Genomic DNA, 65,097 nt, shown 5'->3' on the forward strand with positions numbered 1-65,097 from the left:
TCAAAAGTATTAACCTATTATTGAGGAGCTCCTGCACCTAAATATAAATGGTCCCGGCAGCTATTTGGGTCCAAGTCAAGCACTGGCCTAAACATGCATATGTAACAGTTTTGCTTCCGTCCCTCTCCTTACCCTACCTGGGTTCGGACCAGGGACCCACTGCACACATCAACAACTGACACCCTCGAAGCATCGTTACCTATCACTCCACAAAAGCCACGGGAAACAACTACTTCAAGGTCTCAGAGCAAGTGACATCACCAATTGAAACGCTATTAGCACGCACCTCGCTAACTATTTCACACCTGTCACGCTCACCCCCCCTTTGACCTCCTCCTTTTCCGCAGCATCAATGAAACAGTGTTGCTTCCGTCCCTCTCCTCGACCCAACCTGGGCTCGAACCAGGGACCCTCTGCACACATTAACAACTGCCTCCCACAAAGCATCGTTACCTATCGCTCCACAAAAACCATGGCCCTTGCAGAGCATGGGAAACAACTACTTCAAGATCTCAGAGCGAGTGACGTCACCAATTGACACGCTATTAGCGCGCACCCCGCTAACTAGCTAGCCATTTTACACCAGTTACACATACACCATCAGATATAATTCATAGCAAGCGGTAGGGAGGGGGTGTGAAAAATATGGGGAGTTCGAAGGACCAATAAAAAGGGATAAAAATCTTATGTCCTGGATTTTAGGTTGGTAGCAACCACCACAGGGTGTCTGTTCAGAAAACGAGGAAGCAGTAGTTCCAGCTCAAGGGTTTAATGAAGATCCACACACACACATACAACACCACTCTCTCTGATAGTAATTGTGGTTCTGTAAAGAAAAGAGGAGAACTTAGGCTATAGCACAGTATGGGAAAAATATGCGTATTTGCATGTCAACTACTAAATAGGCTATGTGGACCCAAACACGTTAGTTGAACAAAGAACAATAGTGCAATGTAGAAATATCTACACATTATAAAACAAAATAAACATGAGCAATCTAAAATTGAAAATGGCCTAGCACCACAGACAAATGCTAATCGCTAATAAGCATGCTAAATAGTAATACATTCTGGATGACAATGCTAATGCTAACGCTACAAGGAGTATGCACGGTAGCAAGTTTAACACAAATGGTACATATTTACAACAGGCACTATTTAGCTCCAAACAACAAGACACCAGGATATTGGCACTTACATTTAGCTGCACACACAATAAACATTAGAAAGAAAAGCAATTTCTCCTAAGGGGGTAGAATAAGCAGGAGAGAAAACAGGTTGGTCATCAGAATGGAAACTACAGACTGTCTGAAGCCCTACCTGGTCTGGTATTATGTTAAGTCATGGGGGGAAAGGCTGCTAATTGGCTAATAATATTATGATAATTGGCGTGACCATATTCCAATAGGAAACCCAAAGGAAAGTTGGGGTCTTGGAAAGAAGACGAGGGGTGTATTTACAGCCGCCCCCAAATGTGTTGTACATATTTGATTAAACTGACAAGCCAGCTAAGGGTCAGTAGCTTCTTGAGGAAGGGCATGCAGCTTAATGAGTCGAGCAACAGGCCTGACGTAGGTTCTGTCCTTGACTTGGATCTCTGCTGTCCTCATTTTCCCGTCTGCTCCAGGGATAACTGAGTTTACAGTTCCAACTTGCCAGAGTGCCCTAGGACACTGATCATCACAACGGTCCCAACTACAAGGTCTTCCTTATCCTTGTGCCAATTATGGCAGCCTTGAAGGGCAGGTAAGTAGTTCCGTATGAAGCAGTGCCAGAAATGGTCGGTTAGAACTTGGCTGTGTCTCCATCTTTTGCGACTGAGCAGTTCAGACTCTGGGTAGACCACCTGTGCTAGTGACAAGTCTGGCTGCCCCATGAGAAGAGAGTTAGGAGTGATTGGATCCGAATCTGTGATGTCCGAAGACACATATCCCAAGGGCTTGGAATTCAACATCCCTTCTTTTTGATTAGGACAGTCCTCGGCACCTCTTTGGAGATGGTCTGCGCACCAAGGGTTGTTTGCAGGGCAGTCTTGATGGATCTGATCTCCCTCTCCCAGCATCCTCCAAAGTGTGGTGCATTTGGTGGGTTGAAGGTGAATCGAATCTTCTGACTGGCTAACTGTTACTGGAGCTGTTGGTGGAGAGTCATGAAGGCCTTGTGTAGTTCTTGCTCCCCTCCCTTGAAATTTGTTCCTCGATCGGACACCCTCTCTGGGCCCGGGTGCCTCAGCTGCTCATCATATTTCTTGATCAACAACCTGGTGAGTGGATGACCTGGGTCCAAAACCACTGGGTGAAGAACGTCAGGGTCCAACAGGTCACACCTCTGAAGACGACCTCAAACACGAATCAGTCCGGTGTCGTTGTCACGCTCCGGGGTCAGCGTCACCAGACAGCTGCTCAGAGGGATTGGCTTGCCTGCTTCTAGTAGGGAGAAGTCTTCTGCGAAGATCTCAGACTGAGCATGTCTGAGTACTTCGAATTGCTGCTTGCTTGAAATTGTTGGCTGAAGGGCTGTCGGCACTACTGGCCGCTCCGTGTAGCAACTGCACGCTGGCTTCCACCAGCTCATGGAAAGTGTTGAACTGGGCAACATCAGGAAGAGACGACTTGGTGTCCGTGGACAGGAGCCCACAGAAGGTAGGCTCCTCTGCTTCATCAGGGGGTACTTGGTCTGGTCTTCTCGGCCAGGATGACTGGGCCTGCCACAGGAATGGAGGACCTTGACTCCAAAGGTTGTGTTCTGAAAGCTGAGACAGCGTCTTGCCGCGTGTGATATTGTCAGCCGGATTTCTCTCCGTGTCCATGTAACGCCTGGCCTGGGGTCCGTGAGCTCCTGTATTTCTGTGACTCTTGTGCCTTCAAATACTTTGTACCTACAGGAGTCTGACTGGAGCCAGGTTAAGACTGTTGTAGTATCCGACCAGTACATGACCTCATGGATTTCCAAGGTGAGTTATTTTCTGATGACCACGGCCAGCTGGGCACTGGTGAGTGCAGCACAGAGCTCGAGTCTTGGCATGGACTGTTCTCCGTTTTGGGGCCACTCTTGATCTTGCTGCAAGGAATGCCACTTGGAGCCGTCCATTGGTGTCTTCAGTACGGAGGTACGCGACGGCACCGTACGCATGTTCTGAGGCATCACTGAAAACGTGAATACTTGACGTAACACCTTAGCAGTGTGACCTGAGACATCTGTGGAAGTTTGAAGACCCTTTGAAGGCCCTCGAAGGGGTGGCAGGTAGCCTAGTGGTTAGAGCGTTGGGCCAGTAACTGGGAGGTTGCTGGATCGAATCCCTGGGCTGACAAGGTAAAAATCTGTTGTTCTGCTCCTGAACAAGGCAGTTAACCAACCCACTGTTCCCCGGTAGGCTGTCATTGTAAATAAGAATTTGTTGTTAACTGATTTGTGTTGTGAAATAAAGGGTCCATCTGAGCTGAATCTTGATGGTGGCAGCTTTGCCAGGGTGACTCAAATGCACTGGTTCTGTTGGGGTGATTAGATGGGGATAGTCTGATCTGATGTGCATTAACAGCTGCACCTGATCCAGCAGTTGAAGGGGTAGGCCTTTGATGTGCCAATATCTTTTCTGAAGGGCTTTGTCCAGTAGGTATGCGGTGCAACGCCCAGCTGTGAAGGCTCTGTGGATGTCAAAGGACCTGTTTGGTTGACTAACAGGGGGCACTCACACAGAAGCTCCATGGACGTCTAGGATATCTTGACGCACCATACAAAGTGTCAAGTCCTCAGGATTGCCTAGGAGGCCTACCTGCTCTGCTGCTTCGTGTAGAAGTATAGTGCGCTCTGACTTGTCGTTCAACAGGGTGTACGTGTCAAGTGACTTGTTGCCGCTCCGCAAGATGACTCGACTCATTTTCAGCAGCACCTTGCTGCTGCTGGAAGGTCGATCATTGCAGAGGGTCTCTGCAGTGTAGCTCACTCTGAGTGCACCATCAGAGCGAATCTTTGGAATGCCTTGGTTTCACCACTCTTGATGTTGGGGCCATCCATTGACCCTGTGATGCATTGGAGGGAAAGCTGGTGGTGCTGGCCATACAGTTCTGTGAGGGAATCCATGGTGTCGGTAGACGCACTCCCGGCTGGGTGGAGAAGGTGTGCGGTAGCGGACAGGTGAGTGCCGACAACGATCAGGTGAGTAGGCCGGGCGGCGACGGTCAGGCGAGTAGTTGCAGTGGCAATGGTCAGGTGAGGGGTGATGACAATGGTCAAGTCAGTAGTCGCGGTGGCGACGGTCAGGTGAGTAGTTGCGGGGGTGACAGTCAGACGTGGGCTGACAATGGCAATCAGTTGAGGATTTACAACGACAGTCAGGCGTAGGCTGACCATAGCAGTCAGGTAAGTAGTCGCAGCGGCGTCGGTCAGGTGAGTAGTCACGGCGGTGACAGTCAGGTGTTGGCTGACGACGGCAATCAGGTGTAGGCTGACCGTAACGGTCAGGTGAGTAGTCGCGACGGCGACAATCAGGTGTGGGCTGACGACTGCGATCAGGTGTAGGCTGACCGCAACGGTTAGGTTAGGGCTGACGTTGGCGATCCTGTGAAGTCAGCCCTCTGGGTGGCGCTTTAGTGCTCCGAGTTCTGAAATGAGAAGTCGACCGGTTTCGCTGGTGCGATGACTCATGATGTCGAGGGGTTGACTGAGTAGATGATGATGATAAGGATGACTGGTCTGAGGAGGAGAGCCCTCTGATCCTAAGGTTTTCAATTAGGTGCTCTATCTTATCACACTGCCTTTGTAACTGCAGTTTATCATCTCTGGTTGTCACCAGCTGTGCCCACTCAGGCTGACTAGTCGAGGTGCGCCTGCTATGGGGGGCCGGTGAGTTGGCCATTATTAATGAAGGTGAGGCTCTATCCTTATTGTTGCGAGTCAGCCTGGGTAGTTAGTGGCTTGAACTGTTTGGGACCAATTGAGGCGGATTAATTTAGCTCTTCCGATAGCTCCAGTATCTCCCGTGTCAACTTCTCAGTTTCCTCTCCTATCAGCTTCAGGAACATTACGACTGTTCTGGAAGAAGAACGGGTTTCTCTCTCATCTTGTACAGGAGGGTAGCTGCTGCTGGTCTTGCTGTGAGAGTAATTAATTCCACTCACAGCGTCGTCTGCTCGTGGTCCCTCATTGGAGTGGTGTTTTGTCGTGTGTGGTGTTTGCCTTGAGACTTCTTGGATGGGCACTCCTAATGTAACTCTATGGCAGCACCCAATGGGCTTGAATTTTCAAGAAAGCAAAAACCATGTTTGTATGTGGCTTTATTAACTCAATGTTTTTTTTATTTTCTTTTACATTGTTTGCAAACTGATATGTGACACCTATTAATGCCAAAATAACACGCAAAACAGGCAACTCCACCTGCGCTGAATGACGGGTCGCCACTACACCAACTGTACAAAACATTAAGAACACCTTCCGCACCTCTCTGATTCGACACATTTTGGTTGAATGCATTCAGTTGTGCAACTGACTAGGTATCCCCTTTCCCTAATATTGAGTTAAACAGCTTCAGAACAGCCTCAATTCATTGGGGCATGGACTCTACAATGTGTCGAAAGCATTCCACAGGGATGCTGGCCATGTTGACACCAATGCTTCTCACAGTTTTGTCAAGTTGGCTGGATGTCTTTTGGGTGGTGAACCATTCTTGATACACGGGAAACTGTTGAGCATGAAAAACCCAACAGCGGTGCAGTTCTTGACACAAACCGGTGCACCTGGCAACTACTAACATACTCCATTCAAAGGCACTTAAGTATTTTGTCTTGCCCATTTATTTCCAGTCAATGTAATGAGCCTATCATTTTTAGTAATTTTTGGGGAAATCGAACTTTGCCCACTATAACTTTTCTCCGCCCATGCATTGAATTGATATCACACAATACATTGTAGGTGCACTTCATCTCCCGCGCCCTGCAGAGAATTGCACTTGGCTTGCATTTTGACTTATAAAGTTCCTCATAAAGGAATTGTGTTTTGGACAAATTAATACAAAATGAAAAGCTTAAATGTCTTGAGTCAATAAGTATTCAGTTCCTTTGTTATGGTGAGCCTAAATAAGTTCAGGAGTAAACATTTGCTTAACAAGTCATATAATAAGTTGCATGGACTCACTCTGTGTGCAATAATATTGATAAACATGCTTTTTGAATGACTACCTCATCTCTGTACCCCACAAATAAAATTATCTGTAAGGTCCCTCAGTCGAGCAGTGAATTTCAAACACAGATTCAACCAAAAAGACCATGGAGGTATTCCAATGGTTTGCAAAAAAGGGCACCAATTGGTAGATGGGTCAAATAAAAAAAAGGAGACATTGAATATCCCTTTGAGCATGTTGAAGTTATTCATTACACTTTGGATGGTGTATCAATACACCCAGTCACTACAAAGATACAGGCATCCTTAACTCACTTGCCAGAGAGGAAGGAAACCGCTCAGGGATTTCACAATGAGGCCAATGGGGACTTTAAAACAGTAACAGAGTTTAATGGCTGTGATAGGAGAAATCTGACGATGGATCAACAAAATCGTAGTTACTCCACAATACTAACCTCATTGACAGAGTGAAAAGAAGGAAGCCTGTACAGAATACAAATATTCCAGAACATGCTTCCTGTTTGCAATAAGGCAAATAATGTGGCAAAGAAATGAATTTTATGTCCTGAATACAAAGCGTTCTGTTTGGGGCAAATCCAACACAACACATCACTGAGCACATCTCTATATATTTCCAAGAATGGTGGTGGGTGGCAGCTGGCAGGTGGCAGCTGGGTGACAGCTGTGAGTCTTTCTGGGTAAGTCTAAGGGCTTTGCACAACTCGATTGTACAATATTTGCACATTATTCTTTTAAAAATGATTCAAGCTCTGTAAAGTTGGTTGTTGATCATTGCTACACAGCCATTTTCAAGTCAATTTAAGCCATTTTCAAGTCAATTTAGCTGCAAGTACACACAACATTGTTCTGTGTAATTGCGGGCTATTCTTTGGGTGCTGAAAACAGTAGTTGTTGATAAAAACTAAATTTTATGTTACGTTGGAGCTTCAGTCCGCCCACACAGTCACTGCTCAACTCCATCGTGAATCATGGAGTGGAGTTTAGTTGGCTAGTTATTGCTTAACCAAGTCAAGATGTGTTTGCCTTACAGAAACGAGGATGAAACCAACATGATTAGCACCGATGGCCTCTCTAAATGCGAGGTGACCTGGCGCGAGCCTGGGAAAAGGCCACAGGCGGAGATGTTGCACCTTCTGTCTGCTGTCATTGTCTGGCTTGTGACGGGGACAACCATCTCCAGTCTTAACAAATGGATTTTTGCAGTGTACAACTTCAGGTACCCGTTACTGCTGTCGGCCCTGCACATGTTGACAGCGATAGTGGTGGACTATGGGCTTATTAAACTGCGAATGCTCCAGCAAAACGGTGGGGTTGACAACCAGAAGGACCTTACCACCAGCGCCAAATGCAAGGTGTTTCTATTGAGCTTGACATTTTGTGCCAGCATCGCATTTGGCAACGTGGGTCTAAACTATGTCCAGCTGTCATTTGCCCAAATGATCTACACCACCACGCCAATCTTCACCCTGGCCATCTCCACTCTGATCCTGGGCAAGCAACACCACATCCTCAAATACACAGCCATGATGCCCATCTGTCTGGGAGCCTCGTTCAGCATCATGGGCGAGGTCCAGTATGACCAGACAGGCTGCTTCTTCGTATTCGCTGCGACAATGTTGAGAGGTGTCAAAACCATCCAGCAAGGTTAGTCACAGCTGCTACCTTCAAATTGTCTTTATGATAGTTGTTATGTTGCATCTCTGATGGTGGTTGACATATTTGTCATCACTTTATAAATGTTGAACTGTATAATAAACTTCTGTTGTAGCCCTAGGGGTCGTTCCTATGGATTTCAATCACTTTCTGACTTTTGATTTGAACATAACCTTTCTTACATGTTTGCCGATGGTGGAAGTGGTCAGAAAGTTACATTTTTGGCCTGAATGCCCAAACATTTAGGAGGTGGAGGTGTTCAAAGATTACCCATTTTGCATACCCTACCATAAGACATCCATGTCTTTATCCCTGAAAAAGATTCAGTTTGATATAATTTGAAAGTTTACAAACAGGGTTGTCAAACTATTTTATGATTTCTAGAAATATAAAAAATATATAATTTGAAAGTTTTAACGTCAATTATCTAAAAACGTGTAAACTCAGATGTTTCTCATTTTCAAATGTTGTAGCTTAGAACCTATTTTTCATCATCTGAAGTATTTGTGTTGTGCCCATCATCGATTGAGAGACAGCATACTCGAGTATAATTTCAATCATAGAAATATAATTCATAGAATGGACCTATCCCTTCAGACCCCTGCAATCAGAAGACACGAAGAGAAAGGTTTTACTCCACCCAAAATCTGTCCAAGAAAATAAATAACATTTTTGTATGGAGGTCAGTGAAAGAGTGAATTTGGTCAAAGGAAAATGTAATTGCTAATTTGCTATGTGAGGCTTATTTGAGCAAATATACGTTTTGTAATGGTTTGGTTGTTAGTTACGAATGCACTGATATAGGTGGACGCATGTGGCATTTTGAAAGAAACATTATATTGGAGTTGTGCCTGTTGTCATAGAGAGAGATAGAGGACTCATCATGGATATAATCTGTTTTAGCATGGACATTGCTGTTGAGGACTTCCCCCAGTTTAAAGTAGTCCACTGGGTGGGGATTCCTATGAGTTGGGAGCAATCAGCAAATGGAGAAGAAAATGTACTTCTTTAAAATGGAGATAGCTAGCCTCAATGGCACTGCCCATGCTATAATGGTACACATAGAAAGATGAGTAATCTCTTTGGCCTGGTATTCACACACATCTGCCCTCACATTGGCTAGAATGGTCCCACATGATCTCGCCTGCTTTCTGTTTGAGGACATGTATTTCCATTGCTAGAGCGGTCACTCGAATATCTTGTTAATACTGTATAATAGACAATCTTTGCTACAATTTAGCTGCTACACAATTGACATTTAAATTGAATTGAAACTTCTAATTACTACCAGTAAGATGGCTGATGGTCCACCCACTGTCAAATGTCTATCCTATTATCTATATATCTAGGATTTCAATAGGTTTCCAATGAAAGATTGATAGTTTAATTTATAACAATGGATATTCTCACTCAAGGCAACATTCTTTTATGTGTAGACCTCCTACCATCTTTGTGGTACCATTTGAAATTTCAATTATGTTCTAGTCAGTCTTTTAATTTTAGGCCTATGGTTTATTATGTGTAGGTCGACGTGAGTCGCATGGTAAATAAGAGTCATGGATTTACGTAGTCCTACAATAGTATTTGGACTATGTTTGATGGTGTTGTGTGCTGTACGTTTCAGTAGGGTAGGCTATGCTTTTATTTAACCAGGTAGGCTAGTTGAGAACAAGTTCTCGTTTGCAAATGCGACCTGGCCAAGATAAAGCATAGCAATTCAACAGAAACAGAGTTACACATGGAATAAACAAAACATAGTCAATAATACAGTAGAACAAAATAAAACAAAAAGTCTATATACAGTGAGTGCAAATGAGGTAAGTTAAGGCAATAAATAGGCCATGGTGGCGAAGTAATTACAATATAGCAATTAAACACTGGAATGGTAGATGTGCAGAAGATGAATGTGCAAGTAGAGATACTGGGGTGCAAAGGAGCAAGATAAATAAATACAGTATGGGGATGAGGTAGATAGATGGGCTGTTTACAGATGGGCTATGTACAGGTGCAGTGATCTGTGAGCTGCTCTGACAGCTGGTGCTTAAAGCTAGTGAGGGAGATGAGTCTCCAGCTTCAGAGATTTTTGCAGTTCGTTCCAGTCATTGGCAGCAGAGAACTGGAAGGAAAGACAAAGGAGGAATTGGCTTTGGGGGTGACCAGTGAGATATACCTGCTGGAGCGCGTGCTACAAATGGGTGCTGCTATGGTGACCATTGAGCTGAGATAAGGCGGGGCTTTACCTAGCAGAGACTTTACCTTTACGTCATTTAGCAGACGCTCTTATCCAGAGCGACTTGTATATAACCTGTAGCCAGTGGGTTTGGCGACGAGAGCGTACAGGTCACAATGGTGGGTAGTGTATGGGGCTTTGGTGACAAAACGGATGGCACTGTGATAGACTGCATCCAGTTTGTTGAGTAGAGTGTTGGAGGCCATTTTATAGATGACATCACCGAAGTCAAGGATCGGTAGGATGGTCAGTTTTACGAGGGTATGTTTGGCAGCATGAGTGAAGGATGCTTTGTTGCGATATAGGAAGCCGATTCTAGATTTAATTTTGGATCAGAGATGCTTAATGTGAGTCTGGAAGGAGAGTTTACAGTCTAACCAGACACCCAGGTATTTGTAGTTGTCCACGTATTCTAAGTCAGAGCCGTCCAGAGTAGTGATGCTGGATGGGCGAGCAGGTGCGGGCAGTGATCAATTGAAGAGCATGCATTTAGTTTTACTTGCATTTAAGAGCAGTTGGAGGCCACGGAAGGAGAGTTGTATGGCATTGAAGCACGTCTGGAGGTTAGTTAAGTGTCCAAAGAGGGGCCAGAAGTATACAGAATGGTGTCGTCTGCATAGAGGTGGATCAGAGAATCACCAGCAGCAAGAGCAACATCATTGATGTATACAGAGAAGAGTCAGCCCAAGAATTGAACCCTGTGGCACCCCGATAGAGACTGCCAGAGGTACGGACAACAGGCCCTCCGATTTGACACACTGAACTCTAGAGAAGTAGTTGGTAAACCAGGCAAGGCAATCACTTGAGAAACCAAGGCTGTCGAGTCCGCCAATAAGAATGTGGTGATTGACAGAGTCGAAAGCCTTGGCCAGGTTGATGAATACGGCTGCACAGTAATGTCTCTTATCGATGGCGGTTACAATATCGTTTAGGACCTTGAGCGTGGCTGAGGTGCACCCATGACCAGCTCTGAAACCAGATTGCATAGCGGAGAAGGTACGGTGGGATTCAAAATGGTCGGTAAGCCGTTTGTTAACTTGGCTTTTGAAAGGCAGGGTAGGATAGGTCTGTAGCAGTTTGGGTCTAGAGTGTCACCCCCTTTGAAGAGGGGGGGGATGACCGCGGCAGCTTTCCAATCTTTGGGAATCTCAGACGATACAAAAGAGGTTGAACAGGCTAGTAATAGGGGTTGCAACAATTCAGCAGATAACGTTTGAAAGAGGGTCCAGATTGTCTGAGGCGGGAGCATTATTTTATAATTTAATGATGGTTGTAGACCTCCAACCATCTTTGTAGTACTATACCATTTGAAAGTTTACTTCAACTTTTTCACATTATCAGCCAAAACATGACACTCACCCTGTATTCAAGAGTATGCTGTGTCTCAACTGATGGCAGGCACAACAAACACCTCAGATGATGTAATATATGGTCTAAGCTAAAACGTATAAAGACAAAAATCTGAGTTTACGCATTTAGATAATTGACATTAAAGCTTAAAACATTTGACAACCCTGTTTGTAAATTCTCAAATGATATTAAACTCAACCATTCATTACATTTTTTCAGTGATGAAGACATGTCTCATGCTAGGGTGGGGTATTGTCACGGTTGTTTGAAGGAGCAGACCAAAATGCAGCGTGTTCGTAGTTCCACATATTTATTAAAAGTGAAACTGAAAGCAATACTGAAATACAAAACAAACCGTGACGCAGAGAGGACAACACTACTCAAGACAATAACCCACAAACCACAATGAGAAAAACCCCTACTTAAATATGATCTCTAATCAGAGGCAAATGAGGATCAGCTGCCTCCAATTAGAGATCAACCACAAACAATGCAACATAGAAATAGAAAACTAGAATTTAAACATAGATCAGCCCAAAAACACCCCCTGCCCTACACTACTATGGAAAATGACATCTTACTAGGGTCAGGACGTGACAGTACACCCCCCCCCAAAGGTGCAGACTCAATGCAAACAAAAACCCAAAAAAGCAACCACAAAAAACAAAGGGAGGGTAGGGTGGGTGACTAATGTCTCTGGTTCCGGGCGTAGTACCCCCACCGCCCGCTGATCCCCCCGCATCTGTATGTCCGGAGGAACCAGACCATGGATCATCGCCGGGGGCGTCGGACCGCCAACCGCTGCTGAAGACACTGGGCTGCGGAGCGTCGCTGGAGGCTCCGGGCTGCGGAGCGTCGCTGGAGGCTCCGGGCTGCGGAGGCGCACTGGAGGGAGAGCGCGAGGAGCAGGAATCGGTCTCACCGGACTGGGGAGACGCACTAAGGGCCGAGTGATCACAGCAGGCACTGGCTGTACCGGGTTATGGATGCACACTGGAGGAATAGTGCGAGGAGCAGGAACAGGACACCCCGGACTGGGCAGGTGCACTGGAGGCCTGATGCGTGGGGCTGGCATAGGAGGCACCAGACTAGTAACACGCACCTCAGGGCGAGTGCGGGGAGCAGGAACAGGATGTACTGGGCTCTGGTGACGCACTGGAGTTCTGCTACGTGGGACTGGCATAGGAGGCGCCAGGCTATTACCACACACCTTCAGGCTAGTGCGGGCAGCAGGAACAGGATGTGCTGGGCTATGGTGGCGCACTGGAGGTAGAGTACGCGGAGCAGGCACAGGGTACACTGGGTCTTGGAGACACACTGGAGGTTTGGAGCGCACGGCCTGCACAACCCGTCCTGGCTGGCTGGTCACTGTAGCCTGGCACGGGCAGAGCGCTGGCACAGGGCAAACTGGGCTGTGCTGGGGAATGAGGGCTGCCGTGTGTAGAGCAGGTGCAGGATAAACTGGGTGCACTGGTGGCCAGACGTGGACGCACTGGTGGCCAGACGTGCTGAGCAGGCACTCCTTCCTGGCTGAATGCCAATCTTAGCCCAACAACGATGAGGAGCTTGCGCCAAGCGCACCGGGCTTTGAATGCGTATGGGCAATACAGTGCGCATTTCCACATACACGGTAAGCACGGGGAGTTGGCTCAGGTCTCCCCCCCCCCTTTGGGCTGCCTCTCGCACTTACTTCGTTGCCTTGCCTGTTGATCTCGTCGCTGCACTTCCCTCGCTGCTTCCACCTGTTCCCATGGGAGGCGATCCATACCGGCTTGGATTTCTTCCCATGTCCAGGATCCCTTGCCTTCCAATATCTGCTCCCATGTCCATTCCTCTTGCTCCTTGGTCCTTTTATGGTGGGTTATTCTGTCACGGCTGTTCGAAGGAGCGGAACAAAATGCAGCGTGTTCGTAGTTCCACATATTTATTAAAAGTTAAACTGAACGCAATACACTGAAATACTTGAAAATACAAAAACATGACAGAGATGACAACACACTACTCAAAAGACAATAACCCACAAACCACAATGAGAAAAACCCCTACTTAAATATGATCTCTAATCAGAGGCAAATGAGGATCAGCTGCCTCCAATTAGAAATCAACCCCCAAACAATCCAACATAGAAATATAAAAATAGAATTTAAACATAGGACTAGAAAACATAGATCAGCCCAAAAACACCCCCTGTCACGCCTTGCCCTACACTACTATAGAAAATGACATCTTACTAAGGTCAGGATGTGACAGGTATGCAAAATGGGTCAACTTTAAGCACCTCTATCTCTTGAATTAGTCACTTTCTGACTACTTCTACCATGGGCAAACATGTATGGAAGGTTTCGTTCAAATCAAACGGGGTGCAGTCAGAAGTGATGGGAATTATATGGAATGACCCCTAAGCAATATCAACATATGGGTGCTATCAGATTTTGGAGGACAAATCAGAAATGTCCCTGTGTACTTAAATACTTTCCTTTCAAGAGATTGGAAAACATGTCCACTAACTGAAATTCTCTGACATCAGTCAGAGTGTATATTTGGTGATCTCTCCAATCCCATGGTCATATTAAACTTCCCACACTGCAGTCAGTGCTGGACATTTTTACTGGTGCTCTGAGTCACCAAGTAACACACCCAGTCTAGCTAGAGGTGTTGTGTTGCCTGTTGCTAAGGACACTTTCAAAACTACTGACAGGGCTGACCCAATAAAAACTTCTCAAAAAGGACTAATTCCTGCCAGGTAAACCAGGCAGAGAGCTCATTCTAGTTCTGTGGCAGAGTTCCATCCTGTTTACCAGGAATTAGTCCTATCATTTTATTACTGTCATACTTTCAAATCAAATCAAATATTATGTCACATACTTTGTAAACGATAGCTGTAGACTAAGAGTGATATGCTTACTTAAGGGCCCTTCCCAACTATGATGAGAGAAAGAAAATAGAGAAATAATAGAAGACTAAAAGACATAATAATAAAAGTAATAATAAATACATAATGAATAACGATAACTTGTAACCAGTACCGAGTCGATGTGCAGGGGTACGAGGTAATTGAGGTAGATATGTAAATATAACTACAAATAAAGTTACAGATAATAAACAGTAGCAGCAGCATGTACGTGATGGGTCAAAAAAGTTAGTGCAAAAAGGGTCAATGCAGATAGTCTTGGTAACTATTTAACTAACTATGTCGCAGTCTTATGGCTTGGGGGTAGAAGCAGCTCAGATTCCTGTTGGTTCCAGACTTGGTGCATCAGTACCGCTTGCCGTGCAGTAGCTGAGAGAACAGTCTATGACTTGGGTGGCTGGAGTCTTTGACAATTTTTAGGGCCTTCCTCTGACACTGACTGGTATAGTGGTCCTGGATGGCAGGGAGCTCAGCCCCAGAAATTAGGTAAAATGGATTTCAGTTTTCCTGCATTAATATCACTGGCCACTAGGAGCACCGCATTTGGATGAGCATTTTCTCATTTGTTTACGTCTTAGTTCCAGCATCGCTTTGTGGTGGCAAATAGTCCTGTGTGGCTCAGTTGGTAGAGCATGGTGTTTGCAACGCCAGGGTTGTGTGTTCGATTCCCACGGGGGACCAGGACAGAGGAAAAAAAAATGTATGAAATGTATGCATTCACTATTGTAAGTCGCTCTGGATAAGAGTGTTGGCTAAATGACAAATGTAATGTAAAAATAGACAGCTATGTAAAATATAGATTAAAACTCTTGAGTCTTCCTTAATTTCTTTCCTGTATTTGAACAGCATGATTTTGTTCATGTATTTTCTCTACTTGTTTTGTTAGTGTACTGTATAGTGCTGTACTGATAATGAACCTGCTAGTCTCATGATGTGAAATCCATTCTAAGTAAACAAACCTATGACATTTCCATGTTCTGAACATGGCAGATTTGACATTATGTTAAAATAATGACTCATGGTCTGGATTTTATACTCACTCAGAACCACCACCCTGAAATACCAATGCAGTTGGATGGTGTCGTGTCGTGTTTCAGCTGCTATTTTCAAACTACCCTCGTAAAGGTCTCACTTGTTTACTTTATATGACACATATCAGTGGTGCACGTGTCTTGTTATTTTGCTACAGGCGGCTCACTCCCTTGGTATCCATGCAATTAGCTGACGTGTTGTTTCACAAATATAACACATCTCAATGATATGAATGTGGAACTACAGTGGTGTTTTGTATGATTTAGGTTTTATTTCTCTCTATCCTCTCTTATCTTTGTATTTAATCGCGCCACCCAAAACCAAATCTTGTGTTTGCGCTATAATGTTTAGTCTGTCATGAGACTACTTTGTATTTAAGCCTACTTGTGTGTGTATTCTGCTTCTCTCTTATATTTAAATGCTTTTCTTTGTGTGTGTCTCTCAGGTATCTTGCTCCAGGAGGAGAAGATCAACTCTGTGTTCCTGTTGTACCTGATGTCTATCCCCAGTTTCTGCATCCTGGCCGTAGCTGCTCTGGCCCTGGAGAACTGGGCCGTGCTGGAGTCTCCAATGCACTATGACCACAAGCTGTGGCTCTTCATTCTGCTCAGCTGCCTGGGCTCTGTCGTGTACAACCTGGCCAGCTGCTGCGTCATCACCCTCACCTCCGCCGTCACCCTGCACATCTTGGGCAACCTGAGCGTGGTGGGCAACCTGCTGCTCTCCCAGCTGCTGTTCGGCAACGAGATGTCAGCGCTCAGCTGTGCCGGGGTGGCTCTTACTCTCTCTGGCATGCTCATCTACCAGAACTCTGAGTTCATCTCCAACTACCTGGATGCACGCCGAGCTAAAGCCAGGGAGCTCAGCCGAGTGAGGGAGGAGGATATTGCTGGCCCATTCCAACCGCCCCCCCAAGACCAGCAGGAGAGGGTAGATGCTGGCGGCAAGCGAGAGGACAAGATGGACTGAGAGAGAGCGAGAGAGAGAGAGAGAGAGAGAATAGGCTTTCCTGTCCTTAGGGTTAGTTAAGTCAGGTGGTTCTGTGGAGAGGTTCAGGAAATGGGCTGTGACCTCATGATGTCATAGTTGATGATGACGACATGAGTGACAGAACTTGTTTGGTTGGGTTGTTTTTACCTCTTCACTGTGCCAATGTATTTATTTCAGCCATGGTCTCATAGAACAGAAGTCAGTCTAGGCCAGCTGACTAAACAAAACAGATGCCTTTAGGAAAGTGACAGTTGAGTTTGTACTGTTCAAATACCCATACATGCACACATACTGGTATGCATGCATGAGCACACAAACTATGTGATACATCTCATGAGATATCATGCACTGTTACTCACACTACTCCACTGTGAAAATGTTCTCTCTGAGTGAGTGCTCAGTGGGATGGTTGGGTGGGAAGGACTAGGAACACTCCTCATATGGATGGGCACAAAAAAATTGTTTTAAAAACATATGGTACTGTTACCTAACCTTCCCCTGGTCTCGTATCAGTGGGAAAGAGGTTTTCTGGCAGCTTTTTATTTGGGGATCTTAAAATAGGGGTTCTGCATTTGTTATAGTGCTATAGCTTTTGTCTAGATGAAGTTTACAATGGCGGAAACATTCAAGCTAACAGGTTCAGCATATCATTTCTCCTGGCTGTTTGTAGGCATGGCAGCCAGTAAACCACAATGTTAATCTACTGCATAGTGAGGCATAGATCTGAGGGGAGCCACCTTGTCCCACTCAACGACTCCTTATTGTATTTCCCTTCATTTCCTCTTAATAAAAGGAACCTATTATAATCAGTTTAATAACCTCCTACCTTTACAGCAGTTCTCACTGCAGCAAATGTCTATTATAAGGTCTATCCACTCTCTAAGGAGTCTCACTCATCTTTAGCACACTCCATAAAAAGTATTTCATCATCCTCTCCTTACCGCCACTCGAACAGAAATGTCTTCTCCACTCAGAGGGTGCCACTGTTTTTAACCTTTACATTTAGTCTTTATAACTGGCCTCTGCTGGACAGTGTTATTGTAACTCCATTTGAATTTTTGAATATTTATGATGCAAAGGTTTTTTTTTTTTTTTCTTCTGTAAGCAACACTATTCTTTGTCCTGTTTATGATTCTTACACAGGACAAAGAGGAAGTTGTTATTGGATTTCTGTTTTGCCACCTACTAAATTGAATACAAAAGCTGTAGTATGTCTCTTACCAGAATTGACTTTGATCAGAAACTAAAACTACTTAATTGAAGTTGGAAAGCTCTTACATGATGTGTCCAGAACACTGACATATGTCAGAAGTCACTCAGTAACTGGAGATGTAGTCAACTGGTCTGTCACTTGGCCAACTAACGTACACTACTGTTCAAAAGTTTGGGATCACTTAGAAATGTCCTTGTTTTTGAAAGAAAAACTTTAACTTCTTTAGATTAGTTGAGTATCTGGAGCATCAGCATTTGTGGGTTCGATTACAGGCTCAAAATGGCCAGAAACAAAGACTTTCTTCTAAAACTCGTCAGTCTATTCTTGTTCTGAGAAATGAAGGCTATTCCATGCGAGAAATTGCAAAGAAACTGAAGATCTCGTACAACGCTGTGTGCTACTCCCATCACAGAACAGCACAAACTGGCTCTAACCATAATAGAAAGAGGAGTGGGAGGCCCTGGTGCACAACCGAGCAAGAGGACAAGTACATTAGAGTGTCTAGTTTGAGAAACAGACGCCTCACAAGTCCTCTACTGGCAGCTTCATTAAAAATAGTACCCGCAAAACACTAGTCTCAACGTCAACAGTGGAGAGGCGACTCCGGGATGCTGGCCTTCTAGGCAGAGTTCCTCTGTCCAGTGTCTGTGTTCTTTTGTCCATCTTCATCTTTAATTTTATTGGCCAGTCTGAGATATGGCTTTTTCTTTGCAACTCTGCCTAGAAGGCCAGCATCCCGGAGTCGCCTCTCCACTGTTGACGTTGAGACTGGTGTTTTGCGGGTACTATTTAATGAAGCTGCCAGTTGAGGACTTGTGAGACGTCTGTTTTTCAAACTAGACACTCTAATGTACTTGTCCACTTGCTCAGTTGTGCACCGGGGCCTCCCACTCGTCTTTCTATTCTGGTTAGAGCCAGTTTGTGCTGCTCTGTGAAGGGAGTAGTACCCAGCGTTGTACCAGATCTTCAGTTTCTTGGTAATTTCTCGCATGGAATAGCCTTCATTTCTTAGAACAAGAATAGACTGACAAGTTTCAGAAGAAAGTAATTAAAGTATTTCTGGCCATTTTGAGCCTGTAATCAAACCCACAAATGCTAATGCTCCAGATACTCAACTAGTCTAAAGAAGACCAGTTTTATTGCTTATTTAATCAGTACCACAGTTTTCAGCTGCACTAACATATTTTAAAAAGGGTTTTCTAATGATCAATTAGCCTTTTAAAATGATAAACTTGGATTAGCTAACACAACGTGCCATTGGAACACAGGAGTGATGGTTGCTGATAATGGGCCTCTGTATACCTATGTAGATATTCCATTAAAAAATCTGCCGTTTCCAGCTACAATAGTTATTTACAACATTAACAATGTCAACTCTGTATTTCTGATCAATTTGATGTTATTTTAATGGACAAAGAATGTGTTTTTCTTTCAAAAACAAGGACATTTCTAAGTGACCCCAAACTTTTGAACGGTAATGTATGTTCTGTGACTGCAGTTCTAGCGTAACTCCCAGACTCAGCCGTGAGATTGCATTCCAACAAGTTACTGTAGATCTTTGGCTGTTGGAACCGAATCTGATGTATTTACACCAGAGGAGAACGAGGGCCCCCTTTCATTGAAGCCACAAAGTTCAAGGCTGACCACGGTACTGCAGGCATTGTTTGCCGAAAACAGGATCCTCTATTACAGTGAATGGGAAAATGACAATCTTCGTGATTAATCTTTGTCTAAATAAACATGGTAACAATAATTGCTTATATTATTATTGTATGTTCTTGAATTTATTATTTTAAAATCACACACAGAAGAAGTTATCCGGACAATTTAGTTGCTGATGGCAGCCTGCAGTACCCCCGTCGGCCTTCAAAGTTACTCAATGAGAGGGAGCAGCACTGAGCTAGCCTGCAACGTCACTTCCTGGAGTAGCTCAAACTGCGCATGATATGTTTCCATGAGACGCCATCTTAACCGACTTAATTTAAAAAAATGTTTTTTTTACCCCTTTTTCGTGGTATCCAATTGGTAGTTACAGTCTTGTCTCATCGCTGCAACTCCCGTACGGACTTGGGAGAGGTGAAGGTCGAGAGCCGTGCGTCCTCCGAAACACAACCCAACCAAGCCGCACTGCTTCTTGACACAATGCCCACTTAACCCAGAAGCCAGCCGTACCAGTGTGTCAGAGGAAACCCTGTACACCTGGCAACCGTTTCAGCGTGCACTGCACCCAGCCCGCCACAGGAGTCGCTAGTGCGCGATGGGACAAGGACATCCCTGCCTGCCAAACGCTCCCCTAACCTGGACAACGCTGGGCCAATTGTGTGCCACCCCATGGGTCTCCCGATTGCGGCCGGCTGCAACAGAGTCTGGACTCGAACCCAGAATTTCTAGTGGCACAGCTAGCACTGCGATGCTGTGCCTTAGACAACTGCGCCACTCGGGAGGCCCTTTAACCGACTTAATTTCGCTTCAAATGCGAAATGAAGTCTTCACATAGGAATGAATAGTGTCACGTGATCAATGGCTTTGTCCATTCATATACAGTCATTCAATTACACCCATCTTAAGGCCAGTGCTACTGAAAGGACCTTATGAAGATGTTGAATGAAGTTGTTTCTAATCTTCCTTCCCCAGTCAAAGAACCTTCAGGTGTGAGACTTAGCCCCTCAGTTCAGCCTTTGATAGACTATTTGAAAATGGTTATATATTTTTTGTTATACCCGCCTGATGTTTTCCCCCCAATATGTTGTCATATGCACAGCAGTAGACACAGAATTATTTGTTTCCAGCCTCAACCTGATAAATTAGTCATTTGAATGAAGATAAGATGAATGCCATTCCCCAAAAAATGTAACACAGAGTTCTATTGAGAGGATCATGTTATTGATGGTAGTTAAATACCTCAGTCTTCAACATAGTTTGTTGTAGACCATTTGTTTAATGACTTAAGTAAGTTGGCAGTTGAAGCGAGATCAAATAGCTGAAAGCATGTCTGCCCACAACAACGGTTTGTCTACTGCTCAACTGTTATAATCTGTTTGTTAAATAGCCTACTGATCGAAAGGCCAATTTTGTTTAGCAACTTTGAATTTATGATAAGGTACTTTTTAATCACACAGCCCTTAGAATACCTATTTAAACTGTACCAGCGTCACAGATCTGGGTTTGATTTGTCAGACTGAGTCAGTTTGACATCTCTGGGTTTGACTAGTCAGGCTGCTTGTTCACACAGAGGTTGTCTTTGACTGGCTATAAGGGCAGAGCAACGCACATATTGCACTGACGAGTTATGGAGATGCTGCCTTTACAGTGTATGACTCTTATGTATATACTGTTAATGTTGTCTGAAAACGTTACATGTAAATAATAATTTTATTGTATTGATTTTACAATCATGGAAGGCTGGCTCAAATATACTGGTTCAAAAACATATGTGTCTCCTGTCGTATTTTAGTTTAGCAAAATGGACAATGGCATGTCTAGACACACTATGCAAACACACAAAGTACAGTTGAACAAACAGCCCAAACACACTGTAGTAAAATAAATAGCCAGACTACCTGTATACAATACTGTATGAATTTTATTCAGTTTACCACATACATGGTGGAGCCATTTCCCTGGTTACTGATATGTTTGACCTCAAAATCCCCCAGTCAACCTAGTCGTATGAAAATAACATAATGAGAGTAGATCATTTTTTCTATCTAAATTCTCGGCCAAATATGTGTGTGTTCTTTCTTCCCATACAGGGATGTCTTGGCTCTCTGTAAACAGAGTGATGTCGCTGAACAACTCCTTGGCTTTTTTGCCTGAATAAGGTAGTGTTGTTGCTCCCCCTTCTGCTCAGCATTTCACCCTTTCCCTTACTCTCAAATCATTTGTATATAGGGCTCTCTAAACAACATTTCACTCACTGATAAACAGCTTTGTGTCAAAATGGTGTCATTACAAAGACCTGGTAATGTATCTAGTTAAGCCTCCTAAAGTTTTACATGACATAAAGGTCAATTGAGGAGAAGAGTTTTGAAGGAAGTAGTAAGGGAAGGGAGGACAGACAGTCCCACGATTCAGTCTGTTCTCCCTCCTCCTTCCCCTGAGTAGTTATTTTCACTAGTACCCCTCTCCCCCCCAAAACATCCATTCTGACCCAATGCTGAGGCAGGGGGTGTGGTGTTAGGGCTCAGCCCTCCCTTGTGCAAGTCTGAGGAAGAGGAGAGAGTGGGACAGGGGTACTGAACATCGAGGGAAAACGCAAGTCTTCATCACCTGCCGCAAACAGCTGCTGCGTTGTCCCCTAAGACGCACCGACAGAACCCAGTGAACAGGTAGGTCTGTGACACTTTCACTCTAACTCCCTTGCTGTCTCGTCTAGTCTCAATTCCTATAACAGCCTTCCCACTGGGCACAAACTGGTTGAATCAACAGTTTCCATGTAATTTGTCAACGTATTGTGAAAAATATATGGATTTTAAAAATTCATCAACGGTTGTTTTGAGGGTGAAATTTCAAACACAGGATTATGTCACGGTAACCAAATGTCAACATAGAAAAACCTTGTAATCAAATCAAATGTATTTGTCACACACATGTTTAGCAGCTGTTATTGCGGGTGTAGCGAAATGCTTGTGTTTCTAGCTCCAACAGTGCAGTCATATCTAACAATTCACAACAATACACACAACCTAAAAGTAAAAGAATGGAATGAAAGAATATATAAATATTAGGATGAGCAATGTCAGAGTGGCATAGACAGTATATGAAAATATTTAAACATTATTAAAGTGACTAGTGTTCCATTATTAAAGTGGCCAGTGATTTCAAGTCTATGTATATGGGGTAGCAGCCTCTAAGGCGCAGGGTTACGTAACCCGGGTGGAAGCCACCTAGTGATGGCTGCTTAACAGTCTGATGGCCTTGAGATGGAAGCTGTTCTTTAGTCTCTCGGTCCCAGCTTTGATGCACCTTTACTGGTGAACAGGCAGTGGCTCGGGTGGTTGTTGTCATTGATGATCTTTTTGGCCTTCCTGTGACATCGGGTGCTGTAGGTGTCCTGGAGGACAGGTGGTTTGCCCCCGGTGATGCATTGGGCAGACTGCACCACCCTCTGGAGAGCCCTGCGGTTGCGGGTGGTTACTTTTTGCATAAAATATGTTGAATTTGTACCTTTACATCAATGTCAGATCTTCAACGTTACATCCACTATCATAAAAAAAACTACAGGCTGAGAAGCACCTACTGGAGAATGTTTATATCTACAGCTATAGTACCATTTAGTCTCCCATCCAGGGTTTTAACCAAGCTCAGCCCTGCTTAGCCATGATGTTTAACACTGATTATTGCCAATGTTCTATGATGAGAATGATTGTTGGGAAATCTCTACTTAAAAATAAAATAGATTCATTGTTGTTATTGAAGTCATTCCAAAGGGTAGGGTTAACAGAGCAAATGAAATGTGACCATACTGTATCACTCATAGATCATCAATGATGCTATTTAGGCCTATATACATAGAAGCATTTAATGTGGATTTAAACTTTGATTTGATTTCGTCCGATTCTTTAACTTTTTACTGCAGTGGGCTAAATCAGTGTCTTCAACAAATCTATTTTGAAACAAAAGTATACACCTCACACATATGGTTACGGGCTTATAAAAATAAGACACGTTTTCTACGTCAGATATAGAGTTCAAATGTATTCAATGTTGAGTTTGCAACTCAATATTACACTTTATATACATCACAGAAGACTGAAATATAACAAACTGTTTGACATAGAAACACCAGATATTCACTGTTAATATATATTTATTAATTCTAAAATGATGAAAAATATGAATAACATTCCACCCATGAGGCCAAAGAGGGTGCTTTTGGTCATTGACTGCAGGAAAGGGCTTAGATGTGTGGTTGAGATGGAGACATGAATCCAACATATCAATTATTCATTTGTAGACAAACTGGAATTAAAGCCAGACTAAGTCAGTGGTATAGATGGAACTATCCAAGCAGAAGATGAATCTCCATCAAATGTTGATATTTGGTTGCGTTGACAACCAAATTCAATTCAATATTACTTTTTTAATACGGTGAAAGGCCTGAAGTTAAGGCAAACTACAAACGAATGAAACATTTAACCTTAAAATGAGTAACACATCCCTGGTCACATTTTGAGGTTACTGTAACTATAAATGTCTTCTTATGTTATCATATAAAGCATGCATGTTCAAGACATCATGCATAGGTCATCGCAGGTCTATGATGCCCTACCAATCAAAAAGGCAGTAACTGCTCATAGCGTGGAACTGAGAAAAATGGCTTTTATTTACCTTGGTTTCACAGTAACTTTATGCAGTTACTGCTAACACGACCCCCATTTTCTCCAAAACACAATACAACAGAGGAAGGATACATGTCCACATGATTAAGCATGTATTTAATGTAGGAAAATTACAACTAATTTTCAACCAAATGAGCAGTTACTGCCTTTTTGCTTGGTAGGGCAGTATGGAGAAATTCACAATTGCTGTAATAATCTGTGCAGTATCGCAAATGTTATTGATCACTTGCACCATGTCATTTGGTTCTGCTATTAGATGGAGCACAGTGATAAACAAAATATCTGACATTGTATTCCCATTTGAACTTGCTTGAAAGCACAGCGAAAACTTAACCAAACATCAAACATTGTTTTACCATTGGAATTTGGTTGTGCTTTTAGATGGTTGAAGGCATAATGATAACACATTGGGAATTCAACTATCTTTTGGCTGTCTCTTTTGAGTGGGTGAATATAGGTTGTAATCTCATTGATCAACCTCTCAACCAAATATGACCCAGTTATCCATGTTGAAATGACGTGGTGTGCCCTGTGGGTTTATCTCCTCTATATGAATTGACGTTATGCTTTGTGTACTGTATGTGTAGTTACTTTCTGGATATTTAGGTCAGTCTGTGCGTCTGTGTTTTTATCCATCTATTTTTCTCATTCTATGTACTTGTGCAAATTTCATGGATGATTGATGTTTAAATGAGCGAAGCTACATTACTATATTTGTACATGTTATTACTATATTTGTTTTATACTGTTTGTGTGCTGCTCTAGGCCAGTTGCTAAGAGAATAAGAAGGGCACTTCAGTGTTAAATCAAACAGTTCTCGAGAGCAGCATGGTTTATGTCAGTTTAGACCCCCCCGGTGTTTATATTCAGATTGCTGAACAGACTACAGGTTGAACAGAGGGTGTTATGCCTTTAAATGATGACATTTCTGCTCTCTGCACATCACTGGGAGTTGAAACTTAAAATGCCAATGGTGCCTAACCCTGTTAGTTTTATGAAGGTAATTCTAAACTATATTTTATGAATGATGGTACAGTATGTACTGATAATGGCTACTAAAGATAGAACTATCCCTCTCCTCTCCACACACCTACACATCTTTTTCCTCTCTAGCACACAAATGCTGTAAACACACACACGCACACGTGTCACACACACAGGGTGGCAGGTAGCCTAGCGGTTCGCGTGTTGGGCCAGTAACCAAAAGGTCGCTAGTTTGAATCCCTGAGCTGGCAAGTTGAAAAATCTGGTGATGTGCCATAGAGCAAGGCATCTAATTGCTCCAGGGTCACCATTGATAATGGCAGAGCCTGGTTCTGACCTCACTCTCTGAGGGTCTCTCTGGGATATGCAAAAAAACACATTTCCAATTCACAGGTGTATTAATACACAATTGTGCATGTGTGAAAGAGGACCAATATAAGCCCCCACCAAATGATTATACTTTGTCCTCCTCCTCTGACCACGTGTCTTGCCACATGGGAAAAGAGAGATGGTTGATGTTTTATGTAGGCCCATGTATGTCTGCCAACTATGCTACTGCTTTCCATGGATCCATCAATGATGGATGATAATCAAACTAACAACGTTATTTGCTCTTGCTCTTTAGATATTTGTGTAGGAGTTCTTGCCGTTGGAACCCCCTTATCTCCATTATCCACCTTCTTTATAAGTCCCATACAGTATATTGGACATGGAGGCGGGACCTGATGAGGGAGCAGTGGGGGCTGCGTCTGCCAACGAGGCCTCCGAGACGACCCCCAGCGACACGTCGTCAGGCACACCGACCAGTCAGCAGCTAGCTGCTATTGAGGATGAAGAAGTCCTGAATAAACTGGTGGGGCACTCGCGGTGCGTACTTCACATAGACATGCAGTAGTTGGGTTGATTTTGGACTTCTCATCTATTGGTTTCTGCGTGTGTTTACCTCTGACAGTTGGATAAGGCTGTGGATTTTGATGAAAAGCGAATGATCCGCACTGCATTGAGGGACCTGCTCAAGAAGAAGAGAGGTAAGGTCAGAGAGAACTTCAATGTGAAATTTGACAGGATCACATCTTTCGTTTCTCACTCTCCCAGCTCTTCTAGTACCTATAACTACTGACAATCGTTTCTAATGTCTACTCGCAGTCCTTCTTCTATACGACAATGCTATTTCTCCCTCTACTTCTCTCCTCCTCTCTAAAGAGAAGCGAGAGAAAGAGCGGGGGTCACGGCAAGATGACCTGAGACAGCAGGCTTTGAGTAAAGCAGGCACAGGACGAATGGGAATGAACAGAGGCCAGACCAGCAATCACCAGCCTAAATCCCACAGTGAGTATCATATCCTCACCAGGACACATCACACACACACACACACGCGTGCCACACACAAACACACATAAACACACACGCACACACACTTCAAGCTTCAAGCTTTCAAATCAAAGTGGAATTGCGAGAGATTAACTTTTCCCCTACTCAAAATCACTCCCTGTCTCTTTCTTGCTATCCCCTTCTGTTTCTCTACAGTGCACAGCCAATTTCCTGCATCAACCACCAGCTCCTTGTCTAAGACACCTAGCAGGTGAGTCATTGAGCTAACAGTCAGCCATGCTTCACGTGTGATTGATCAAATTCTGCATGTGTATGTCTGTTCAGCACAGTGACACTAAGAATGTGTTAAATAACGTGTTTATCCTCTCTCCCTAGCATGGCCAACCCAGCTATCACAACAGCCCATCAGTCTTCCCCTGTCGCTGCAGCACCCAACATGAAAAATGTCAAGCAGATGTTACTGGATTGGTGCAGGGCCAAAACCGAACCATATGAGGTAAGCATTTGAGGTCTCTCTGTAAAGGAGTGTACGTTCACTAAATGTTGCTTGTCATACAAAAGCTGGCCTCAATCTTAGTTAGGAAAGATGTCAACAACTTCAGTTCCAGTTATGATGTTTAATGGCAAATGATGTTGAATACTGTTTGTAAGTGTGTGTGTGTGGTTTTGTTGCATGAACGACACATGTACAGAGTTATTATCGGTAAGGAAACAAGAAAAGACAAGGTGCGCCAGGGGGAAATATGTTGCTGCCTTCAAGAAGTTTGGACAGGTTCTGACCGAAGGATATGCAAAAACATATCTACTCATGCACAGAAACAGGTGAGTGAGGTAGCACTCAGAACAGCAGGGAATATTATACAGCTGCCCCCAATGACATAGGCATATTTGTAATTCAATTTAAAGTTCCCACAGAGTTCTGGGAGGCTGTACATGATTAACTCAACCAACACTGGAGCTGGTCAAGTATAGGTAAGGGCTGTGATAAAGAGTTCCTCGGCGTTGGGAGGATTTGCCCAGCTAACAATTCTAGGGAGAGAGAACATTTTTGTAATGTTACCAGTCATGTTGCCCTAATGTTTGAGTGTCCAGTTTTCTGTTAGTTAGGGGAACATTCTATCTATGTTAGTAAAAACCTTCTGAGATCCTTTTTAGCATGTTTTGTCATTGAAGTTAGGAGAACATTCCCTTAATGTCAAGCAGACGTTATCTAGAACATGTTTACAATGTTCTCAGAATATACAACGTTAATGTTCTATATGCGTTTCATGGGACCTTGCAAGAACATGTGTCTAGTTTTCTGAGCATTAGGAAAATATTCCATCAACGTCACATCAAACATACACAGAACATGGTTGCCATGTTCTCAGAATATAAGATAATAATGTTCTAGACACATTTCAAGGGAATATTGCAAGAACATTTCTGTGTATTAGTTGTCAGGACATCACGTGATGGAACCAAAAAAACGTTCTCCCCAAAAAGTAACATGCCTTGTTACTGTTGCTGAGCCAATCAAGGCCCTGATTGGTGAACCACTGATCCATTCACAGCTCTTTGTTTGTTGGCAATGGATAATCACACAGTTTTTTTAATTTACATATTTGACACACATATTCACAATGTGCATGTTAATTTATACAGTCATTATTATTAAATAAAAGCACTGTGTGAGTATCCCTAACCTTGCCAACAGACAAAGAGCTATGAGTGGTTCACCAATCAGGGCCTTGATTGGCTCGACAACAGTAACAAGGCGTGTTACTTTTTGGGGAGAACGTTTCTTTGGTTCCATCAGGTGTTGTCCTGACAACTGATACACAGAAATGTTCCTACAACGTTCCCATAAAACATGTCTAGAACATTAATATCTTACATTCTGAGATAAGTTATATTTGACATTAAGGGAATGGTCTCTTGGAAACATTTCAGGCACATCACAAGAACTTTCCTATGAAAATACTAGTTAATGACCTAATGAGACTCATAAAAGGGAACGTTCTCTAAAGTTGTGTTAGTTGTTAGCTGGGGGTTCTCAACCGTGGCTGCTCCATTGGCAACAGTGTTAGGAGGTCTAGGATTGCATGGGAGGAGTCCACACTGTCTGTGTGGGTGTAGTTATCTGCGCTCTCTCCTGCCTGGCTTAGACAGACCCTGAGGGGCAGAGGACGGAGGCCTCCGGGCAGCTGCCCCTTGAAGACACTGTTGGCTGGTCTTGTAGCTCTGTTACTATGAGGCCACAGAATGTGGGGCAATTTACTGCAGCACTGGAGTCCTCAGGCTTGGAGGAACCCGGAGGTAGTGCAGTGGTGGATGTCGGAAGAAGCCGGCGCTCAGGGTTTGAGTCAGGGAGGTGGTCGGTAGGGCCCTCAACAGCCCAACCCAGCGCAGAACATACTGCGACGGGAGTCTCTGGTGGGCCCGGGTCCACAGGCTGAGTAGGGGTGATTACGTGCGGGTTGTCTGAATCTATCAGGGACTGGCCCTTTTAAAGTTTTGGAGAGGCAGTCCTTGCAGGTGCACGTATCGGTGCTTCCAAGGGGCAGCTGGGAAGGCCCTAGGAGCTGGACAACATCCCACTCTATTTGGAGGGCCAACTTCTCCTCTGGGCCCTGTAGACCGAGTTGGTAGACCGAGTTGGTGTCCCACCTTCAAGAGAATGATGGTTCTCTCTGAACCATCATCCAGTAGGGCGAAGGTTTCCACTGACTTTATGTTGTTCCAGAGTGGGAGGACCTTCAGGGGGACTCGACTGGAGTGGCTAGACTAGTTGAGGTGAACGTTAGTGATGGCTCTGTGTCATGGTCATGTCGTGTAGGATAGTCAGGTGCAAGTGTCCTCAGGCTAGACAGGATTTCCTAAGGGTGCAGTCTTCTGGTTTGTGGCCTCTTCCACAACGCCAGCAGTAGCCTTTTTCCTGGACCCATGTAGCCCATTGAGCAGGGTTCAACTTAATGAGGTCTGTGCAGGAGTTTAGGAAGGGCTCCTCAGAACTACAGTAAGGGCAGAAAGGCTTGTACTTACTCCTCCTGGGTGTGGAAGTAGAACCGGAGTTAGGGAATGAAGATCTGCATGTTAGAGAAGAAACACTCTCTGTCTCCTGTTCACTGTTGAGGTAGATGGTAGCCTTGAATAGCCTGGGACTTATTTGCGAGCCACTGTGCGAAATCCAGTAGTGTGTATATTTGGTCTGTGCCACTGATGATGCCCCGGGATATATAGTTTCTCAGCAAAACTGTCTCTGTAGCTGGAGGGAAGCTTGGTGAGCAGTGTGTGAATGTGGGAACCACAACTTAGTTCAGATCTAGATGACCCGGTCATGGTGCTTAACATCCACATTAGTGTGTAGGCAGCTGAAGCGAAATCTTCAAACCCCTGGGTGATGCCGGGATTGACAGCAGGACAGTTCAGGATAGCCTTTAGTTCTCCATGGACCAGTTTTCTGGGTTTTACGGTACCTCTGCTAAAGGGCCTGCTTAGACTTGATATATGGTGTTGGGTCATTCACATACCGTTTAGCCACCTGGTAGGTGCTGGGAAGCTTTGGGGATCCAGCAGTACCTGTTATTTGTATTCCTTTGTTAGGTGCCGATGTCTGCCAAGTACACTGTCCAGTCCCTTCTTTAACATGACAAAGTCACTCTCCTTGCCGGAGCTGAAGATGGTGTATTAGGCTTGGGTATCCCGTAGAATGGCGTAATGGCCATCTCCATTATGCGGCATAGGTGGCATAGGCTGAGGCTGAGGCTGAGGTACAAATGGAGGCACTGGATACTGTGGTACTATCTGCAGACAGTAGGGTGGCACTGGATACTGTGGTGCTATCTGCAGACAGTAGGGTGGCACTGGATACTGTGGTACTATCTGCAGACAGTAGGGTGGCACTGGATACTGTGGCACGGGATATGGTGCAGGAGCCTGTGGCTGAGGAGCTGGTTGTGGCCCGGGTTGAGGAGCTGGCTGTGGCCCGGGTTGAGGAGCTGGCTGTGGCCTGGGTTGAGGAGCTGGCTGTGGCCCGGGTTGAGGAGCTGGTTGTGGCCCGGGTTGAGGAGCTGGCTGTGCCTCGGGTTGAGGAGCTGGCTGTGGCCCGGGTTGTGGCGCTGGTTGTGGCCTGGGCTGAGGTGACTTGGCAGGTTGCGCTGGATCTAGGGGCTGTGACCCAGGACGTGGAGGTGTCTGGGCATGCTGAGCTGGACCTATCGGTGATGCTGGCCAGGATGGCTGGAATGGCTGGGGCCCGGGCTGAGGAGCTGGAACCAGCTGTGTCAGTTCAACTTGAGTAGTTCTCACTGGGGAGTGAATTGGGCTGACTTCCAGGATGAGTGTTTGATAGGGTTGGGAATAGGCTCCAGGTGAGGAAAGCTGTTGTATTGCAAGATGTATGAGGGATATTCGTATAGGCTGTTGATATAAGGATATGTGTACAGTCGTAGCCAAAAGTTTTGAGAATGACACAAATATTAATTTCCACAACGTCTGCTGCCTCAGTGTCTTTAGCTATTTTTGTCATATGTTACTATGGAATACTGAAGTATAATTACAAGCATTTTATAAGTGGCAAAGGCTTTTATTGACAATTACATGAAGTTGATGCAAAGAGTGAATATTTGCAGTGTTGACACTTTTTTTTCAAGACCTCTGCAATCCGCCCTGGCATGCTGTCAATTAACTTCTGGGCCACATCCTGACTGATGGCAGCCCATTCTTGCATAATCAATGCTTGGAGTTTGTCAGAATTTGTGGGGTTTTGTTTGTCCACCCGCCTCTTGAGGATTGACCACAAGTTCTCAATGGGATTAAGATCTGGGGAGTTTCCTGGCCCTGGACCCAAAATATTGATGTTTTGTTCCCTGGGCCACTAAGTTATCACTTTTGCCTTATGGCAAGGTGCTCCATTATGCTGGAAAAGGCATTGTTCATCACCAAACTGGTCCTGGATGGTTGGGAGAAGTTGCTCTCGGAGGATTCTTTATTCATGGCTGTGTTCTTAGGCAAAATTGTGAGTGAGCCCACTCCCTTGGCTGAGAAGCAACCCCACACATGAATGGTCTCAGGATGCTTTTCTGTTGGCATGACACAGGACTGATGGTAGCGCTCACCTTGTCTTCTCCGGACAAGCTTTTTCTGGATGCCCCAAATAATCGGAAAGGGGATTCAACAGAGAAAATGACTTTACCCCAGTCCTCAGCAGTCCAATCCCTGTACCTTTTGCAGAATATCAGTCTGTCCCTGATGTTTTTCCTGGAGAGAAGTGGCTTCTTTGCTGCCCTTCTTGACACCAGGCCATCCTCCAAAAGTCTTTACCTCACTGTCCGTGCAGATGCACTCACACCTGCCTGCTGCCATTCCTGTGCAAGCTCTGTACTGGTGGTGTCCCGATCCCGCAGCTGAATCAACTTTAGGTGATGGTCCTGGCGCTTCCTGGACTTTCTTGGGCGCCCTGAATTGAACCGCTCTCCTTGAAGTTCTTGATGATCTGATAAATGGTTGATTTAGGTGCATTCTTACTGACAGCAATATCCTTGCCTGTGAAGCCCTTTTTGTGCAAAGCAATGATGACGGCATGTGTTTCCTTGCAGGTAACCATGGTTGACAGAGGAAGAACAATGATTCCAAGCACCACCCTCCTTTTGAAGCTTCCAGTCTGTTATTCGAACTCAATCAGTATGACAGAGTGATCTCCAGCCTTGTCCTCGTCAACACACACCTGTGTTAACGAGAGAATCACTGACATGATGTCAGCTGGTCCTTTTGTGGCAGGGCTGAAATGCAGTGGAAATGTTTTTGGGGGATTCAGTTCATTTGCATGGCAAATCACTCTTCATAACCTACTTGAGTTTATGCATTTCGCCATCATACAAACTGAGGCAGCAGACTTTGTAAAAATGTATATTTGTGTCATTCTTCAAACCTTTGGCCACGACTGTACTTGTGGGGGTAGGGCGCTCGTGCTACGTTGCCCATAACAACTGAGAGTTCCTTCATCTGCTTGCTCATGTCCATAACACATGCCTCCATTCATCACTATCTCTCGTCCTCATATTCTCCTGGACGTGGGGAGTTGAATAGTTGATGCAGGTCCCCTGGCTGGTAGTGCTGAGCAATTGGTGCTTTTTGAGGTCGGTTCAGTTTGAGTTTGATTGTAAAAAAAAGATTCACGTTTTTTGATTTTGGTTTCGATAATATTTTTAAACATTAAATGCACTATGCATTATGTGGGTTGAATACTGTAACAACGCAAAATAAAACAATTAACAAAAGTCCCATGATGGTAGTGACTGCCCATTACTGCTTATCACTTATTAACCATCATTTAATCACATTACAAATATGTCAATTGTTGTGTGTATTACATTTGTTTTATTTGATGACTACTCTATAGAGCTGCTGCCTATGCTGTCTGACAAAATCATTATTTTAGTAGTGCTTCAAAGTAAATAAGGCATACTTTTATGACTGCTGAATACCAAATATTAATCAGTTAGATATTGTATATTCAGTTACAGATACCTCACGAAGCAACTCCCTCTCGATCGCATGTCTTTTGTCTCTTATCTCCCTTTCATTGTCTGCCCCACAGAGACCGGACAAGTAAGTATGCAATGAATTATGATCATTGTTGTTAATTACCACTTTTTTTGTGCACTAAACTATGTAGAATATTGGCCTGTTGCAAACTACAACTCCCGACTACGTTGCACAGTCCGGGCTTGATCTGATTTGTCTCTAGAGAGTCTGCACATTGAGCTCACAGAAAAAAAACGAACAAAATGGAATTCAAATAATTGAACCAATGTAGGTCAATTAGTTGTTTAAAAAAAAATACAAAAACAGAAATTTCAGTTCAGCACTACTGACTGATGCCGCTGTTGTTGTCATGTTGGATGGCTCCATCATCGCTGGTGGAACGTGGTGATTTTTATTTTCAAATGTTTTATTTAACTACTGTAGGCATGCCAGTTAGGAACAAATTCTTATTTACAATGATGGCTACCCCGGCCAAACCCTAACCCGGACGACACTGCGCAGCCTTATGGGACTCCCAATCCCAGCCGGATGTGATACAGTCTGGAATCAAACCAGGGTCTGTAGTGACACCTCTAGCACTGAGAGGCAGTGCCTTAGACCACCGTGAACACTAGGGAGCCCTTGATGTGGAGAGAAAATCAACACATAGTCATCCAGATGTGTCAGACTCACCGGGCCATGCTGGGACGGGGACTCTGTGTTGGCCGTTGTTTTCCATCATAATAGTTACTGGAGTATGCCTTAGCGTAGCTGATGTACTAATCCGTCTCTAGGGACCACTTGTAAAGGAGCATATGCTCACTAAATGTTGCTAGTCATACAAAAGCTGGCCTCAATCTTAGTTAGGAAAGATGTCAACAACTCCAGTTCCAGACAGTTATGATGTCTAATGGCAAATGATGTTGAATACTGTGTGTTTGTGTGTGTGTGTGTGGTTTTGTTGCATGAATGCACACATGTACAAAGTTATTATCAGTAAAGAAACAACAAAAGGCAAGGTGCACCAGGGGGAAATGTGTTGAGCACTCAACAAGTTCGGGCAGGTTCTCACCGGAGGATATGCAAATGTTGTGCATAAACAGGATGCCACCCAGAACGGCAGGGAATATGAACACTCTCCATCTTATGTCTACATGAATGTCCTGTTGTGTCCCCAGCATACCAACCTTACTTCACTATATAATTGTCTTTGTAAATCCACACTCTCCCTGCTCTCTTTGTTTTTCTCTTTCTCTCTCCCTTCCTCCCTTATTCCATGCAGGGGGTGGAAATCCACAACTTCTCCTCTAGTTGGAGTGATGGCATAGCGTTCTGTGCGCTGGTGCACAGGTTCTTCCCAGATGCATTTGAGTACTCCATCCTCAACCCCAACGCACGCAAGGACAACTTTGAGCTGGCCTTCAGCACTGCAGAGTAAGTTCCCTGTATATGTTCTAAACAAACATTGAAACACACACATAGCCACAGAAACCTACTCTGACAAAATGCGCTTTCTCCTACTTTATGCACATGAAGGCCCCAAGGGCTGTGCAGGGATAGATTAAACTTGACAAAAACACTTTTTTTAACTCCCCTGTAGTGTCCTCTAGCTCAACTGCCAGTAGATCCTGCCTGGGGACATAATGATTGTGATTGCTCAGGCCTGTGTCTCTCTCCTCTTCTCTCTTTTGGCTGCAGGAGGCTGGCAGATTGCCCCCCTCTGCTGGACGTTGAAGACTTGCTGCGGATGAATGAGCCTGACTGGAAGTGTGTGTACACATACATCCAGGAGTTCTACCGATGCCTGGTGGAGAAGGGCCTAGTTAAAACTAAAAAGAAACTCTAAATACACTGTTTCACAATATACTTAAATACATGTTGCGTCCACGTGCCATGGGGAGGGGATATAAACGTTTGCAATTTGCTGCAGCAGCTTGTAAGCACATAGCTGGGATTTTGATTATTTGTGTGTGGGTGTCTTTGTATTGGTTTGTGTGTGCTTACACTTATCTGTGTATGTTTTCAGAAGACAGTTGGCACTGAGGATCAGTACATTCCACTGAGATTACACATCTACATTAATCTCAGTCAGAGCCATAGTGAATTTGTGAATGGTCTTTTGGGGTGCTGAGGTGCTGTGCCCTGACTATAATGCCTTTTTGTGTGTAGGCTATGTATGGATTAAAGATACTGTGCATGAGGTCAAATATAATGTGAATGATGTGATTTGATTTGTGAACATTTATTTTGTTCTGATCACATTTTAGAGTAGGCCTAGCCTACCACATTTCTATTATGGGGAACCCATACCATTTTCAGCCTGAAAGAGGATTGTTGCCCAATCATTACCGTGTTTGGTAACTGTCAAAAAATTGCAAATATCGCTGAAGTCTATTCTAAGGCTGTGGCTCACAGTAAGACTGATTCATTCGAAACTACTCGGGACCACCATGTGCTCAGGGACAGACTAGAATCATACTATATAAACACCGAGTTGCAATATCTTTATTTTCATTGTGAATGGGTTGGGGGGGGGGTAATTTACTCTTCTGCTTGCTTGCACCTGCTCTAGCAAGTTGGTTTGGTACTTTTCCGCCAGCTAACTATACCACAGGTCAATATAGTCTGCAAGTCTAACTGTATATCCTGCCCTCTATCTACCATTCACAGTGACAATAGTGGTAGGGGGATCGTTTGTCCTGATCTACAATAGGTTAACTAGCCAAACATACAATTATTCAAAGCTGCATACATTTTCAATATAAATCCACAAGAACAAGGAGGAATAGCTGATTGGCAGTGAAGAGGCCAGGTGTGTCATTGTGTATGAAAGAACAGTGAAGACATGAAACATGCAGCTCAAAAGCTCCCCTGTTGATCTTGTTTAGGGACAATAACATTATCTAGTGTAGCCTAGAATGCCACAATGCAATGAATACTTGTATTATGGTGAGTACAAGTGAGAACAAAATTCTACTCTAAGCTGTAAACTGCAGTAAAAATGTAATTTGAATAATGGCGTAACGCCCTGTGATTTAAATGTTTTATTCCATTCATTCCATTTGGATCAGTTGTGGGTGTACCCTCGACAGTTTATAAGGTCTAGAAAGGGACAGTAGCAGGCCAGTCTGGCTGTATTTTGATTTTGTGATACTGAAATGCACTGTCTGTTGCAAATCATCATTCTCCCAACAAGTCGTCCTATAATAATACATATCCTCCCAGAAGGCCCAGTTATTCAGTAAAGCTTAAAGGCCCAGTGCAGTCAAAACCTAGATTTTCCTGTGTTTTATGTATATTTGCACACTCTGAGGTTTGAATAACACTGTGAAATTGTTGAAACTTTTGTTTTACAATTTTATTGAAAACTATCACAGTAAGGTACTTAAATGATTTGATATTGAAGTAAAAACGACTGCATTGGATCTTTATAGGAAAATATCACTCTTGGTATTTGTTTCATTAGTCCAGTATTGATACAGTCCCAAATTGTTTTGCTTATCAGCAATCAATTTTCTAGATAGAGAACTTTCAAAATACAGAAAGTGCTAAACACATCATACTGTGACACTTTTTAATATTTTGAAAGTTAAAGATCTTGAAAACTTGATTGCTGACATGCAAAACATTTTGGAACTGTATCAAAAGAGGACTAATGAAACAAATACCGAAAGTTTTTGAGTGGAATTTTCCTTTAATGAGGCTCTTGCCTCCTCTCTGAGGCTATTCCTTGAGCACCTTAGAACCTAAATCTTCAATACAGCCTAAGTATTTGTCATTTCACTTTTAAAATGTATTACCTTTTATGTGTGGCATAAACACAACCAGTAACAATGTTTTGATCTGATTGGGCTACTTCAAAAGTCTCCTGTAGGCTACCTGCGTACTTTAGTCCAAAATATAATTCCAGCATCCAAACGTCATTTGATGAATGGAAATAGACATCTGTTACAAAACACCAAAACAATGTATGACATTAAGAGATAGTCAAACCAAGCCTTCGATACTGGGTACAAGGGAGGGATGTAGTTTCTGTTTGTTAAAATTTACATAGTCTATTTGATTGTGTTGGTGGTGGTGGTGGTGGTGAAAACGCAAACCATGATGTTGAAGTGCCCGAAGTCCGTATGCTTTGCTTATTGGTTGTGTGGTGCATTGTCACAAAAACCTGTAGGTGGACAATTTGTTGCATATATTTTATAGAATTATAAAGGTAGCATCAAAATGTTGAAAATCTGTTTAATGACATAAGCCTACTCTGTTTTACCAGATATATTAATCAATCCACCCCAGGAGCCTACATTTTACGGTTTAAACGGGCAATCATAGTTCACATAACAGTTCAATTATGTAATCTCTGCCAATCCTGTCAGAATGATTTTGCTTGAAATATGATTAACTGCGCTCAAGCATAGTGGTCACGTGGGGCACCAACTCCGGGCGCTCTTGCGCAGTGTCCTGTAATAACGATATCATTACACTAGTCTGCGCTTTAAGGTAGCCTAGCAACCTGCCTGACGTTGTGACATTTTAATTCTCTGTATGGCGGTGTACGACTAACTCTCGGATTAATTACATAATTGACACGACAGAAGCTCAATTCATTTATGTAATCCTAGTCACAACGTCAGCTGAATTTGGAGGTTGAGATTCATCTTGGGTGCATTTATTACGGTCGCCAGCTCTGACTCTATTCTTAATCAGTCTCAGGACGGTGTGTAAGTGATGTTGGTTCCTCTCTAGGAAAACAGTTGCACCGGTGAGATAGCAGGTAAGCAGGATCGAGGCGCAGGCAACTGTCCCGTTAACTGGACAGTCGGTATCACGCGCACAGAAGCTCCACCAGTAGTCTATCTCAAGGATGCTGTGTTTACTGGACATCAGGCACTAGTCTACTGTTTTTCACGTTTTAGGACACTAAACTCGCGTACCGGGAACAGCGCCCGGTTTTTCACCTTTGACAGGTCGCGCTAGTGTCACTCACGGGCTGTCATTCGCCACGGTATCGACTTGTCATTCCCCGGGGCGTAGTATATTTCAGATGAGTCTAGAAGAAAGACGTTAACAGTAAAGTGCTGGTGTTTTGACGATTGAAAACCTGTAGATATTTGTCCCATATCATGGACTAATTCAATTGGATAAGTATTTCATCATGCCCTGCCTTGCGCCAGATTGAGACCGATTCACTGGCGAAGCATTTCACCTTGCAGATGAAAGGTAAATTATTTGTCACAGAGAGTGTGTGCAACCCCACAGCATGTCTGTATGTGATTATTATTGCATGTTGATTGATCATACATTCTTGTTTTTTATTTTTCATAGTTCAGTGTGCCGTAGCAAAGAGGTGCATGGCTGAGTAGACCTGTATCAAGTGATGTTATAGATCATATGTAATCTTTGATGTGTGACAGATGGGTAGAAAAGAATCTCTAGGTCAGTGGTTTCCAACCTGTGGTCCATGGGGGTACTGCAGGTGGTCCGTGAATTATTTTAATATCTTTATTTTTAGAGTATATTTATTTTTAGATCATTTTTTTCTTCCAAAAATAAATAACCGTTTAGGAAGTATAATGGTGTTATAAGCAATTTTACATGACTTTTCACAAACACATTTTTAACAATAATAATAATAGGCCTTTAATTTGTTACATTCACTGCAAATATGACCACAAATATATTTTATGTTAAAAAAAAAACTAAATCCGCTGGTGCTGTGTGGACTAAGCTAGTAGGGCCTTGCAAGGACTAGCCGAGTTCGGTGTGGACGGCAATGGGTCCACCAGGCGGGCCTGTACACTGTAGCTGTATGGGTATCAGGAGGTGAGGCATGTCTGAACCAATCAGCAGCAGAGGTTGGGCTTGGGCTACCGGTGGCAAAGGCAGCTTACGGAGGTGGTCGTGTTGCTTTTGGTGGGAGTGTTTGGAAAGGCCTAGGTTGTCTGCGGTCTTATCTGATACTTCTTGAAAGGATTGAGCAGGGGGAACATGTCAAAGGTAACTGAGGCACCTTGCAGTTGCACAACGTCTTGTCGAACTGTCATGAGGGTGAAGGTCTCAGGCTTAGAATTGAGGTTAAGTTGTTGAACAGCCTGTGGCATTACTTTCGCTGATTGGTTGGGTCTGTTCAGGTACACCTTGGTCTTCGGGATACTCACCATGATCACGCTTTTCTGGTTTTCCTGTATGGCATCATGAAGGATCGTTAGGTGTTGCTCTTTACATGTCTTGCAAGGTCGTCGGAGAGTGCAAGCATCAGCTTTGTGGGATCGTCCACACTTCCAACACCTTTTTCCATCCCTTAACCACTTGACGATTTGTCCTGTGTTCAGCTTCTTGAACTCTTCACATGTGTTGAGAAAGTGTTCTTTACTGTCACAGTATGGCTTGGATTTGGATTTCTCCCTTGGATTGAGCAGGCTCCTTTGGGTTTGAATCTTCACTTGCGTTGAAAAGGATTGAAGCAGATTTATCCTTCTGTCTCGTTAAGGCACGGTGGTCTTTCTTGAATGGCTAAGGCATATCACATTGATAGAGGGCTGTGGCTCTGCTTGATATGCGGTTAGCCTGGGACTTGTAGGGTGTCGTGTAGGGTGTACGTCTGTTCAGTGCCAGTCCTCAGGATGCCGCAATCTAAGCAGTACTCAACGAATTCATCCCGGTAGCTTGCTCAAGAGATGGTCGACGTGGGATCTACATCTGAGCTCATAGCCATTCTGCCCCTCAAGGGTCCTGAGCATGATAGGGCAAAGGTGTCGAAGGCTTCTGCATCTCCGAACCTGATGGCAGGGGAGTTTAGGATGGTGGCTAGCTCACACTGGACGAGTTGGCGGGGCTGACCGTACTTGTCCTGCAGGGTTTTTAAGGCAACAGTGTGAGGTCTCGGGTCGTGCATGTAGGCCTTAGCAAGCTGGACTGCACTCTGTAGTTTCAGGTGGGCCAGGAGCACTTGATACTTATACCGCTCGTTTAGGTGTCTGTGACTGCTCATCAGGTATCTAGGGCCATCTTGAGGAGGGCAAAAGTCACTCTCTCTACCCCTCTCAAAGTAGGGCAAAGACTGCTTCGGCATGCCGTATGATGGAGCAGGATATGGTGCTGCTGGATTGGGATAGGGCACGCTTAAACCTGGATGGAAGCCTGGTGCTGCTGGGACTGGATAAGGTATGCTTTGTCCCGCAGTTAAGTAGGGTTCACCTGGAACAGGGTATGGGTGTGAAACCACAGGAGCTGGAGCAGGGTGTGGAACCACAGGAGCTGGAGCAGGGTGCGGAACCACAGGAGCTGTAGCAGGGTGCGGAACCACGGGAGCTGTAGCAGGGTGCGGAACCACAGGAGCTGTAGCAAGATGCGGAACCACGGGAGCTGGAGCAGGGTGCGGAACCACAGGTGCTGGAGCTTGGTGCGGAACCACGGGAGCTGGAGCAGGGTGCGGAACCACAGGTGCTGGAGCTTGGTGCGGAACCACGAGAGCTGGAGCAGGGTGCGGAACCACAGGAGCTGCTGATGAGTGCCTCGGGTAGGCAGGGAGAAGATGATGTGAGTCTTCATAGGCTCCGCCTCTTTCTCCTAGGTTGGCGTGTTGTGGTTGTGTCAGTGGGACAGACGCAAAGCTGTCACATGATTCATCAGACAGTGCTGGTGAGGGGCTCCTCTGCTCTGACTGAGTCATCTGGGTTCTGGCTGCATCAACGCCTTCATCTCTTTCTTTAAGAAAGGATGTGACAAGCTTGGCTAGATCTAGCTCATTAGCTACCTTCTGTAGATGCCGCTGCCTGTTCAATTGTGTAGCTATTGGTTCTCCGGCCCAATGAGCTTCCTCCTGTCGACACTGAGTTTCTTCCTGTTGTCGCTGAACTTCTCTGGCTTCGGCTGCTATGCGTCGACACTACGTCAACGTTGTGTACTTGCTCTAGCTGGCGTTGTAGGTCATTAAACTCCATGAGCTTCATTCTTTTCTCCAACATAGCTGCTTGGAAGTGGGATAGATCTGGGAAGCGACTCACCGATAAGCTGGCACTATATCTGGATCTGGTAGCACTCCTCTCTGATCGGATGTCCGCTCGACTACTCCTTCGTCCTAATGAGGGGGGTGTCTGAGTGGTGGGGAGATATTCAACAGTATAATCGCCCAGGTGAGCTAGGGGATGTCTGTCTTGGATGGGTCCGTATTTGTCGGATCCATATCTTCAGGTGGTTTACACAATCCAACTCTAAGGACCATGAATTAGAGGATGATGCCTCTGGAATTTATTCAGTGATTGAGTAGGTGAAGTTATGGAGATTGTACTCCTATTAGAGAGATGGTGGGAGAGACAGTTCCGCAGTTTAGGATTCTTTAATGTTGATTGGAGATTAACAATGTTTGCAATTTTGTGTCATGTCATTCAGATTTGATTATCCAATTAACTGTCCATTTATCCATACAAGATGTGGTCTGAAAATAATAAGCATCAATACTAAGATAAGGCACATTCAGCATAAAAAATGAAACACATAATGCTGTAATAATTATGAAAATATTCTTAAACTATTGACAACTTCGTCAGTAAAACAGGGGGAAAACATAAACCTTACAGTTTTGGTATTCACGCACAGTGATGAATACATTGGTCAGAAAATAAATAATGTCCAAAACTGAGAGTTGTGTTCACAGCTATAGGTGGCAAGCTGCGCTTGGTAATGAACTAAACACTGCCAGCTTGCGACAGCTGTGACATCATCACTGAGCTCTTAAAGGGACAGGCTTTCTTACAGCTGCTGTAGGTCACTTGTAGTCCACCTATATGACTCCACCTCTTCTGAAACCAGGGCTTCCAGGGGAGAATGAGGGCTTCTGTGGCTTCCCTCTCATTGAAGCCACGGGAGTTCAAGGCCGACCACGGTACTGCAGGCATTGTCAGCAAACACTGTAGTGAATGGGAAAATGGCAATCTTTGTGAAAATATATTTTTTTAGAAGACAATCATGTTACGTAATTGCTTCTAATACACCAGATGTATGTTCTTTAACCAATTATTTTAAAATTGCACACAAAATAAATTCTAAGGATTATTGAATTGCTAATAGCAGCCTGCAGTACCCCAGCCACCTTCAACTGGAGTTACTCAATGAGAGGGGGCAGCACTGAGCTAGCCTGCAATGTCACTTCCTGGAGTACCTCAAACTGTGCATGTTATGTACCCATGAGATGCCATCTTAATCGACACCATTTGGCTTCAATGTGCTATTGAGTCTTCACATAGGAATGATTGGTGTCACGTGATCGATGGCTGTCCATTCAATGGCTGAATCAACATGTATATAGCCACTAACAACAACATTTGTGATGGCTTTTTTCTTTCCAATGTATTGCTTTATTGACAGTGACACACCTTCCATGACCACAACCACAATCTATTATGTTTAGGCTATCCTTGCACATTCAAGTGGTCACATGTACCTTTCAGTTTCCAGAGCCACTCTGAATGTCATGAATAAATCAGGGGGGTATTTCATTTATGGAGGTCGGCGGACAAACAATGCGTTTGGTAAGTGAGCTGTTCTTGCTGTCACTGGCATCTTATAGGCTGATTCTCATAGAGTGAGGACTACTATGTAGCCTACTTAATGTCATGTGACCCATTGTGTTCTTGCTCTGTATCTACTGCTGCAGTGGGTTGGTGTTCTGTCTGAGACTATCTCGCTGCCACACATAGTGTGTGTGTTAGTGTGTGTTAGAGATATACATTGTTCTACCTGCATTTTCTGAGGCAGAGGGGCATGATAGGTTAGTTTGAAGAGTAGAAAAGCCCACCCTTCCCCTCCATAACATACAGTAGTTGAAAGGGAAGATGCAAGGAGGGAATGGAGCAGGGAGTCATGGGATAGAAAGGGGGTTGGACTAGGGGACTGAAATGTATTGCTAAGCAACAGGAAAGTAGACATGGATTGGGGTAGAAAGTTGGTTCCCACCGACTGCCTATGGTTTAGTATGGTTATGATGTCGGCTGTGATGTCTGGGGACTGGGGGGCAGGAGGTGGACAGGTACTCAGTGTGAGCCAGTTCCCTCACCCCCTTCTGGCTCCATGTCAATTCCCCCTCCCAGTCGGGCCACAGGGTTCGGTGTTAGATGGAGACAGTCTGTGATCAGAGGGGGGATGAGGGAAGGGGTTGTGAAGGAAAACAAACACAGGTCTCTCATCTTCTCATTCTACATTTGCATCAGTTACACAACCAGCCCAGCAGACTGCACATTCCTCTCTCTTGTAATTGCTCTCCCATCTGTTCAATCTCTTTATCTAACAAATGCTCTCCCATCCCTTCCACGTGATTTGTGGTTACTAATCAGGTTAATGGATCAAATGCAGCAGAAACAAAGCAGCATAGATCCAGCAAGACTCTCTGGACAACCTGGGTTGAATGCTGTTCCAGGACCTGCTCTACCCCTGCAACCAACAGCCCAGGACACCTCTATGACCTGTCCCATAGTAGGGTCTGGGAAACTCCCAGGAATGGGTCCAGTTCAGGCCTCAGGTGTACGTGAGATGCCAGACCCGGTGAGGCCGGAGAATGTACAGCCTGGGTCCAGTGCTGCAGTTCCAGTCAATATCAGCCGTCCCAGACCTACTGCACTGAATTCCTCCAGAGGTCCAGAGGCTGATATGAAGGATAAGGCCTTTATTCCAAACCGCATTCCTGGACCACACAGCCCCATCTCCCTGTCCCAGTCCCCTACAGAGTCTTCCCTGTTGTCCCGCAGCCCTCAGAGTCCTCATAGCAGTCAGCCTTACACAGGCCAGTCTTACCTCATCCCACAGCCTAACCTGCCTCAGCCATGCCTCACCCCGCCATCCAGCCTCAGCCCTAAACCAGGCTCCAGTCCACAACCCCAGAGGACCAGATCCCCTGGGGGCGCTGTGAAGAACCAGCCACAGACCGACAAGACTGAAGGAGAAACAGATTACGGCTTCAGGTGAGACAGATCACGAATGATGACGCCAAGTACTATTTCAGTAGCATGCCAACCGTATATTACATTTGTTCTAGTTTTTCTTTCTACTCCCTGACTAAATACAGTAACACGTTGTTGTCTCCATGGAGATTGTTCTCTCTTTCCGTCCTTGGCATGGCAAACGAGCTAGGCAGAACCCAGCCTCAGGTTTAGAAGCCATTTGCAGGATGATGGGTTGATATGAGCCAGAATGTGTCATGTGAATCAAATGCCATACATCTCAGTAAGAACCATCTGAACTAGACAGAATGCATACAGGCTGCACATTTCCTTGACAGAGGTCCCAGACAGTGTTCTCTCTCTCTCTCTCTCTCTCTCTCTCTCTCTCTCTCTCTCTTCATTCACAACCACTAAAATCACTTTTACTGATATTAGATTAGATTGTTCCTGTAGGTGCAGTTTATAGTCTCCATAACATTGAGCTATACATTATTACATAATAATTACATTACTGCACAGTTATGATTGCAAATCTACACTACAAAAGTATGTAGACACCCCTTCCAATTAGTGGATTTGGCTATTTCAGCCACAACCATTGCTGACAGATGTATACAATCGAGCACACAGTCATGCAATCTCCATAGACAAACACTGGCAGTAGAATTGCCCGTACTGAAGAGCTCAGTGACTTTCAACGTGGCACCGTCATAGGATGCCACCTTTCCAACAAGTCAGTTCGTCAAATTTCTGCCCTGCTAGAGCTGCCCCGGTCAAATGTAAATGCTGTTATTGTGAAGTGGAAACGTCTAGGAGCAAGAACGGCTCAGCAGCGAAGTGATAGGCCACACAAGCTCACAGAACAGGGCTGCTGAGTGCTGAAGCGCGTAGCGCGTAAAAAGCATCAGTCCTCGGTTGCAACACTCACTACCAAGTTCCAAAATGTCTCTGGAAGCAACGTCAGCACAAGAACTGTTCGTCGGGAACTTCATGAAATGGATTTCCATGGCCAAAATGCCACATGCAAGCCTCAGATCACCATGCACAATGCCAAGCGTCGGCTTGTGTGGTGTAAAGCTCACCACCATTGGACTCTAGAGCAGTGGAAACGCGTTCTCTGGAGTGATGAATCACGCTTCACCATCTGGCAGTCTGACAGACAAATCTATATTTGGAGCATGCCAGGAGAACGCTACTTGCCTCAATGCATAGTGCCAACTGTAAAGTTTAGTGGAGGACGAATAATGGTCTGGGGCAGTTTTTCATGGTTCGGGCTAGGCCTCTTAGTTCCAGTGAAGGGATATCTTAACGCTACAGCATGCAATTACATTCGGGACGATTCTGTGCTTCTAATTTTGTGGCAGCAGTTTGGGGAAGGCCCTTTCCTGTTTCAGCATGACAATGCCCCCGTGCACAAAGCGAGGTCCATACAGAAATGGTTTGTCGAGATTGGTGTGGAAGAACTTGACTGGCCTGCACAGAGCCCTGTCCTCAGCCCCATCAAATACGTTTGGGATGAATTGAAATGCTGACTGCGAGCTAGGCCTAATCGCCCAAGCAAGTCCCCGCAGCAATGTTCTAACATCTAGTGGAAAGTCTTCCCAGAAGAGTGGAGTCTGTTATAGCAGCAAAGGGGGGACCAGCTCCATATTACTGCCCATGATTTTGGAATGAGATGTTCGACGAGCTGGTGTCCCCATAATTTTGGACATATAGTGTATGTAAAGTTTAACTAATGTATGTAGTTTTACTGATAATGTAGGATGTGCATTACCTCCTGTGTCGTCCTCTGATAGGGTTCACATTGTCACATGGAATGTGGGCTCTGCTCTTCCTCCTGATGACATCACCTCTCTGTTTGGGCCGCATGCTGGCGATGGGAGCACAGACATGTTTATCATTGGGTGAGCTTCTGCTCCAATCAAAACGGTGCCAGCATTCAATGTCTCCTCCATCATACCTCTGTCACTGTTCTGATCTCTCCTCTACTACTGATGTCACCACATCTAATCATCTAATCATCCAAACATTCTTCTTATTCCTCTTCTCCTCCCACTGAGTTATGACTTGTTCTTTCTCTATTCCTCCCCACTCAGGCTACAGGAAGTGAACTCTATGATTAACAAGCGGCTGAAGGATGCTCTCTTCACTGACCAGTGGAGTGAACTCTGCATGGACACACTGAGTCGATTTGGATATGTGCTGGTCAGTAAAGAGTTAACTCGCAATGTTGTGCCAGGCCAGTCACTGTCTCAATCTCTGTGGATACAGTTACTCTCTATTTCTCTCTCTCTCTCTCTCGCTCTCACCTCCCCCTCTATCGCTGTAGGTGACGTCCCAGCGTATGCAGGGGGTGCTGTTGCTGGTGTTTTCAAAATTTTGTCATCTTCCATTTCTGAGGGGTTTGCAGACAGAGAAAACACGCACAGGCCTCGGGGGCTACTGGGTGAGTGTCACCCTGGCAACCCCTGCTCTAAAATAGGAGCTTGTTGGTAAATGCAGTGTCCAAAAACCCTTGTTAAATACATACAGTGTATACGGAAAGTATTCAGACTCCTTGACTTTTTCCACATTATGTTATGTTACAGCCTTATTCTAAAATGGATTCAATTGTTGTTATTTTTTCAGCAATCTACACACAATACCCCATAATGACAAAGCAAAAATAGGTTTTTAGACATTTATAAAAAAACATTTATAAAAAATAAATAACTTAAATATCACGTTTATATAAGTATTCAAACCCTTTACTCAGAACTTTGTTGAAGCACCTTTGGCAGCGATTACAGCCTTGAGTCTTCTTGGATATGATGCTACAAGCTTGGCACACCTGTATTTGAAGAGTTTCTCCCATTCTTCTCTGCAGATCCTCTCAAGCTCTGTCAGGTTGGATGGGGAGCGTCACTGCACAGCTATTTCAGGTCTTTCCAGAAAAGTTTGATCGGGTTCAAGTCTGTGCTCTGGCTGGGCCACTCGAGGGCATTCAAAGACTTGCCCCGAAATCACTCCTGCGTTTTCTTGACTGTGTGCTTAGGGTCGTTGTCCTGTTGGAAGGTGAACCTTTGCCCCAGTCTGAGGTCCTGAGCACTCTAGAGCAGGTTTTCATCAAGGATCTCTCTGTACTTTGAGTTGTTCATCTTTCCCTCCATCGTGACTAGTCTCCAAGTCCCTGCCGCTGAAAAACATCCACACAGCATGATGCTGCCACCACCTTGCTTCACTGTAGGGATGGTTACAGGTTTCTTCCAGACGTGACGCTTGGCATTCAGGCCAAATAGTTCAATCTTGGTTTCATCAGACCAGAGAATCTTGTTTCTCATGGTCTGAGAGTCCTTTAGGTGCCTTTTGGCAAACTCCAAGCGGGCTGTCATGAGCCTTTTACTGAGGAGTGGCTTCCATCTGGACACTGTACCATAAAGGCCTGATTGGTGGAGTCCTGCAGAGATGGTTGTCCTTCTGAAAGGTTCTCCCATCTCCACAGAGGAACTCTGGAGCTCTGTCAGAGTGACCATCGGGTTCTTGGTCACCTCCCTGACCAAGGCCCTTCTCCCCCGATTGCTCAGTTTGGCCGCGCAAACAGCTCTAGGAAGAGTCTTGGTGATTCCAACCTTCTTCCATTAAGAATGATGGAGGCCACTGTGTTCTTGGGGACCTTCAATGCTGCAGACATTTTTTGATACCCTTCCTCAGATCTGTGCCTCGACACAATCCTGTCTCGGAGCTCTATGGACAATTCCTTCGACCTCATGGCTTGGTTTTTGCTCTGACATGCATTGTCAACTGTGGGACCTTATATAGACATGTGTGTGCCTTTCCAAATCATGTCCAATCAATTGAATTTTCCAGAGGTGGACTACAATCTAGTTGTAGAAACATCTCAAGGATGATCATTGGAAACATGATGCGCCTGAGCTCAAGTTTGAGTCTCATAGCAAAGAGTATGAATACTTATGTAAATAACGTATTTCTGTTTTTTATCTGTAATACATTTGCAAAACTGTTTTTGATTTGTGATTATAGGGTATTGTGAGTAGATTGATAAAGAAATAAATACATGTAATCTATTTTAGAATAAGGCTGTAACGTAACAAAATATGGAAAAAGTTAAGAGGTCTGAATACTTTCCGAATGCACTGTAGCTTTTAAATTGCATCAAAATATGTTAATATGCCAGGGAGAGAGAAAATAGGTGTGTGTGTGTGTGTGTGTGTGTGTGTGTGTGTGTGTGTGTGCGTGCGTGCGTGCGTGCGTGCGTGCGTGCGTGCGTACGTGTGACCTTCCTGAGCGTGTTGATGTCAGCATCAATACTGGCTGCCGGAGCAGTCTCCTTCTCTCTGAGGTCAGCGCAGCAGGACTGTCTGACTGTCTGGATCTTTGATACAGACGATACCAAAATACCATCTGTCCTTTCATCCTTATCACAGTGGATGTTTGATTACAAAGGCTGGTAGAGCATCCATCTTTTATCCATCAGTGTGTGTTACATTTTCATACTATCTCTCTATTCCCCTCCCCCAGGGTAATAAAGGGGGTGTAAGTGCGAGGATGACGATGTTCGGCCACCCGGTGTGTTTCCTGAACTGTCACCTGCCGGCTCACATGCGGAACCTGGAGCAGCGCATGGAGGACTTTGGGAGCATTCTGCAGCAACAGCAGTTTGAGGGCGGGACTGCCTCGGGTGTGCTGGACCACGAGTGGGTCATTTGGATGGGGAGGGCTGATGTAAACAGTATGTCTAGGGCCAGGAGTTTATCCCACCTGACCACCTATGGGAGTTTTTTTGGTGACGTTTTACTTGACACCCAGCATCATAACACGTTGTAATAAAAGTAATAAAAGCTGACATAACTTGTCATAACATATGTGACATATATTGCATTTGTTATGGCAGGTTATGACACCTACATAAGACTGTCAAAACCCACATAACCTACCACACAAGGCAAAACATTCCATTACACCACAGCCTACGTGTCAACAGTATGTTTATGTTATATCATTATTTTTTGTTGTTGACCATATTAAATTAGCATTGTATATGCGCACACATTGATATCAGACATTCACTTACCCCAATGCACTTTTGCTGATGACTGGGATGAATACAGGAGTATATTTCAGGAGCAGGACAAGACATCCTCTTTTTGACTGATGACTGACATAAGAGCATGTACCTGATAGGCCTATCTCAATCAATCAAATGTATTTATAGATGTTACATCAGCAGATGTCACAAACTGCTTATACAGAAACCCAGCCTAAAACCCCAAAAAGTAAGCAATGCAGATGTACAGTAGAAGCACAGTGGCTAGGAAAAGCTCCCTAGAAAGGCAGGAATTTAGGAAGAAACCTAGAGAGGATTATATATGATAATGCTTCTTGACGACAGTGTCATGAAGTGTATTTTCTTAGTCTAAGTAAAGTGACACAGGATGGTCATAATGCTTCATGACAGTGTCATAAAGTGTATTTTCTACAAGTTATTTAAAATATGATGAAAAAACATTAATTACAACAACAAATGATTTAAGAAACAAACTTTCAAATGAAAGGAAACTTCTTGGCAGGGAAAAAAATTACTTGAATAAATATGGGTTTTGACACTCTTATGTAGGTGTCATAACCAGCCATAAAATAACGCAATATATGTGTAAAAATACATGTCATGACAATGTTAGGATTATGACAAGTTACATCAGCTGTTATGACATATTATGACATGGTTATGCCCGTGTCATAACGTGCTATGTCACTGGGTTTCAAGTAAAGTGTCACCGTTTTTTTCTTGTTCAGGTCATGTGGTCAGGTCAGGTGGTCAGATCATGTGGTCAGGTCAGGTGGTCAGGTCAGGTGGTCAGGTCATGTGGTCAGGTCAGGTGGTCAGGTCATGTGTGGTCAGGAAATACTCCTGGTCCTAATTATCAAATCAAATGAAATGTTATGTGTCACATGCCCGGAATACAACAGGTGTAGTAGACCTTACATTGAAATGCTTACTTACAAGCCCTTAACCAACAATGCAGTTTCAAGACAATCCCTAAAAAAGTAAGAGATAAGAATAACAAATAATTAAAGAGCAGCAGTAAATGACAATAGCGGGTCTATATACAGGGGGTACCGGTACAGAGTCAATGTGCCAATGTGCGGGGGGCACCGGTGTCAAGGTAATTGAGGTAATTATGTACATGTAGGTAGAGTTATTAAAGTGGCTATGCATAGATAATAACAGAGAGTAGCAGCAGCATGGGGGGGGGGGGGGGCAATGCAAATAGTCTGGGTAGCCATTAGCTGTTCAGGAGTCTTATGGCTTGGGGTAGACTTGGCGCTCTGGTACCGCTTGCCGTGCGGTAGCAGAGAGAACAGTCTATGACTAGGGTGGCTGGAGTCTTTGACAATTTTTAGGGCCTTCCTCTGACACCACCTGGTATAGAGGTCCTGGATGGCAGGAAGATTGGCCATGGTAATGTACTGGGCCGTACGCACTACCCTCTGTAGTGCCTTGCAGTCGGAGACCGAGCAGTTGCCATACCAGGCAGTGATGCAACCAGTCAGGATGCTCTCAATGGTGCAGCTGTAAAACCTTTTGAGGATCCCATGCCAAATCGTTTCAGTCTCCTGAGGGGGAATAGGTTTTGTCATGCCCTCTTCACAACTGTCTTGGTGTGCTTGGACCATGTTAGTCTGTTGGTGATGTGGATGCCAAGGAACATGAAGCTCTCAACCTGCTCCACTACAGCCCCGTCGATGAGAATGGGGGCATGCTCGGTCCTCCTTTTCCTGTAGTCCACAATCATCTCCTTAGTCTTGATCACGTTGAGGGAGCGGTTGTTCTCCTTGCTCCACACGTTCAGGTCTCTGACCTCCTCCCTATAGGCTGTCTCATCGTTGTCGGTGATCAGGCCTACCACTATTGTGTCATCAGCAAATGTAATGATGGTGTTGGAGTCGTGCCTGGCTGTGCAGTCATGAGTGAACAGGGAGTACAGGAGGGGACTGAGCACACACCCCTGAGGGGCCCCCATGTTGAGGATCAACGTGGCGGATGTGTTGTTACCTACCCTTCCAACCTGGGGGTGGCCCGTCAGGAAGTCCAGGATCCAGTTGCAGAGGGAGGTGTTTAGTCCCAGGGTCCTTAGCTTAGTAATGAGCTTTGTGGGCACTAGGGTGTTGAATGCTAAGCTGTAGTCAATGAATAGCATTATCACATAGGTGTTCCTTTTGTCCAGGTGGGAAAGGGCAGAGTGGAGTACAATAGAGATTGCATCATCTGTGGATCTGTTGGATTAGGTATGCAAATTGTAGTGTGTCTAGGGTTTCTGGGATAATGGTGTTGATGTGAGCCATGACCAGCCTTTCAAAGCATTTTATGGCTACAGACGTGACTGCTATGGGTCGGTAGTCATTTAGGCAGGTTACCTTAGTGTTCTTGGGCACAGGGACTATGGTGGTCTGCTTGAAACATGTTGGTATTACAGACTCAGACAGGGAGAGGTTGAAAATGTCAGTGAAGACACTTGCCAGTTGGTCAGTGCATGCTCGGAGTACATGTCCTGGTAATCCGTCTGGCCCAATGGCCTGTGAATGTTGACCTGTTTAAAGGTCTTACTCACATCGGCTGCAGAGAGCGTGATCATACTGTCGTCCGGAACAGCTGATGCTCTCATGCATGTTTCAGTGTTACTTGCCTTGAAGCGAGTATAGAAGTTATTTAGCTCGTCTGGTAGGCTTGTGTCACTGGGCAGCTGTTGGCTGTGCTTCCCTTTGTAGTCTGCAATAGTTTGCAAGCCCTGCCACATCCGCCGAATGTCGGAGCCGGTGTTGTACGATTCGACCTAAGTCCTGTATAGACGCTTTGCCTGTTTGATGGTTAATCGGAGGGTATAGCGGGATTCTTATAAACTCCCACTCCATGAAAGCGGCAGCTCTACCCTTTCACTCAGTGCGAATGTTGCCTGTAATCCATGGCTTCTGGTTGGGGTATGTACGTACGGTCACTGTGGGGACGATATCCTCGATGCACTTATTGATAAAGCCAGTGACTGATGTGGTGTACTCCTCAATGCCATCGGAGGAATCCCGGGAACATATTCTAGTCTGTGCTAGCAAAACAGTCCTGTAGTTTAGCATCTGCTTCATCTGACCATTTTTTTATAGACCAAGTCACTGGTGCTTCCTGCTTTAATTTTTGCTTGTAAGCAGGAATCAGTAAGAGAGAGTTATGGTCAGATTTGCCAAATGGAGGGCAAGGGAGAGCTTTCTACGTGTCGTTGTGTGTGGGGTAAAGCTGGTCTAGAATTTTTTCCCCTCTGGTTGTACATTTAACATGCTGATAGAAATTAGGTAAAACTGATTTAAGTTTCCCTGCATTAAAGTCCCCGGCCACTAGGAGTGCCGCCTCTGGATGAGTGTTTTCCTGTTTGCTTATGGCAGAATACAGCTCATTGAGTGCGGTTTTAGTGCCAGCCTCGGTCTGTGGTGGTATGTAGACAGCTATGAAAAATACAGATGAAAACTCTCTAGGTAGATAGTGTGGTCTACAGCTTATCATGATATACTCTACCTCAGGCGAGCAAAACCCTGAGACTTCCTTAGATATCGTGCACCAGCTATTGTTTACAAATATGCACAGGCCTCCGCCCCGTGTCTTACCAGAGGCTGCTGTTCTGTGCTGCCGATAGACTGTATAACCCGCCAGCTGTATGTTCTTAATGTCGTCGTTCAGCCACGACTCGGTGAAACATAAGATATTACAGTTTTTAATGTCACGTTGGTAGGATATACGTGCTTTCAGTTCGTCCCATTTATTTTCCAGCGATTGAATGTTAGCTAGCAGAATGGAAGGCAAGGGCAGATTAGCCACTCGTCGCCTGATCCTCACAAGGCATCCTGATCTCTTTCCGCGAAACCTACGTTTCCTTTTCCAGCGAATCACAGGGATCTGGGCCTGGTCGGGTGTCCGTAGTATATCCCTCGCGTCCGACTCATTGAAGAAGAACTCCTCGTCCAATTTGAGGTGAGTAATCCCAGTTCTGAGCTCTTTTCGGTCACAAAAGACGGTAGCAGCAACATTATGTACAAAACAAGTTACGAACAACGCGAAAAAACGGACAAAATAGCATGGTTGCTTAAGAGCCGATAAGACGGCAGCCCTACCCTCCGGCGCCATCTTTGAGCCTGGTGTTCTGATGATCAGTCGTTGGCTCATAGAGTGGTGAAATGGTCCTGTGTTCTTCTCCCAGTGTGGTGTTCTGGTTTGGAGATCTTAACTTCCGCATAGAGGACTATGACATTCATGTGGTGAAGAGTGCCATTGACAGCAATAAACTACCTTTGCTGTGGGAGAGAGACCAGGTGAGAAATCTGTCAGTTATTTGACTTTTCTTTTTAAAGTCAAAATTGAATTTTCTTTGAAAACAGAGTACCAAATGGAAGTCATGTTTATCTTTGAAAACAATGACTGTTGATTAAATACCAGCAGAGATAGCTATAGCACCAACAAAAATGAACCTACACCCAATAATATTCAATCACACAGTGGCTGCATCAAGTCAAGCAAGCTACTTTGATGATTCAATTGTATTGTCTGTGTCTCTCTTTCCCTCTCTCTCTCGCTCTCTCTCTCTTCATTCTCGCATGTTTGTTTTGCAGCTCAACATAGCCAAAAACAGTGAGTCCATCTTAGATGGCTTCTTAGAAGGCCCTCTCAACTTCCCCCCCACATATAAGTTTGATGTGGGGACACACACATACGACACCAGGTACGTGATACTGTGTAGAGCAATAAATGGTTTGTGATTGATGTGACGCTCCCTTTTTACTGACTTGCTATGATATGGGGGGTAGTTCAGTGTTAGGACACAGTTAGGCAGCGCACTACCAGGATACACGTCCACACTCCATCCCCAGGTGGCAGCACCAACCGGGTCAAGGGATGTGCTCTGCCAGGAAGCCTGGAGAAGTTGACAGGTGTGAGCAATCAGGATGACGTGTGTGTGTGTGTGTGTGTGTGTGTGTGTGTGTGTGTGTGTGTGTGTGTGTGTGCGTGTGCGTGCGTGCGTGTGTGCGTGCGTGTGTGCGTGCGTGTGTGCGTGCGTGTGTGTGTGTGTGTGCGTGCGTGCGTGCGTGTGTGCGTGCGTGCGTGTGTGTGTGTTTGACCAGATGCTTCTCGGCCTGTCAGTGTTTGGTGTTGTTTTGTGTTAGTTAGCCTCTTTATTTTAGGCATGCCTCTTGGTAGTTATTTTTTTGGAGGGGGGGGGTGGATCAGCTTAATATTGCAGTTAGATTGTTGCTTCCATCAATGTAAATGTCTGCATTACTTCCAATCCCCCATATATTTTTGGGGTAAATATACTGCTCAAAAAAATAAAGGGAACACTTAAACAACACAATGTAACTCCAAGTCAATCACACTTCTGTGAAATCAAACTGTCCAATTAGGAAGCAACACTGATTGACAATACATTTCACATGCTGTTGTGCAAATGGAATAGACAACAGGTGGAAATTATAGACAATTAGCAAGACACCCCCAATAAAGGAGTGGTTCTGCAGGTGGTAACCACAGACCACTTCTCAGTTCCTATGCTTCCTGGCTGATGTTTTGGTCACTTTTGAATGCTGGCGGTGCTTTCACTCTAGTGGTAGCATGAGACGGCGTCTACAACCCACACAAGTGGCTCAGGTAGTGCAGCTCATCCAGGATGGCACATCAATGCGAGCTGTGGCAAGAAGGTTTGCTGTGTCTGTCAGTGTAGTGTCCAGAGCATGGAGGCGCTACCAGGAGGCTGTAGAGGAGGCCGTAGGAGGGCAACAACCCAGCAGCAGGACCGCTACCTCCGCCTTTGTGCAAGGAGGAGCAGGAGGAGCACTGCCAGAGCCCTGCAAAATGACCTCCAGCAGGCCACAAATGTGCATGTGTCTGCTCAAACGGTCAGAAACAGACTCCATGAGGGTGGTATGAGGGCCCGATGTCCACAGGTGGGGGTTTTGCTTACAGCCCAACACCGTGCAGGACGTTTGGCATTTGCCAGAGAACACCAAGATTGGCAAATTCGCCACGGGCGCCCTGTGCTCTTCACAGATGAAAGCAGGTTCACACTGAGCACATGTGACAGACGTGACAGAGTCTGGAGACGCCATGGAGAACGTTCTGCTGCCTGCAACATCCTCCAGCATGACCGGTTTGGCGGTGGGTCAGTCATGGTGTGGGGTGGCATTTCTTTGGGGGGCCACACAGCCCTCCATGTGCTCGACAGAGGTAGCCTGACTGCCATTAGGTACCGAGATGAGATCCTCAGACCCCTTGTGAGACCATATGCTGGTGCGGTTGGCCCTGGGTTCCTCCTAATGCAAGACAATGCTAGACCTCAAGTGGCTGAAGTGTGTCAGCAGTTCCTGCAAGAGGAAGGCATTGATGCTATGGACTGGCCCGCCCGTTCCCCAGACCTGAATCCAATTGAGCACATCTGGGACATCATGTCTTGCTCCATCCACCAACGCCACGTTGCACCACAGACTGTCCAGGAGTTGGCGGATGCTTTAGTCCAGGTCTGGGAGGAGATCCCTCAGGAGACCATCCGCCACCTCATCAGGAGCATGCCCAGGCGTTGTAGGGAGGTCGTACAGGCACGTGGAGGCCACACACACTACTGAGCCTCATTTTGACTTGTTTTAAGGACATTACATCAAAGTTGGATCAGCCTGTAGTGTGGTATTCCACTTTAATTTTGAGTGTGGGTTGATAAATTGGATTTCCATTGATTATTTTTGTGTGATTTTGTTGTCAGCACATTCAACTATGTAAAGATAAAAGTATTTAATAAGATTATTTCATTCATTCAGATCTAGGATGTGTTATTTTAGTGTTCCCTTTATTTTTTTGAGCAGTGTATATATATCTATATACATACATACACATACCCATATACATATATATATAAACATAAACATTCATACATTCTTTGTAGTTTTCTTTTGTTTTTATTTATTATGGGTTACCACTTTGACTGAGGTGGCCCTGAACCTAAGGTAAGGTTTCTGTATCCCGGGTACATGCATTCAACAACTGGTTTACTTCTCACATTTATGCACACATCAAATCAGGTTACAGACCTTGTAGCTAGGCCTTAGACATAATGAGTGCAGCAAAATTGGCAAGTTATTGGTTTCATAATAACACCTCTATTGACTGATTCACTGATCTCCAATTCCCACTATTATCTCTCTCTCTGTTCCTCTCACAGCAGTAAGAAGCGAAAGCCAGCATGGACAGACCGTATCCTGTGGCGTCTGCGTTGTACGGGCTCCCCTGTTCCTACCCACAATGCGGCGCTGCAGCGCGGCCTGACCTCTTGGCTGGGTGGGGCAACCAAGGTGGTGCAACACTCCTACCGCAGTCACATGGGCTACACCTGCAGCGACCACAAGCCTGTCTCTGCTGTCTTCTCATTACATGTAAGTCCAACCTCCCTGTGACCCCTGGGGTCTCACCCCAGCAGTCACTGTTTGATGTTTATCCAGATATGGTGAAAAACCTTCACAGTTACTGTTACATTATAGCCTTAGAAAGTAATCACATAAGAATCACCCTCTGAAATTATCTTTCTATCTCTCTGTTTATTTTTCACTCTCATGCTCTCTCCCTCAGTTCCCATTTAAAGTGGACCTTCCTCTTGTAACGTTAGAGTATGTGAAGGAGTGGACTAAGGTTTCTGATGCCACGGTCAGATTCACTGTGATGTCCAACTTCCAGCGCAGCTCATGGGACTGGGTTGCAATATACAAGGTAACTGTGACTTCAACTTCAAAGCAGTGAGATTTCATATTTTCTCTCACACAATATCTGTAGGTTATTAGGGCTATGCGTAATTGTTCCATGGTCAATTGAAGTCTGTGATTTGTCTACACAGGTTGGGTTCAAACATCACAAGGACTATGTAACATATGTGTGGGCCAAAGCAGATCATGGGTCACAGGTATGATACAAAGCCTGACAAACATACTCCCACAAACTCAACCTCATTTATCCATTGAGATGAGAAAACATTTATCCACACATCCACTTTCTATGTTTCCATTTTCTCTATTTGTACTTTTCTTCACTCTCTTCCCCTTTCTCTCAGGTGACATTTACAGAGGAGGATTTACCCAGGGATGAAGGGGAATACATTTTGGGTTTCTACAGTAATAACATGAACACTATTATCGGCGTGACATCGCCCTTTCAGGTCAGGACCCTTCCTGACATTTCCTTCCCATGTTGTTCAATGAACAGAGAATTAAGCAGTTGCTGTCTGCCATTCAGTTCTGATGGATATTTGTCCTTTTCTCCTAATTTTGTTCCCTCCCACCCTTTTCTCTTACTCTCTTCTCCAACCTTCCTCCATCTCCCATAGATCCATGTTCCTGTGCACAGCCCGACAGCCCCACCAGTATGCCGCTCAGACAGTTCTGACGTCAGCTCGGAGGATGACAGCACACTGGTCCTGCTGGCCCCTGCTAGCTCCCGCAGCCCAAGCCCTGGAAAAAGAAAACACCACCATCGCCGCAGCCGCAGTCCTGCTCACTCCAACACCCCCATGCCCTCCCTGCAGGGCCTCAGCCTGCATCCTCGTCCCCTAGAGGGGCTCCCAAGCAGCCGCTCGCCCTGCTCTGCTGCTAAGAAGGAGCGCCTGGTTTCCCCCCAGGACACCCTGCCGTCGCCCATCAGCCCGCTCACCCCCCGCAGCCCTGTGTCCCCTGGAGGCGGGGTCTCAGCCCCAGAGGCTCTAATCGCTGCCATCCTGGGGGAGCATAGACAAACTCAGGTCACCCCCACAGGGGGCAGGTCACCAGGCAAGACTGGAGAGACAAGTTTATGAGGAGCCCAACCAACAATATCTGTGGGGTCATGAATATGCAGAGACATTAAAGGTTGAATTCAATCCATATCGAAGAATTCTTGTAGCATTATAGCTCAAAATTTAAAGGCAATGTTCCCGCTTTCACGGAGACTGTGTTCACGGAAAACGCTGCATATGTTCGGCTCAATCGGAAATTACCCTTAAATTTGTTTCTGCGATACAGATTGAATCTAGCCCTAAGATAAGACTGTTGAAATGAGGCCAGTAAAGACCATATGATGATAGTATCTAGGGCTGATATGGTCCATTATTTCTATGCTGATCTGACCTCACACTGTCACTGCACTCATAAAAGCAGTGCATTGTACGAGATGTAGTTTGCAACATTCCACATGGTGGTCAACCAGTTGTCTCTATTTCTTAAAACCTGTTAAATGTAATGTCAAAATGTAGATTTCTGCCTAAATAGACATACCCAAAAGTAATTATTTATCATGAGAGGGCCATAAACAATACCAGCTAATGCTTATACTGCCAGAAAGATTACAATCCCACCATTCTGGTAAAAATAGTTATAAATTGCTAAGGTGTAGTCACTTTTGAGGATACAAGCTCAAGTACACTGTGCAAATATGAAAATATGAAACATCATATATGTATTTGTTTTCCTATTCAACAAAAGTGGGGGAATATGGATTATGGATTTTAATTATTGAAATGCTTTCAAAATATAGTTACAATGAAATTATAAATGACTTACTCTAAGATTTCACCTTATAACTAAAATAAATATGATCATACAAAATTGGCACCATTTCAAATAACTGACGACAGAGACTTTTCACCCCAACATCCTCTGAGCGACGCAGAGACGCCATTCAAATTCCAGCAGACTCGTGACGCCAGCTTTAAGCACAAAGTGATTTCCTCCCACTGTGACCAAGAGAAAGTCCCATTGTTTCAATTCTACGAAATTATTTTTTATTTTTTCATGTTGTGAGCTCTAAATCCATCTGAGAACATTACAGCGAGATGAGACCGCTTTATCTGCAATCGCTAGGCTCTCCGTTTCATATGCAATTTCACATACTGCATCTCAGCTGAGAGCGGAGAGCAGCATGAGAAGAGTGACAACCAGAGCTTTCACGGAGTGCACAGCAATTGATGTTGCGCCGTTCGCAGAGCGCTCTGTACACAAACATGTTGTTCGGAACTGCTGAAAGTCCCCTAAATATGGGGCTTTACATCTAAGAGCAATCTACTTATCAGTGACTCCATCCTGTAGGGGGCTAGTCCAAATCGCTAAAAGTTTAAGCGTTACCCCAAGAAGTGCTACACAGACTCGTATCAATACTGTATGTACACAAATGTAAAACCAAAGCAAGAGTAAATCTGCAATGTACATTATTGTTGTTATATAGTAAGTTGAAGGGATGTCTATAAATATGCTCTACCTATCGGCCTGGATCACTTGGTGTGGTATGATATCTGTCTTTCTATACTCCCAAGCTCCAGCTTATATTAAAGTGGTTTGTTTCTGAATCTTCCCATCTTGTGTGTATATGTGTAGCACTGTACATGTTTGAGAAAAGAATATTGTCTTATTTTCAGAGCGTTAAGACTTCTAATGGTTTAGTGGTTTGTTTTGGTTGTTGAAATATTGGTTGTGTGAGGGTGTGTGAAGAAAATAAAACAAACAACATGAAAAAGAGACTTGATTTTGTATTATCATGCACAGAACATTCAATTGGACAGCTCATAATTATTATGTGCAAAGAGTCCACAGGTTTTGTAACAATGATCTAGATATTTTCATATTGCACATGTGAGGTTTAACTCATTGTCATCATATATTCTGCAAACTAGAAGGTTAATATGTAACTGTAACTGCCATCTTCTGGTCAGCTTCTTCTTTTCACACAGTCTGTCACACAATGTTTGGTGTAACCTACTTATGTTCCAAATTTTTCTGATGTTATTAGGATTTTGTTTAGTTTTTTTGCGGGAGATCAACTTTAATATTGCAGATAGATTGTGGATTCCATCAATGTAATTGTCTGCATCATTTCCAATCCCCCATATTTTTTTTTTGTAAATACAGTTGAAGTCGGAAGTTTACATACACCTTAGCCAAATACATTTTAACTCAGTCAGTTATGATCACCAGTTTATTTTAAGAATGTGACATGTCAGAATAATAGTATAGAATTATTTCTTTCATCTTTTATTTCTTTCATCACATTCCCAGTGGGTCAGAAGTTTACATACACTCAATTAGTATTTGGTAGCATTGCCTTTAAATTGTTTAACTTGGGTCAAACGTTTCGGGTAGCCTTCCACAAGCTTCCCACAATATGTTAGGTGAATTTTGGCCCATTCCTCCTGACAGAGCTGGTGTAAGTGAGTAGAGATGGAGGCCTCCATGCTCGCACACGCCTTTTCAGTTCTGCCCACAAATTTTCGATGGAATTGAGGTCAGGGCTTTGTGATGGCCACTCCAATACTTTGTTGTCCTTAAGCCATTTTGCCACAACTTTGGAAGTATGCTTGGGGTCATTGTCCATTTGGAAAACCCATTTGCGACCAAGCTTCAACTTCCTGACTGATGTCTTGAGATGTTGCTTCAATAAATCCACATAATTTTCCCTACTCATGATGCCATCTATTTTGTTAAGTGCACCAGACCCTCCTGCAGCAAAGCACCCCCACAACATGATGCTGCCACCCCCGTGCTTCACGGTTGGGATGGTGTTCTTCGGCTTGCGAGCATCCCCCTTTTCCTCCAAACATAACAATGGTCATTATGGCCAAAAAGTTATATTTTTTGTTCATCAGACCAGAGGACATTTCTCCAAAAAGTATGATTTTTGACCCCATGTGCAGTTGTAAACCGTAGTCTGGCTTTTTTATGGCAGTTTTGGAGCAGTGGCTTCTTCCTTGCTGTGCGGCCTTTCAGGTTATGTTGATATAGGACTCGTTTTACTGTGGATATAGGTAGTTTTGTACCTGTTTCCTCCAGCATCTTCACAAGGTCCTTTGCTGTTGTTCTGAGATTAATTTGCACTTTCGCACCAAAGTATGTTCATCTCTAGGAGACAGAACGCGTCTCCTTCCTGAGCAGTATGACGGCTGCGTGGTCCCATGGTGTTTATACTTGCTTACTGTTGTTTGTACAGATGAATGTGGTACCTACCTGATTTCTTTTGATTTTCCCATAATGTCAAGCAAAGAGGCACTGAGTTTGAAGGTAGGCCTTGAAATACATCCACAGGTACACCTCCAATTGACTCAAATTATGTCAATTGGCCTATCAGAAGCTTCTAAAGCCCTGACATTATTTTCTGGAATTTTCCAAGCTGTTTAAAGGCACAGTCAGCTAAGTGTATGTAAACTTCTGACCCACTGCAATTGTGATACAGTGAATTATAAGTGATATAATCTGTCTGTAAACAATTGTTGGAAAAATTACTTCTGTCATGCACAAAGTAGATGTCCTAACCAACTTGCCAAAACTATAGTTTGTTAACAAGAAATTTGTGGAGTGGTTGAAAAACAAGTTTTAATGACTCCAACCTAAGTGTATGTAAACTTCCGACTTCAACTGTATATATATACACTACCGTTCAAAAGTTTGTGGTCACTTAGAAATGTCCTTGTTTTTGAAAGAAAAGCACATTTTTTGTCCATTTAAATGACACCAATTTGATCAGAAATACAGTGTAGACATTGTTAATGTTGTAAATTACTATTGTAGCTGGAAACGGCTGATTGTTTATGGAATATCTACATAGGCGTACAGAGGCCCATTATCAGCAACCATCACTCCTGTGTTCCAATGGCACGTTGTGTTAGCTAATCCAAGTTTATCTTTTCAAAAGGCTAATTGATCATTAGAAAACCCTTTTGCAATTATGTTAGCACAGCTGAAAACTGTTGTTCTGATTAAAAAAGCAATCAAACTGGCCTTCTTTAGTCTAGTTGAGTATCTGGAGCATCAGCATTTGTGAGTTCGATTACAGGCTCAAAATGGCCAGAAACTCATCAGTCTATTCTTGTTCTGAGAAATCAAGGCTATTCCATGCGAGAAATTGCCAAGAAAGTGAAGATCTCATTGACTTTTTTGGTCATATAATTTAAAAAACAAGTCGCTAGGTGTAGGCAAGGCCATCAGCAAATGGTAAGCTGGGATATGACTAAATAGTTAACCAGGGTGATTTTTCCAACGATTGACAGGGCTTTTCCTTTCCACGGTAGCAACATCTTATCTATTTTTGCTAACTTTCTATTAAAATGTATTGTAATGAGCTAATTTTTTTCTTTTGGGATATGAATACTGAGTATTTCCACTTCACCATCAGACCATTTTATTGGTAAACTACATGGTAATGTAAAAGTTGTAAAGTATCTAGACCATCTATGAGGCTGTGGATTTAAAATAAAACATGAATCATCAGCATACAATGACACATTTGTTTTTAAGCCCTGGAATTCTAGGCCCTTGATATTATTGCTAACATTTAAATGGCCATAATAAATAGATATGCCGATTTCGGACAACCTTGTTTACTCCTCTTGACAATAGTGGCTACTTTCTGAGAAGTACAGTGAGGGAAAAAAGTATTTGATCCCCTGCTGATTTTGTACGTTTGCCCACTGACAAAGAAATGATCAGTCTATAATTTTAATGGTAGGTTTATTTGAACAGTGAGAGACAGAATAACAACAAAAGAATCCTGTAAAACGCATGTCAAAAATGTTATAAAATGATTTGCATTTTAATGAGGGAGATAAGTATTTCAGTAGACTGGATCTTTATATTTACCACTTGGGTCCTGTAAATTAATAATGAAATCAGACCTTCTTGTTGAATATCTGATAATCTACCGTTTTTATAGGAGTGGTTAAAACATGCTAATAAAAGGTCCTCTGAGTATATCAAAAAAGGTTTGGTATACCTCATCTGGTATGCCATCCAGCCCTGGAGTTTTACTGGACTTAAAGGCTTTAATTGCATCAATAAGTTCCTCCTCTGTAATTTGTCTTTCTGTACAACTGTTCATTTTACATTATTAATAGGAAAACAATCCTTACAATTAACTTTGGTTACTGGAGATGGAGGAGACTGAAACAAAATCAGATGCTTAAAGTACTTTGCTTCCTCTTTCAAAATATAATTTGGTGAATCATGGGTGACTGTCAGGTGCGTCGTAAAAAGTGGACCAAGGCGCAGCGGGTATCATGCTCATCTTCCTTTTTTATTTGGATAAACGTGAACACTTAACAAAAATAACAGACGACGACGACGACGACGACGACGACGACGACGACGACGACGACGACGACGACGACGACGACGACGACGACGACCAGTCCTGTAAGGCTACACAGCTATACATGGAACAACTACCCACAAACACAGTGACAAAAACCCTCTACTTAAATATGGCCTCCAATTAGAAGCAACGAAGAACAGCTGCTTCCAATTGAAGGCCAAACCAAAACCTGAACATAGAAATAGACTAAATAGACATCACCCAAAAACCCAAGACACATAAATCAAACACACCCCTGCCACGTTCTGACCATACTACAATAACAAAATGACCCCTTACTCGTCAGGACGTGACAGTGACTCCAACACTGGAAACAAGTTTCAGTAAATTATTTTTGGTCGCATTTCTATGTTGAAGATTTTGTGCATTTTCCCCCAGTTTGCTTTATTTTTTATAATATTGTATACTACACTTGATCTTTTTTTCACAAGTTCCTCCATTTCTTTTTGTTTTACCTCTAACATATTCCATGCCTCTATGGTACTGTTTGTATTGCTATCTATCTGTACTGTTAGTCCCCCTCTATTTCCATCTTAATATGGATTCTTTTGACTTAAACATATTTTGTTTTAAAGATGAGTATTGAATTACATGGCCTCTAAAGGCACACTTAAAAGTGTCCCATACAATAATGGGATCTGCTGTACCTATGTTATTTCATGTCATGAGAAATGTTTGGACTAAAAGTATCAAGTTTGTCTCAGTCCTGGAAGTAGAACATTGTGTTCATCCCATGGTATTGAATGATTTGATAAAACAATGAAACTGGTGTCTGTCATCTTAAATTTAAAAAAAACTAAAGAATGAAGTCAAGAACTGGGATAGAGAACAATAGAACTGGTGAAAAAGTGCCATGCCTTTTTAGCAAAATGTTGTTAGACAGATGCAAATATGTGTGTGTGTGTGCGAGGACCATTTAAGTCAGGCGGGGAGAAGGGGCTTTGAGACAGGGGTAATGGAAAGCAGCTTATCCTATGGGAAAGCCCTGAATATGCTGAGAAGGCTTCTCACACAAACACAAACACACACACTGTCTCCCAATTCAAAAGCTACTGTAGGCTGCACAGTCACACCTTGACATGGCAGACACTCAAAATGAATCTGACAGTTGCAGCCCCAGGTGTTACACATAGCAGAGAAAGGAAACACTGTCATGACTCCATGACTGAGAGATACATACACACAAGCTGTGTGGTAGCCGTAGGTTCCCCTGTTCTTTAGCAATCAGAATAATTACTCGGAGGATTAGAAAGATTATCAATTTAGACTAAAGCTCTGAGCTCTGTGTGACAGGTAGTCTAGCTGTTAGAGAGTTGAGCCAACAGCTGGAGGGTTGTTGTTCGAATCCCAGGTCCAACAAGAAAAATCTGATGGGAAGTGAGCTGGCAACCGGAGGGTTGCTTGTATTAAATCCTAGATGCCATTGCCAGGCACTTAACCCCCACAACAGCTCCCTGGGTGCCCAATGTGGCAGCCTCCTGCACCTCCCCAAAACATTTGTGTCTTTCGGAGGTGTTGGGTTAAAAGTGAAAATCTCATTTCGATTGGACCTTCTGTGCAATTGACTAATAAAGTGAACTTAATGTGGACTGAGGGTGGGAAATGTTCTTTACATATATGAATCATAATCTAGTAGACCAAGCGGCAAGAAACATAACTGAGTGTACAGTCACATATCAATGAAGTTAGAGTAGCTACCCACTCGGCACACCACGTCATTTCAACGTGGAGAATTAGGTAATATTTGGTTGATATGTTGATTAATAATGAGATTACAACCTACACTACATGGCCAAAAGTATGTGCACACCTCTTCAAATTAGTGGATTTCAGCCACACCTGTTGCTAACAGGTTTATAAAATCGAGCACACAGCCATGAAATCTCCAAAGACAAACACTGACAGTAGAATGGCTCGTACTGAAGAGCTCAGTGACTTTCAACATGGCACTGTCATAGGATGCCACTTTTCCAACAAGTCAGTATGTCACATTTCTGCCCTACTACAGCTGCCCCGTTCAACTGTAAGTGCTGTTACTGTGAAGGGGAAATGTCTAGGAGCAACAACTGAGCCACAAAGTGGTAGGCCACACAAGCTCAGGAAGAGGAAGATAGTGACCAATGACTTTCTTGGTAGGCTACTGTTTACTGCTAATTTTTTATTTTTTGTTACAAGCCGTGTTTCGTTAAAGCCTATTTATTTTTGTTACAAGCCGTGTTTCGTTAAAGCCTATTTATTTTTGTTACAAGTCGTGTTTCGTTAAAGCCTATTTATTTTTGTTACAAGGCGTGTTTCGTTAAAGCCTGTGTAAAGTT

At 44.1% G+C, this 65,097-nt stretch overlaps 3 protein-coding genes across 6 annotated transcripts in view; all 3 read left to right on the forward strand.

The window, feature by feature from the left end:
• Positions 1–17,106, forward strand: part of LOC106564816 (solute carrier family 35 member E4) — a 20,023-nt gene extending 2,917 nt beyond the window's left edge. Inside the window, exons 1-3 of one of the 3 annotated variants that reach the window (XM_045690163.1) lie at positions 488–6,811; positions 7,165–7,778; positions 15,756–17,106. In XM_045690163.1, the coding sequence (XP_045546119.1) occupies positions 7,184–7,778; positions 15,756–16,279 (1,119 nt within the window). In that variant the 5' untranslated portion in view covers positions 488–6,811; positions 7,165–7,183 and the 3' untranslated portion in view covers positions 16,280–17,106. Of the gene's footprint in view, positions 1–487; positions 6,812–6,866; positions 7,779–15,755 lie in introns of those variants that run through there. The other 2 variants (XM_014131255.2, XM_045690156.1) reach the window with 2 other exon arrangements.
• Positions 17,107–21,534: 4,428 nt separating this feature from the next.
• On the forward strand, positions 21,535–34,889 carry LOC100194678 (smoothelin-like protein 1). Its single transcript, XM_014131266.2, has 8 exons — positions 21,535–21,841; positions 25,528–25,691; positions 25,791–25,866; positions 26,042–26,167; positions 26,366–26,420; positions 26,546–26,666; positions 33,960–34,111; positions 34,376–34,889. Exons 2-8 carry the CDS (start codon positions 25,548–25,550, stop codon positions 34,521–34,523), a joined length of 822 nt encoding a protein of 273 aa, XP_013986741.1. The 5' UTR covers positions 21,535–21,841; positions 25,528–25,547; the 3' UTR covers positions 34,524–34,889.
• A 1,388-nt stretch (positions 34,890–36,277) lies between these two features.
• Positions 36,278–59,421, forward strand: LOC106564838 (inositol polyphosphate 5-phosphatase K). Of its 2 annotated transcripts, XM_014131280.2 has the most exons (13): positions 36,278–37,894; positions 43,006–43,629; positions 45,405–45,512; positions 45,705–45,813; positions 45,938–46,054; positions 48,127–48,302; positions 52,848–52,959; positions 53,257–53,366; positions 55,851–56,061; positions 56,255–56,392; positions 56,517–56,582; positions 56,730–56,834; positions 57,003–59,421. In XM_014131280.2, the coding sequence occupies exons 2-13, from the start codon at positions 43,010–43,012 to the stop codon at positions 57,465–57,467; spliced, it is 2,337 nt and encodes a 778-aa protein (XP_013986755.1). In that variant the 5' UTR covers positions 36,278–37,894; positions 43,006–43,009; the 3' UTR covers positions 57,468–59,421. The 2 variants fall into 2 exon arrangements, with proteins under 2 accessions (XP_013986755.1, XP_045546122.1); XM_045690166.1 differs by lacking the exon at positions 36,278–37,894 and having other exon boundaries at positions 37,903–43,629.
• Positions 59,422–65,097: the final 5,676 nt, after the last annotated feature.

Source organism: Salmo salar, chromosome ssa01, assembly GCF_905237065.1.
Source record: "Salmo salar chromosome ssa01, Ssal_v3.1, whole genome shotgun sequence".
Taxonomy (NCBI): Eukaryota; Metazoa; Chordata; class Actinopteri; order Salmoniformes; family Salmonidae; genus Salmo; species Salmo salar.

Bases quoted from the DNA above. Each gene is read 5' to 3' on its own strand.
- LOC100194678 (XM_014131266.2), top strand. From the start codon at position 25,548: ATGGAGGCGGGACCTGATGAGGGAGCAGTGGGGGCTGCGTCTGCCAAC. The intron at 25,692-25,790 runs GTGGGGCACTCG...TACCTCTGACAG, and splicing joins AAGAAGTCCTGAATAAACTG to TTGGATAAGGCTGTGGATTT. The intron at 34,112-34,375 runs GTAAGTTCCCTG...TTTTGGCTGCAG, and splicing joins CTGGCCTTCAGCACTGCAGA to GAGGCTGGCAGATTGCCCCC.
- LOC106564838 (XM_045690166.1), top strand. From the start codon at position 42,743: ATGTCAATTCCCCCTCCCAGTCGGGCCACAGGGTTCGGTGTTAGATGG. The intron at 43,630-45,404 runs GTGAGACAGATC...GTCCTCTGATAG, and splicing joins GAAACAGATTACGGCTTCAG to GGTTCACATTGTCACATGGA. The intron at 46,055-48,126 runs GTGAGTGTCACC...CCCCTCCCCCAG, and splicing joins CAGGCCTCGGGGGCTACTGG to GGTAATAAAGGGGGTGTAAG.